Source organism: Erpetoichthys calabaricus, chromosome 8 (genome assembly GCF_900747795.2).
Source record: "Erpetoichthys calabaricus chromosome 8, fErpCal1.3, whole genome shotgun sequence".
Classification (NCBI taxonomy): Eukaryota; Metazoa; Chordata; class Cladistia; order Polypteriformes; family Polypteridae; genus Erpetoichthys; species Erpetoichthys calabaricus.
In genome coordinates, this window is record NC_041401.2 from 84,544,038 (window position 1) to 84,616,126 (window position 72,089).

Below are 72,089 nucleotides of genomic sequence, written 5' to 3' on the forward strand. Positions count from 1 at the left end.
GTCAAGGGACACCAGAAACAAAATTGTAGACCTGTACCAGGCTGGGAAGACTGAATCTGCAATAGGTAAGCAGCTTGGTGTGAAGAAATCAACTGTGGGAGCAATTATTAGAAAATGGAAGACATACAAGACCACTGATAATCTCCCTCGATCTGGGGCTCCATGCAAGCTCTCACCCAGTGTGGTCAAAATGATCACAAGAACGGTGAGCAAAAATCCCAGAACCACACAGGGGGACCTAGTGAATGAACTGCAGAGAGCTGGGACCAAAGTAACAAAGGCTACCATCAGTAACACACTACGCCGCCAGGGACTCAAATCCTGCAGTGCCAGATGTGTCCCCCTGCTTAAGCCAGTACATGTGCAGGCCCATCTGAAGTTTGCAAGAGAGCATTTGGATGATCCAGAAGAGGATTGGGAGAATGTCATATGCTCAGATGAAAAAAACTCTACTTGTCGTGTCTGGAGGAGAAAGAATGCTGAGTTGCATCCAAAGAACACTATACCTACTGTAAAGCATGAGGGTGGAAACATCATGCTTTGGGGCTGTTTTTCTGCAAAGGGACCAGGACGACTGATCCGTGTAAAGGAAAGAATGAATGGGGCCATGTATCGTCAGATTTTGAGTGAAAACCTCCTTCCATCAGCAAGGGCACTGAAGATAAAACGTGGCTGGGTCTTTCAGCATGACAATGATCCCAAACACACCGCCCGGGTAACAAAGGAGTGGCTTCGTAAGAAGCATTTCAAGGTCCTGGAGTGGCTTAGCCAGTCTCCAGATCTCAACTCCATAGAAAATCTTTGGAGGGAGTTGAAAGTCCATGTTGCCCAGCGACAGCCCCAAAACATCACTGCTCTAGAGGAGATCTGCATGGAGGAATGGGCCAAAATACCAGCAACAGTTTGTGAAAACCTTGTGAAGACTTAACAGAAAACATTTGACCTCTGTCATTGCCAACAAAGGGTATATAACAAAGTACTGAGATGAACTTTTGTTATTGACCAAATACTTTTTTTCCACCATAATTTGCAAATAAATTCTTCAAAAAATCAGACAATGTGATTTTCTGGATTTTTTTTCTCATTTTGTCTCTCATAGTTGAGGTATACCTATGATGAAAATTACAGGCCTCTCTCACCTTTTTAAGTGGGAGAACTTGCACAATTGGTGGCTGACTAAATACTTTTTTGCCCCACTGTATGTGGGGTTAAAATGTGGAACTACTTCACGTACAATTCTAAACAATAATCTCTTCATAAAATATAATGTGAATGTAACTGTCTTATTCTGACTTATAAAAGATAAGCCTGACATATATTTAAACTTCAAATCCACATCACCCATTACATTCCCATAGATGTACCGTAATTTGCACTTACCCAGTCAAGTGAATCAGTGGTCAGTGTGTAGCTGGTTTCCTTCCAGTCAGATTCTCCAGTAGGCTGAAAGCTGACCTCTCTAATGGTAAAAATATCACTCTCCTCTTCTTCCTCACCATGGCCAACCTGAAACACACTGAATATTTTATTTCTATACATGACATCTTTATATGTCTATCAGAGAAAGGAACATTTTACTGTAACTTGAGAATTAACTTTGTGCAGTGCTTTACAAATACTTGTTGCACAAGTAATACTCAAATTCTGACATTTATTTTGCCGTCAGTATAAGCATTTCAAATTGCCTTAGTCTTACTATAAAAGCTTGTAAGACTACTGAGTTGAAAAAGCATCAGTCATATTTTTAACTAAATACAAATATTTTTTCACCCTAACTTTTATTATAATCTAATTTTACACAGTTTACTAGTCTACATAAGAGACAAACAGAAATAAATAAAACTTACCTCATCTTCAGGGAAATGACAATCAAAAACCAAAGACTGATTTGTGGCCTGCTTTGTTACCTCTACCACAAAGTTGGGAGTTGAAACAATTTCAGGCTGAAGAGAAAGGGAGACATACCAAGAAAAGCGGTAAAGAGGACAATTAATATGTTAATGATAATCCTAGATTACATTGACAATGAACACATCTGACTGATGAGTTACTGCAATATCAACAGGCATGAAAGTTTACATTCAATGATGATGGGCCTTTTTCAAAAGGTCAAAATATTCCTGCACATTTATAGAGTGTGCAGTATTAGAATGTCTGAGTTCACCATACATGACCTTATCTCCCATCTAAAATAATAACTAGCTAATGGATAATCTTCCTCAATTATTATTAGACCATAGAGATCTTGGAGACCCACTGGTTACTACCAATTCACTTTATTCAATTCATATACCCGTTTTTGAGTCACAGTTCAGTTTGATTTTCAGATTTACAGAGAGAGTTCTAAGGGTGAAAAAATTTACTATACAAATATTGTATTGGCAAGTATGTTTCTACTACCTAAAACTTTCCCAAAAGATTTAATTCAATTACAAGCTCTGTACATAAACCCTCACAGCACTAACATTAATATGATAAAACCAGTCTGAAATATCATCATTGAAAAGCAGAAATATAGACGGCGATGTTAGACAATGAGCAACCTACTACTTTATATCAGAAATTTTAGAAATGACCATTACTTGCAGTAACTTTCAAACCACATTAAAAATTTTAATTCTGCCCAACTGAAAACAAGAGGTTCAGATCTCACCTCATTGTCAGGATTCTTCTGACTGTCTTGGGTTTCCTCTTCGTCAAATGATGGCGGAATGCTGTTGTTGATATTAAATGAAACCGAAATTCTGGAAAAGATGCCCATAAATAGTTACTTGTGAGAAAACATTTGATATGTTACAATATTTAGTTATACAACTAATTTAAAAAATAAACATTACTAACTCCAAAAAACCCAAAATAATTTATTACATATTAGAGTGCATCATTAATTTTTGTTTAACAAATTACTTTTGTCCCATGACTTGCTATCATACTGTTGTTAAAGGAGACAAAACTAATTTGTGCAGTCAAATACAAAGTGACTTTTTTTTTTTTTATTTGTGCAGAAATTCCCGAAAATTAAAGTGATATCAACAAGCTTAGAGTATTAAACCAGACTTGTCATTTTTCTATTATTCAACACAGCAGTTTCAACAAAATCAAACCTATCCTAAAAACAGCCAAACATCTACTCAAATTCATGTAAACTATAGGTAAACAGCTAACATAATTTAAAGTAAAAAGTTCTATAATTGGATGACTAACATTTTTAATTATTTTTTGTTAGTTGCAGCTACAATAAAAAACAATTTTGTGCACTGTATCATTTGACTAATGTGCACATCTGCAGTAAGTTCTTTCTGACGCTCAGGAAGATGAAACCTTCAACATGTCCTACTGACCTGTTGCCAACATCATTAATGTTAAAATCTTTTGAGTTGTGTAGGTCCGTGCCTTTTGAATATCATAAATTGCTCCTTGAGATCTGGTGTGGTTCCATCGTATTTTAAACATGCTGTAATTCAACCGTTGTTGAAAAAATCTAATTCTGATCCCTCTATTTTGAGTAATTACAGGCCAATTTCAAAACTACCTTTTATTGCCAAAGTTTTGGAAAAGGTGGTTGAACAGCAACTTTGTGCCTTCTTAGAAAAGCAGCGGTCCTTTGATTCTTTTCAATCTGGTTTTTGGAGGCGACATTCTACAGAAGCAGCTCTTCTAAAAGTTTTTAATGATCTTTTAATTGCTGATGCAGGCATGTGCTCTGTGCTTGTGCTGTTAGATCTTACCGCAGCTTTTGATATGGTGGACCATCGGATCTTAATTAATAGATTAGAGCTGTTAGGTGTCTCTGGCTCTGCTTTGGACTGGTTCTCCTCATATTTATCAAATAGGAGTTTTTCAGTAGGTGTGGCTGGCTTTTCATCCGACTCTGCTCCTTTGACATGTGGAGTGCCACAGGGCTCGGTTCTTGGACCTATACTTTTCTCTCTATATATTCTTCCCCTATCACAGATTCTTAACTCTTTTGAGGACATCTCGTATCATCTATATACAGATGATATACAGCTTTACTTTTCATTTAAGCCTAACCAAATTAATACTTTGGTCACATTGGTTGATTGTCTGTCTCAGGTTAATGACTGGCTTAGTAGTAATTATCTACAGTTGAATTCAGGAAAAACTGAGGTACTAATTGTTGCTCCTCCTGTTCTTCATTCTGAGATCAGTTTAAAATTATCTTCTGTCTCTTCTGTTATTAAGTCAATTCTACGTAACCTTGGGGTTATTTTTGACCAGTCCCTGACACTTGATGAATATGTAAGGTCAGTCAGCCATTCGGGTTTCTTTCATTTAAGAAATCTCTCAAAACTAAGAAATGTTGTTTCAAAATCAGAATTGGAGATGCTTGTTCATTCTGTTATTTCTTCACGGCTTGATTACTGTAATGCTCTCTTTACAGGTTTGAGCAAGTCCTCTCTCTCACGCCTTCAGTTAGTTCAAAATGCAGCTGCCAGACTCATAACTCGTGCCAGCCGGAGTGATCATATCTCCCCCATTTTGCACACATTGCACTGGCTCCCAGTGTTTTATAGGATTAATTTTAAAATTTTGGTACTTACTTACAGAGCTTTGCATGGACAAGCACCTGAGTACCTAACCAGCCTGCTCCAACACCATACAGCTTGCCGGACTTTAAGATCTGGGCAACAGAGCCTTCTCGTTGTCCCACGCACTCGGCTAAAAACCCGTGGGGATCATGCCTTTCAGTCTGTGGCACCAAGACTATGGAATGGCCTGCCTTATGGTTTGCGTGGAGTCGAGTCTCTTAATTCTTTTAAAAAACAACTAAAAACATTTCTTTTTAAACAAGCTTTTAATAAGTGCTGAATAGTCCCAGTTTGTTTATTCATTGTTTTTAATGGTTTTGTTTTTAAATGTTGTGTTTGTACTGTATTTGCTGTTCAGCACTCTGTGACCTTTTGTCTGTGAAGGGCGCTATATAAATAAATAAACTAAACTAAAGTAATCCTTATTTCCATCCCAAGTGACAGACTTAACTCTTTAAAATTTTTCATGGTTCTTTACTGAGAAATACATATTATTTTCTGTGTTGTATCTTGTATTATTGAGTCTTTTTTACTCTTATGTACTAATATTTAAATGTTATTTGTGTGCACTGGAGAGAAAAGCCAACATTTTGTGAGTGTGGACATTTTTTTTTTTTTTTTAAACGGGTTTCTTACTTCAAGTTTGATCAGACAAGCTGCAGTAGACTGTAACTGAACTGTGAACTTTGTTTCCCCCTCTGTGAATTTAAAATTTTACTCATGGATATTATATACATGCAGCAATGGTCTTTGGGAATCAAATCAGCATTATAGCTTGATTTATTAATGCTAGGTGAAAAAGTGCAGATTATTTTTTTGTTTCAGTTTGTAACTCACATGAAAACCCTAAAATCAAAGCCCATGTAGAAAGCCAGACACTGTAGATGATATGATGTTTTGTACATGCTTTAATAATCTAAGCTTTTAGGCCAGGCTGTTTATTATCATAGTAGTAATCCAATTATATGTGTGTAAAATCATGGGGTCTGAAACCCCACATGGAAAGAATGGCATAAAGGACAATTTTCCCAAAGCTATAAAGGATATCCCATCCATATGGATGGCAGATCTGCCATCTATGTGGCAGCCCGAGATCCGATTAGAGCCGCTAGACAATGCAAAATTGTCCTCATGCAGATGCATCTTTTGGTACTACTCAACTCAACTTTCATATCCTTAGTGAAAGTATTTTTTTTCTACTAATTTGTTGTATGACGCTTTTTGCCTTTAAAACCTGGGTGTATGTTTTTAAGGGCTTTATATTCAGACTTTGCTACGACTCATATTTTAATAAATGCTACTTTGCATTTCTGTACTTTGTCTGCATATCTTGAGTGACTGAAGTAATAAATACAGGACAGCTGGGGTGAGCACAGTTCCATTTCTCTCCCACGGGGTTACAAGCTGAAGGCAGCATGGGAAGAAGTAAAGCTCTGTTGATGAGGACCTATGCTAGCGAATGCCTACCGTGGACACCAAAGGTGCAGTAGGCTGTGCAAGCACCACTCAAAGCCACTGTATACCCATCTAGTGAGCCCTGTTCACCCTATGGGAATACACTTGGTAGCACAAAAAAGCAAGCACAACAAAGAAGTAAAATATACTTGTTACAACTGGCACAGAAAATCAAAAAAAGACAGTGATCCCTTCAGTGTTAATTGAATGGACAACAGTTTATAAAAACACTCACTTTTCTCCTCCAACGTGTCGTACAATCTTGGCTTCTGTCCCATTCAGTTCCAGCTCCCAGCCACCTGACATCTTGGGAAGGGATTTATGCTTTTGGATCTTGCGCTCCTCTTTAATCTCGTCAGACAGGAATTCTGCAAAGGCTTTGTCTCCTACCCAACAAAGTTTGACAACAGCGTGAAATATGCGTCTCTGGATAATGCAAAGTACTGTACATCTGAATTACTAATAAAATGATAAATAATAAATCCATTTTACAAATACACTTTTATCAAACTCGCGGAAAGATGATGTTTCTAAGATGAAACTCATTGTTAAAGAATCATTCTCAAATAACAAGTGGATGGAGACAAAGACAACTAAAGACAGGCCGCATTACCAATGTACACAAATTTAATCTATAAAAAGTTTTTATTTTTAAATAACAGAAGATCTACCTGGTCCTTTTTAATAGGCACAGTTAACATGGCTTCGTGTTTATGGCAGTCAAACCTATTGACCTTGTGTCTTTTATTGCCGGCATTCTACTCTCAAAGTTACAAATAAATTATTTTTACAAACAAATCATTAGAAATTATTAACACAGAGATGCTGAAAACCAATACAAGTAAAACCAATTCAATCAGTAAATCTTCGTTACCTTCCGTGTGTAATCCACCGCAGCCGCACGATAAATGTGGAGTCCCCCGTGTTGAGCCAAGCAGTCCCTGTCTGGGACCAGCCGTGGAGCCGCTGCTACACAGCATCCAGATTGTGCGTGTGAAAGGCCATACTGCAGGCGGGCAAGGTGCGATGAGGGCTGGCCGGAGTTGTTCCAGTCCCCGGCACGTTGACGAAATTGGGGCTGTTTTGGATGTGAGCCGGCCCGCAGCATACAATGCGCGACTGAAACACTTCAGCATTCTTTCCCGTTTCACCGAACGCCGAAAATATGATGACAAAAATCCGTACTGCAGTACAGCTGTACTAGGAACGCACTCCACACAACCCCTTCAGAACACACGTGTGGAAGAAAAGGACACTCTGCCCTCCCAGCTTCACGATGAACTCCCACCTCTGACCTAGCAATGACGCAGCTGGACGAGGACTTAGGAAGACGGGGCACGTAACGACCTGGCGAACTCGTGTAACAAAATCATTTGTGAACGACTTCACTTTCTGAATACCATTCGGAAGGCTTTTATTTGGAAGAAAAAAAAAGAATCTTTCACAGATCGGAGGAGGTCAGTGACGTAATAAAAGTGCGCCGCCGCTACACTCAATTAGAACTCCAAGAAGCATTTCAAACCGTATTTATGTATCCATTTTAGTTGTTCTGGCGTCAGACTAAAAAAAATTACATGCGCACAAAAAGAGGCCTGTTATGTGCATACATATTTGTAAAAGGAAACTAGACGAAAGAGCGTACGTATATTTTGGGCAACTCTCACTCATCCGTACGCAAAAGAGAAAATGGGGAAACGAGGACACCCACGATCAAGAAGGGAAACGCAGCTGAATGGCGACTCAGGCGCGCAGCAGTGCATATCACCGAGCGTCGACGTGACAAACGTATTAAACCTCAAAAGTGATGACAATGATGTACAGACTCTATTGCAGTTGCTATTTAGGAGGGCCAAGACTGAAAAATAAACAACGAGGTTGTCCACTTTACTTACATAATTTAAGTTAATGTAACTTAAAATATGTGTGTTGATATTATGTTGCTTTTTCTAGTTATCCTCCGTAATGAAAGGATAAGTGACTGTGTATGTGTCCGGTTGCAATGTCTCAGTCATTCCAACAGATGATGCATCAGAAACATTTACACTGCTTTTACGAATCCCTCACCAAATGGCATGTAACAGAGGAATACCCATTGCATTTGTCATTCCAACAGATGGTGCATCACAAACATTTGTAGTCATGCATTTTATGACAACAAATGTTTGTAATGCACCATCTGTTGGAACAATACATACAGTGCATTTTTTCTTTTACTAAATACATTCAAGTAGATGAACATGAACACTGAGGTTTGCATTGATTACTTAGATTTTAACCCATCTTAGATGGGTAGCACAAATAGTATGGACATAATTCTCTTAAATGTCATATTAACACAGTTATATCAAACCATAAATTATTTTCTTTTAACAGAAGTCTAATCAGCTTCTGGGCTTCTTGTCTTTGCTCACCTGTTTTATGTTAATCTTAATCAAAATGACAACTTTTTAATACTCAACACATGGTATGCTTATTTTCATAGTACACGGTCAAATTAAGTTAATTTAACTCCAAATAAACACATTTTATGTATGTGACTATCATGTATTTGTATAAAAATCCTCCCTTTTTGTAGACCTGTGGTCCCAGGGATCCCCATACCTTTGTACATTTAGAAAAAAAGTTTAAGACTTTTAGTAAATTGATTTTTTTCTGAAAGCCATGGGTTAATTATGATAGTTTCTTTTGATGCACTGGTAAGATGTTGCCCACCCTATGTCAGAAAAACATCTTTTCGTTGTCTCCTATACAACAGAATTCTTAGTTTAAGTTGAACTGTTTATATTTTTTATTTATCACTTTGAAAATGATCTGTAAAAAGATTTAACAAATGAAAATGAATCAAGTATGATAGAAAACCTAAATACGTAATAGCTAAGTAACTCAGTGATGTGCATTTTCTTAAAAAGGATAGGAAACAAATTATTAAAATGTTATATTTTATTGATCGAGTCATGTTGGTTTAGTATAATTCATTTAACAGAACATGAAAAAAGTTAATTTTACATAAAATGTTGTTTCAGTATAGATTAAGTATTTTAAGCATAATTAAATAATTTCTGATAAAACAATTTTATTATGTGCAACGGATGTTTTTTTTTTATTTTAATCAAACATGCCATTTTCTTCAGTTAATGTTGCATATTTGCACTAAAGAACTGTTCTGTTTTTATTTTTTTCGTCAGTTTATATTGGCTACCTTTTGTCATTTCCTAGGGAACTGGCCAACAGCTCAGGAATATCTCAGCCAAGCCTCACTCCTTCATGGCTGGAAGCCATTAACTGACAAATAAGGTTAAGCATTCAGTTTCGGTGTGGTGTGGGACATGTTTGCAGTGTCATTTAAACTTTTTTGTCATTTGTGGAAATGTTCTTTCATGTCAGCTATTTCTTTTGACAGTCACATCACCTCCATGACTCCTCTTTGCCTGCATATGTCATATAAGGGGATGAGCTGATGAAAGCAACATCTGGACTGTCCACACACGGTTGGATGCACTCTGGCTGAACAGCATGACCAAAACAATAGATATTAAACAAGTAATAAAACATAATAATCATTAATATACCGGTTTAAAATGTTACCTTCTTAAATGTAATTAAATTATTGTCTTACTAGGGTTCCCCCTGCTCGCCAACCCCCGTGTTTGGTTTTCTGGATACACACTTTTAAGATTTTTTTTTTTCTTTGAATTGTTGCTATTTCATTGGTTTCACTTTTATTTAAGAACTTCTGTAAAAATAATATTTGGAATCTTTCGAGTCTCAATATGCTGAATCTTTTTAATGAGGTCAGTGACATGTGTTTAATGACTTTGTACCATAATTCAGGATAGGTTTCTCTGTTTGGAATTTCAGCACAGACAAAGCGATCTACATCATCAGCAGTTAATAATTTTTTATTGCAAAGTAACCAATAAATGCATGTGAGGTAAAACACGTTTTTGAAATTCTCTGACTTAAACTTCAAAGCCTTACAATGTTTACATACTTCTGACATATCACCTGTGTCCATATATTCGACCATTATTCGCCTTTTAGTTATTTGTCTGAGTAATAATTTCTCTTTTTTTGCGCTAATGCGATGTTTACTTTCTTTGTTTTGACACTGTCATTTTTTTCTGCTTTCATATTCTGTATCTTGCTCTGCATGTGTTTTGCGCCTACATTTTTTTTTGAGTCTTTTGAATTCCAGTTTTCATTATCTCTAACCTGCTCTGCATGTGTTTGGCCTCCTTTGTTTTGTAACCTCTTTATGACGTTTTACTTTGTTTTCTACTCTTTCTTTTATTTCTGACCTCGCTTTGTCCTGCTTTTTTTTCAATGACACCTGGTCCGTGGTTATTATTTTCCCTTTTTCGAGTAATAATTTTCGTTTGTTTGCGCTACTGTGAATTTTGTGAATTGTGAATTTCCCCTTGGGATTAATAAAGTATCTATCTATCTATCTACTGCGATCCTTACTTTCTTTTCTGTATACTTTCTAATTTTCCTAGTTTCATACTCTTTAACTTTCTCCACATTTGTATCACGCAAACGTTTTTTTTTTTTGGGCCTTTCGAATTCCACTGCTTTCATAATCTGCTCTGCATGTGTATAGCGCCAACGTTTGTAAACGTGTTTATGAAGTTCTACTTTGTCTTTTATTCTTTGTCTTTTAATTCTGAGCCTGATTGGACGTGCCTTTTTTCAATTCCACTTGTTCCGGGCTGATAATTACTTTCCTTATTGTCTGAATTTGCACCTAGATTATTCTTATTCTTTTTTGCTCTTTTTTCTCTCCCAACGCTTTTGAGTCTCTTTTCTCCACACTGCTTTCTTCTTCGCTTAGTCATCGACGTTTCATTTATAGCGTTTTGTCCCTATACGCTTTATATGCGCCGAGACCCTGGATTTGTGTGTGCTCAAATCCTTTACATGACTGAGTGTTTTGCTGCCCGTTGTCTTATTTGATATTGATCGTAAGTAGGGCGTGTCTTGCAAGAATCTCATGTTCTACGTCATTGCGAGACGGTCCTGGGTCAGTCTCTTGGCACAATGTGTCATGTTTAAGGTCCTCGCGGGTCTTTTAACTGTCTTCCGTGATCTTAACGTGAAGATCACGTCTCGAGGCTCTAGTGTTTCTCTCCAGGATATTTTTTTTTTATAATAGAGAAATAAGCAGTAACACTGAGATATAAAGAAATACTGTAAGGAAAACAGCAGTATTCCCTTTAACTTCAAAGACTGTGCTGTGTAAGGTTTTTGACATTTATTTTTTTAATACCACAATGGTGAGGGGCACATACAGGGGTAATATTGGAATAGTTACAGAATGTGGAATTTAAATTAGGAATTAAGTGAGCTGTGGCATGTAAGTCCTTTCATCAAGAATATCCTAAAAACAAGTTATTATGTCATACTGAAGTGGTCTTCTGCCTATTACTGGATACACATTATTACTTGGCTGATGACTTTATTCAAGGCAACTTACAACATTTGAGAGATACAGCTGGTTGCATTTATTATTGGTTTTCCATTTGGAGTACAAGCAAATGAAGTGACTTGCTTATGGTCACAGAGTGTCAGTAGCAGGATTTGAATTCAAAGTGGTGACCAATACATCACTTTATTTACAGATGTTAATGTTTGCACACTTTAGAATGACTAGTCATTTAGAATGACTAGTGAAGGTGCACTACGACTTTTTCTCCAATGTATAATAACTAGAACCTTTCCATTTTCTGACAGTAATATGCTGCAAAGTTTAAAGGAACTATTCTGACGTGAGTGCATTTATATGTACCTTAATAACCCCGTTTTTCACAGATACCTGCTTTCTAAAATTCTATGTAAACTGTTATTCCGTTTAGAGAAACTGAGTTAACAGAGGTAGATTTCTCCATCAATAACCCAGTTATGTGGCCATGTACAGTAATGTGAAAAAGAAAGTACACCCTCTTACAGTTCTTTGGTTTTACGTATCAGGACATAATAAAAAAAAAAAAAACATCTGGGGCCTCATGCATAATGCCGTGCGTAGAATTTGCACTATAACATGATGTAAGCACAAAAGCAGAAATGTGCTTACGCACAAAAAAAAATCCAGATGCTTAAATCTGTGCTAACGCCAACTTCCACGTTTTTTCCGCTCCATAAATCCCGGTCAGCGTGAAAAGTAATGCACGTGCATGCACCTGCTGTCCTGCCCCAACTCCTCCCAGAATTACTCCTCTTTGAATATGCAAATCAATATAATTAGCCCTTAAGATCAGCCTTCTGTGAAAAGACAATGGGAAAAGCACGAGGGAATATAGAAGGATTTCAGCGAATACCAAGTGGAGGCAAGGAAAAACGTACTATTAGTTGGTTTAAACAGTGGTATAAACAACAAAAGGAAGTTGATCAAGTGACATAGCATGTCGGAGAAACTCGAAAGCTCAAGTTCACAAAGTCTCACAGTACCCGAAATAAAAAAGGAGTTGTCACATATCAAAGTCGCCGTAAAAAGGCGAGTCGTAGCCCACCGTCTGAGTGTCACATGAAAGCTTATTAGGGTACAGAGAAAAAAAAATAGGCCCACAGTGGAGAAAAAAGCATGAAATGTCAACTTTAATCTCTAAATTTCCACTTTAATCACGTAGTTTATTTTGTCATTAAAGTAGAACATCTTAAACTTCATCTTAAAATCGTTTAATGTCCAGTTTCTCAAATCTCATCGTAACTAAAGTAGCACGTTAAATGCTTTGTTTGTATTTCTATGTGCTCCATGTGTGTGAATCACTACGTGCTTCCGGGCTTTCTTTTCCTCCGACAGGACACAGAATCCATTACATTCGTAATATTACAGCTCTCTGAATAATTAAAATACTGAGATGTAAATGTGATATCATTTTCATGATGATAGGAATTAAAGCATGTTATTAAACATGGGAACATGGTGGCGCAGTGAGTGTTCATGTCTCACGCAAGATGCTTGCTGTGTGCGACCTTCGATGAAATACTTTATTGTAGCAGTACTGTCTCTTTCAAATGTACTAACCTCCAATTCCTTTCCTTGCTTTTCTTTCTCCAAATACCCAATTGCCACACAATCAGCTCTGTAATAGACATTAAGCTATATGTAAGCTTAGAACGCCTATTCTTCAAAACTTTTAAGGAACATTGAAATATCTTCGTAGTATACATATTTAATTATTCTATCCATCTATCCTTCCAGTGTCGCGCCAACCACAGCAAGAATACAGCGCGAGGCAGGAACAATCCGTGAACAGAGCTCCAGCTCCTTGCTAGTGCTGCGGCACCGTGTACTTAAAGTTTTATCTGTATAATAAACATATTTTACTGCATTTCATCTTAAAAATGATATCGTCATCATATGTAAATACGCACTTTATAAAGTGGCTCAGGTTGTGCAATATTATAACTTTGGTGCAAGTTTACAGTGAGGTAATTGTACTTATAAGTACAAACAGTTCTACAAGAGCACTTGATGGACTGATTGAGTGCGTTTAGAATTCCTGGGATGAAACGGTTTCTGAACCGCAAGGTCCGTACAGGAAAGGCTCTGAAGCGTTTGCCATGTGAAAGCAGTTCAAATAGACAGCGTGGCTGAGGCAGCGTGTGCTTGATGGTGTATACCGATAATTCTCTTTCCAGTCAGCTGCTGTAGAGCTGTGATTCCCCACTCAGATACAGTGATATAAATTCTCCGAGTGGTGCAGTGAGAGTAATATGGAAAAGATGATCCGCTGTGGCAACCCCTAACGGGAGCAGCTGAAAGAAGAAGAAGAAGAAGGTGAAGTGAGAGTAACAACCCTAAAGCAGTTATGGTATTTGGAATAGTTTGACCCTTCTGTGGACCATTATATTGTAACGGGTTAATTACAATCCGATGCATTAAATTAATAAACAATATGTGGTTAATTTCATTGTATTTGATAAAGCCGCATCAGGGATGTGGATCTAAAAAAGAAAATGTAACCACACAGGAACAGTATCACTGCTTTGACGCTGGGTGCCGCCAGTCTGCAAAATCGAGCGGAGAACTTACGTACACCAGGGTATGAGCTACCGTGGAAATGTGCGTGGCTTTACTCCAAGTTTAGGTTTTATACATTGTGATTTGAATGTGGAAATGTTCTTACGCAACATTTTTGTGCTTACGCACCGTTTATACATGAGGCCCCTGGTCCTTACCAGGTTCTAAAATTATTTAAATCTAACCTTGGGTGTAAAACAACACACAACACATTCCACTGCTGTTCTAAAATGTTATTCATTAGATCTTGCCATATTTAAAAAAAAGTTTTGACCAGATCCTCCAAGTGAGAATTTGATTTATTCCAATTTCAAATACAATACAATACAATACAGTTTATTTTTGTATAGCCCAAAATCACACAGGAAGTGCCGCAATGGGCTTTAACAGGCCCTGCCTCTTGACATCCCCCCAGCCTTGACTCTCTAAGAAGACAAGGAAAAACTCCCAAAAAAACCTAGTAGGGAAAAATGGAAGAAACCTTGGGAAAGGCAGTTCAGAGAGAGACCCCTTTCCAGGTAGATTGGGCGTGCAGTGGGTGTCAAAAGAAGGGGGTCAATACAATACAGTACAGTACACAGAACAATTTCTCAATATAGTAAGAAATAAAAAAAAAATATATATATATAAATTTTAGAAGTACAGAGCAGAATTTAACAGTAGATGATATATCCCATAATAAGATTTGTATTTGTATAGAGTCATGGAGACCTCATCCTTCAAGCTGCCTCCCCCATTTGGCCATTCCACAGCTGAAACAGTGCTGGGCCAGCCAATCCGATGAAAGGACCCCTCTCTCCCACGATTCTTGCGATCCTCCATCTGGGATGACTTTTCCTTAGGCAGGCAAAACAACTTGGCAGGTGGGCCGTGGCACCAAGTGCCACATTTGAGTACCGAGAAGAAAAACAGAATAAGTGAGGGTTAGTATACAATTATAACTGTCATGTTACTTATGTTTAAGTGCTAATGACTAACAACAGAGATGCAGTCTGAACAGTTAACCAGCAGCTCTAGTCAGGATATGCTAAACTGAAGTAGTGAGTCTTCAGCCGGGATTTAAAAGCTGAGACCGAAGGGGCATCTCTTATAGTAGCAGGCAGACCATTCCACAGTTTAGGGGCCCTGTAACTAAAAGCTCGACCCCCCACTGTTATTTTATTAATCCTTGGAATCATAAGCAGACCAGCATCTTGAGATCTTAATGTGCGCTCTGGTTTGTAAGTCATGATAAGTTCAGACAAGTAAGCCGGACCTCGACCATTTAATGATTTATATGTTAAAAGAAGGATTTTGAAATCTGCCCTGAACTTAACCGGGAGCCTGTGTAAGGATTTAAGAACTGGAGTTATGTGTTCGTATTTTCTTGTTCTTGTAATAATTCTCGCAGCCGCATTTTGGATTAACTGGAGGCTGTATAAAGAACAGTTTGAACATCCAGTGAACACCGTATTGCAGTAGTCAATCCTACTAGAGATAAATGCATGAATTAGTTTCTCAGAATCCTGTTTATTTAAAAAGCGCCTTAATTTCCTAACATTTTTAAGATGGAAGAAACATGTTTTGGACAACTTTGTAATATGCGCTTTCAATGACATGCTAGAGTCAAAGATAACTCCTAGATTGCGGGCTGATTCAGTAAAATTGACTGGGATTCCCATTGAGTTAAATGATGACAAAATATTATTGTGATCAGCATCATTCCCTCCAACAATTAACATCTCTGTTTTATCTGTATTTAAAGACAAGTAGTTCTTATTCATCCACTCCTTTAATTCACTAACACAACTAATTAAAGACCACATTGGAGAAACTTCATTTGATTTAAATGAAAGGTATAACTGGGTGTCATCTGCATACGAGTGAAAATTAACATTGTTTCCTAATGATAGATCCCAGTGGAAGCATGTACAGTGAAAACAGTAAAGGTCCCAGTACTGAGCCCTGCGGGACACCATATTGAACTTCTGTGTATAATGATGGAGTACTGTCAGCACATTTCTGTACATATTGGAATCGATTTGATAAGTAAGAACTAAACCAAGCGAGCACGGTGCCTGTAAGCCCAACATCATTTTCTAGCCTGTGCAGTAAAATAGAATGGTCGATGGTGTCAAATGCTGCACTTAAGTCCAACAACATAATTACAGATGAGTTTCCTTCATCAGAGGATATCAGAATGTCATTTACAACCCGTGTTAGTGCCGTTTCTGTACTATGACCAGTGCGAAAACCAGACTGGAATTTCTCAAATAAATTGTAATGCATAAGGTGTGTCTGAAGCTGACTGGCGACTACTTTTTCTAGTATTTTAGAGAGAAACGGTAAATTTGAAATAGGCCTATAATTACTTAGTATATGTGGGTCAAGGTCTGACTTTTTAAGTAATGGTTTAATGACTGACACTTTTAGTGCATCTGGTACTGTGCCATGCAATAATGAACTATTGATAATGTTTAGGATAGGCGCTGCAAGAACATCCATTGCACTTTTTACTAGTTTTGTTGGCACTGGATCTAGGGAACAAGTAGTGGGCTTCATTTTAGAAATTAAACTTAAGATTTCCTGCTCAGTTACAGGATTAAAATTACTAAAGTGCTGAGTGCAATGTGAGACAGGGTCTGCTAAGCTAGTATTTGGTTTGTACTGTGATGCAGAGATCTGGGATCTTATATTTTTAATTTTCTCATTGAAGAAGTTAATAAAGTCTGTACTGCTAATAGTATATAATATCAGTTACTCACTGACTTAACAGAGGTGGGTTAGGATTCTTCCAGTTGAGCAAGATAAATCTATGTGCTAATAATAAAGTAAAGGCAATTCCAGTTTGTTTGTCCTTCTCCACTTTCAGCCCATCTGGAAGTACATCAAACACAGCTGTTAATAGGTTGGAGGGATTGTGACACCAAGGCTGTCTGATAGGCATTTAAAGATTTTGTACAAAATGTTGTTAATTTGGTGCATGCCCAAAACATGTGACCCAGTGAGGCTTGAGCTCGATTGCAATGTTTACGTTTAATGTTCTGTTTTGTGCTAGGGCACTTACTGTACTTGTCTTGCCACTTTAAGAAAAAGCAGTGTGACACCTTGCAAAGTACCATACCATACCATTTTCTAACTAGAACACGTATGGGTCAGAAGGCTATCGCAGCAAGCTTAAGTATGCAAGGCCATCACAGGAGGAGCACACACACCACAAACACACTTGGGCCAGTTTAGTGTTGCCAATCCACCTAATGTGCAGGTCTTTGGACTGTGGGAAGAAACTAGAATACCAATATGTGAACATACAAACTCCATTCAAGGACAACCCATGTGTGAGGCCTGGTCTCCTTACTGCAAGGTACCAGCACTACCACTGTGCCACAACTTTGCAATCTGTCAACAATCAAACTTAAGTATATATAGAGTTAAGAATAAAAAAAAAAGATTGGCCAATGTCTATGCAATGTTAATATTTGGTTATATATTCCCTTTCTAGCAAGAGTTCATTCATGGCTTTAAACATGGTATGTGCAGTGTTTGGGAAACTGTATTTCTTGGTGCTTCATAAGCGCCATATGTGTCTTTGTTGATGAATGCAAGTTATTTTGCTACAAGTTCAGTTAATTGTTAGATTTGTTTTGTAGTTCTGTTTCAAGGACGGGTTGATAACTTTGTCAAAACCAGTTTAACTCTAGCAGTCAGAGGTAGTCTAAATATATTGTACTTTACTCATCATTTGGTGTAGTCTAAATGCTTCATTTCATTATTTATTTTATACCACACATACAAATACATTTCCTCGGACCAAAACACTGGATTTCTTCATACCTAGAAAATCAACAATAAAAGGATTAGATACATTATCACCATCTGTGCTCTACTCTGTGGCTTTCTGACTGGAGTTTCAGTCCCTGAGGACTATCACCTATGTATCCGGTCATGAGCAACATTCTGTATCGACCTTTGAAGAAACCACGCAAGACACCAGGGGCCTCATGTATAAACGGTGCACACGCACAAAAATGTTGTGTAAGAACGTTTCCACGTTCAAATCACGATGTATAAAAGCTAAACTTGGCGTAAAGCCATGCACATTTCTACAGTAGCTCATACCCTGGAGTACGCAAGTTCTCCTCTCGGTTTTGCAAACTGACGGCAACCAGCGTCAAAGCAGTGCTACTGTTTCTGTATGGTTACCCTTTCTTTTTTAGATCCACATCCCTGACGCAGCTTTGTAAATACACTGAAATTAACCGCATATTGTTTATTAGTTTAATGCATCTGATTGTAATTAACCTGTAACAATATAATGGTCCACAGAAGGGTCAAACTATTCTAAATACCATAGCTGCTTTAGCGTTGTTAATCTCACTGCACCTTCTTCTTCTTCCAGCTGCTCCCACTAGGGGTTGCCACAGCGGATCAGCCTTTTCCATATTACTCTCACTGCACCACTCGGAGAATTTATATCACTGTATCTGAGTGGGGAATCACAGCTCTACAGCAGCTGATTGTAAAGAGAATTATCGGTATACAGCATCAAGCACACGCTGCCTCAGCCATGCTGTCTATTGAACTGCTCTCACACGGCAAACGCTTCAGAGCCTTTCCTGTACGGACCTCACGATTCAGAAACACTTTCATAACAAGAACTATAAACGCACTCAATCAGTCCATCAAGTGCTCCTTGTAGAACTGTTTGTACCTATAAGTACAATTACCTCACTGTAAACTTGCGATAGTTATAATATTGCACAACCTGAGACACTTTATAAAGCGCGTATTTACATATGATGACGATATCATTTTTAAGATGAAATGCAGCAAAATATGTTTATTATATTATACAGATAAAACTTTAACTTCATTTAAATAATCTAGATTGTTAATAATTAAACATGTGAGGACACGGTGCCGCAGCGCTAGCGAGGCGCTGGCACTCCGTTCACGGATTGTTCCTGCCTCGCACTGTATTCTTGCTGGTGCTGGAAGGATAGATGGATAGAATAATTAAACATGTACTGCGAAGATATTTCAGTGTTCCTTTAAAGTTTTGAAGAATCAGCATTCTAAACTTACAGATGGCTTAACGTCTATTACAGAGCTAATTGTGTGGCGATTGGGTATTTGGAGAAAGAAAAGTAAGGACAGGAACTGGAGGTTAGTACGTTTGAAAGAGACAGTACTGCTGCAATAAAGTATTTCATCGAAGGTCCAATATAGCGCAGCAAGCATCCTGTGTGAGGCATGAACAATCACTGCGCCACCATATTCCCATGTTTAATAACATGCTTTAACTCCTATCACCATGAAAATGATATCACGTGTATATCTCAGTTTTTTAGTTATTCAGAGAGCTGTAATATTACGAATGTAATGGATTCTGTGTCCTGTCGGAGGAAGAGAAAGCCTGGAAGCACGTAGTGATTCACACACATAGAGCACATAGAAGATCAAATACAAAACAAAGCATTTAACGTGCTACTTTAGTTACGATGAGATTTGAGAAACTAAACATTAAACGATTTTAAGATGAAGTTTATGATGTTCTACTTTAATGACAAAATAAACTCTGTGATTAAAGTGGAAATTTAGAGATTAAAGTTGACATTTCGTGCTTTTTCCCCACCGTGTGCCTATTTTTTTTTTCCTCTGTACCCTAATAAGCTTTCATATGAAACTAAGACAGTGGCTACGACTCGCCTTTTCACGGCGACTTTGATATCTGACAACTTTTTTATTTCGGCACTATGCGACTTTGTGAACTTGAGCATTCAAGTTTCTCCGACACGCTATGTCACTCGATCAACTTCCTTTTGTTGTTTATGCCACTGTTTAAACCAACTAATAGTATGTTTTTCTTTGCCTCCACTTGGTATTTGCTGAAATTCTTCTATTTTCTCTCATGCTTTTGCCATTGTCTTTTCACAGAAGGCTGAGCTTAAGGGCTATTTATATTGATTTGCATATTCAGAGGCGTAATTCTGGGAGGAGTTGGGGCGGGACAGCAGGCGCGTGTACGAGCGTTACTTTTCACGCTGACCGGGATTTATGGAGCGGAAGAACATGGAAGTTGGCGTTTGCACAGATTTATGCATCTGGATTTCTGCTGTTGTGCTTACATCATGTTATAGCGTGAGTTCTACGCACGCTGTTATGCATGAGGCCCCAGGTAAGTCTTTTGGTGGATGCTGGGGCACCCTGCTTTATTAAAGGATAAGTTTAGTATTTTTCAAGGTAAAGCCATTTCTTGACAATCACTAAATATATTAATTTGCCACAAAAATTGTGTTTTTAAGTGAAGTGTTTTTTTTTAATTTTAAAAATACCATCTGTTCTTGTAGCTTACAATGGGGCTGAGGTGTACACAGGTCCATAGGTGAATGAAAAAGCTTTAAAACTTACCAAATATGTCCACTTTGAAGCAGCAATGATTTCACATTAATAAAATATGCCTTACGTGTTTATGAGGCACCCTTGTGATAACAAAAGGAAACTAGAAATAATTATTTCACCATGGGTTCTTGGAACTGTTTTTCTTGAGGTAACAATACGTTTCCCTGTTGGCTTGTCTGCTCACAGCAGCCACCATGGGTGAAGTTATAACCCCAAGAAGCGCCCAGTGCTAAGCTATATTCTGCTTATATAATCCTTTTTTTGCTTCTGTAATTCTGTTTATTCTATAGTTAAGTCCTCCCATGGCTTGTAATAACAGAAGCATGCTCACATATTTTTTTACTTACATTTTGCCCATTCGATTCTGTCTTGTTATTTTACAATGCTTAACAAGATGAGATGCACCTCAAGTGGCAGCATAGTGAAAAGAACACCTAAGAGTTTCATTGCACTTTGTACAAATAGCTAAATCTGAAATGAACTGACTACACTGCATTATATTTTAATAATAGCCTTATTTTTAGAAAGCGCCAAGCCACCTGCATGTCACAGTTTCTGTGGTTTGTGCAGCAGATGCGCGATTAAAAAAATTAAAAAGGCAGAGTATGCAATAGTTGATTGAAGTGACACAAACCAGTTGTCTAATTTTTTAATCCATGATGAGTCATTCCTGCAGAGTATATGGTAATAAAAAGAACTTAGGAGAACATGTTTGAGCGAGTAAACTCACTGACACTCAATCTGTAAATACACAGGAAGAACAAGTAAAACTCGTGCAGACCCAGGCACTGTGAGACAAGAATGATAGCCCTGCTCTATCTGGAGAATCCAGCATAAACTTGCTTTAATGCAAGTTTATTTTTTAAAATTAAAAAAATTATAGAACTCCTCAGGATAATGACCAATCTATAGAACATTCTGCTGTATTTGTCACTACCCTGATAATGAGAGGCAAGGCACAGATGAGCTCTAATACAGTACTACAGGAAATAAGGCTGGGAAAAAGAATAAATCAAGTGATACAAAATTATTACTCAGTGCTGGCCCAGAAGGACCTCTGTGGCTCTCAAGTTTTTTACATTAACCAATTTTGTAATCAAATGGAGAACTCAGCATTTGTAGGAATTTCTTTAATTAGATTGCTTGTTTCTGCTTACTGCATGCCAAGTGGGTTGGGAAATACTTTTCAGACATATAGAAGATCTGCGCATGTGTCAACAATTGGCACACCACCACAGATTATATCTCTCATATTAATTGATTAATTTGTTTATTTCAAACAAGTATCTTACACAGGTGTATCCACCATTGAACGAGCTGCTCATCAGTACATAAACAATTCCTGAAATTCTTCATAAAACAGGCAGCTAAATAAAAGAGAGGCACCACCATGCAAAAAATGTTAACACAAAAATATTAGTGCATTAGTCTTACCATACAGACTGTAGTTTACTTTCTACAGTAGTTAATAAAATAAAGGAATTTAATCATTGAGTAAAAAAAAAAAAAACACAATGAAAAGCCACAAGAAAAATTGCAAAGAACACAAAGAAACACAAAATGATTCAATGCAGATATCTAGCTTACATCTGTCACCATGCCAAGCCATGTTTAATGCTAAATTCATACTAAATGACAGTATCTGGATAACAGAAACTACAGTAAGATACAGCAAGGAATATCAGTGTGCTTCAAATCATGGTAAAGGATAAGTCTGGCGTTTAAGTCCAAGTTATTTCTTTACAATTATATATTTTTTTAAAAATACCTAGCCTCCTCTTGTGTCTTATACTAGAAGTAAACAACATCAGAGTCCAATATGAACACAAAAACCTTTACAACTTACCAAATACCATCCAGCTTGAAGCAGCAAAGGTGCCTTCTGCATTCCTGAGGCATGCTTGTGAAGTAACTTTCACATGAAAAATGCTCAAGTTATCCTTTAAAATTAGGGAGTGTGTAGAGTTTGCACCTTCTCCCTGTATTTTCTCCAGGTTCTTCCCAAGGATGTGTGTGTGTTAAGTTGACTGGTGACTCTAAACTGGATCAGTGTGAGCAAGCATATCCCACAAAGGACCTGCACCCCTATTCAAGGCTCATTTCTCGTGCCCAGTGCTGCAGGGATGGGCGTCATTTACCCACTACTTGAGATTTTAAAAGGTGAGTTCAGTAAATGAATGGATGGATGGATAGGAATAATCAATAAACAAATATAAATGATCATGCTCCACCTAAGGGTATTATTTATTAGATACAGAAGTGTCCTCTGTGAATTGAGGGTAATAAAAGTAGAGCAGTTATTGGTATGGATTAAATTTTACAGTGTTAACAAACAAGCATGGTAACAATACATGCATATTGTGGCAAAAATAAATAAATAAAAATCAAAATGACAAAATGACTCTGTTCAGGCTTGCTACAGCCATATACCACATTCGTGTTCCTTTTGTACATGAAGCATATTGTAGACGCTCAAGGAACAGAGTCTTAATGCCATTAATCTATTGCTCTCCAGTTTACAAAGAAGTACATATGAATCATCTAAATAAACATTAAATAAGCAGTTGTTCCTTTGATTCTGCTGATTACCTTTGGACATATGCATTTCAACAAATAAAACAGCAGAAACAATAATTGTTTAATTACCGTAATTAAACAGCATTTTTTAAAAAGTAAAGAAAGTCTTTTACATTATACTGATCTCCTCTTTAAATCAATATTACCAATTGTTAGTTATAACTGTTAATCTGTATAAATTCAAGAAACATTCTAATTACAGGAAAAATATATTCAAATAGTCTCCATAAAACTTTAAAAAAGTAAATCCAATTTTCTCTTGATAAACAAGGCATACTGCAACAGCAGCATTACTCACAATTTTTTCCAAATATCAGTACAACTTGTGAACCAGTGGACAACTAGCTTTTGACCACTCGCAGTTTTCTTCTAAAGTATTCGGGTGCTGCCTGGTGTAACCATTCTGCATCTACCAGACACAAGTCCCTCATATAACATTTGGAGGTGTGAAGCAGCTCATTGTATATGACATAGGAGGGTTTGCTGTTGAAGAACACTGAAGAAGGGTGAATAGCAACAGGCTGATGGGAGTCAAGAGCAAGATAGCTACCGTCGGGCTGGAGCTCAGCTGCATTCATGAAAAGGCCGTGTGCCAGGCAGCGACGGACATTTCCCGTGTCCATGCGGGAGGACTCCAGCGTCATTCCCAACTGCATAAGAGAAAGAATTTAAAAATTAAATACATAAGTATTTTCTAAAATACTGTACATTAATGTTGTGTGATGAATTCGAGATTATATAACATTCATGAGTGGGTATCTAAGTTACATTTTCTATTAGAAATAAAGTGGATGAAACTGTTAAGAATATTTTGTGTTCAACTCTTTCAGAGCTAATTATGTTTTTTTCTTGTTTTGGCCCAAGGCTGAATATTTTTTTTTTTTTTTAAAAACTCAGCTTTCTGTAAAGCACACAAACTAATGGCTTCACACATAAATGAACATATTTATTTATGACAAATGTCCCTGTGTTTTATATTCCATAAGCCTCTGCACTATGTGAATTCACATAACTGTTACACAGCATAGTCCTGCAAAGACATGGTAACATTAGAAGCAGCCATTGGCATGCATTGCCACATTACACTGCTTGCAGTATGTGTTACACTGGTGCTGCATACTGTGACTGCTGTAGCAGTTGGGCAAAGTTTCAAGCAGCCGTCTTCACGCAGATAGCGGAGGCGACCTTTGCGCAGTCGGTGGTGACAGTGGTCACTGTATGCAACAATAGACGTGTGAAACAGCAGCAGCACTGCTAGCAAATAGCGCCGAATTATAACTTAAAAGGTGTTTTTGATCAACGTTTACAGTTGATTACCACCCTCTACCCCAGATGTCGATTAATGTCAACATCTGTCTCAACAGTATGTATTGACATAAGTCGACACCTATCCTGGAAGAGTTAAGACCTTTAACTGTATTTTTATGCTCTGTTAATATAAATTTGTTTAACTTCATTAAACTGATGAGAAATACCTGTCCGCCACCTTATTATTCATAATAATTTGTATTTGTTAAATATAGCATTTTCAGCCAAACCAACAAACTAATCAGTAAAAATAACACAATAGAGTTAAAAATACCTCAACAAAAAAATAATTGTAATTTTTGTGTAAGTGTTCTGTCATTCACATAGCATGTTTGTATTCATTACTGGCTCTTCTCCATATATTTTTTAATTCTATATATTCAATATCAAGCAGTGATACACTTTATTTTAAATTTTGTCAAAATAGCTAAGACACCCAAATTCAGTTTCAACTACACCAATAAGTCAAAAAGCATCCAAACTGTTTAATAACAATTAATACAGGAAAAAATGTAGAGTATAATTGAGCATCGTCTTTTAACATTGTCTCCTAGATTATTAAAGGATCAGTTTGGTCATTTTCAAGTCAAAGTTATTTTTTCACAACCATTGTGCATATTAATTTGCCACATAAAATTGTGTTCTAAAGTGGTGCTTTTTTTTCAGTAAATTTTAAAAATACCTTGTTTGGCCTTTCAGCTTACAATAAGGCTTAAGAGTACTCCAGTCCAAAAATGGAAAAAAAGGCTTAAACGTATAAAATTTGTCTGGGTTATCGGGTATTATTTCTGTGTCTTAAGACTGTACACATATTGTAAAGTATTGTATCCATGTTGCTTTATAAAGGAATTAAAAAAGGACACAAACTATTTGTGAAGTTCTGACATTTCAAAAGAAAACTGGCTCTGATCCTCATCTTGTGAGTGAAACTCCCTCTGTGGTAACCTTTCAATCCCCTAAGGATGTGGTTTCCTCTAGTTCATTTTCATTTTGAGAAGGGACTTCTTATGGGCATGTTTTCATTCAGGATTTAGACAAATAAGCAATCATTTTAACTCAGTAATATGTCCGACTATGAAGACAAGGATACATTTAGCATAATCACTGAAATACATTTGTTCAAGCCAGAATGGAGCTTTTCATCAGAGCTGACTGATGATGAGCTCCTACAGATCAAAGAGAGAAGAATGAAGAGGTTATGTGAGGCTGCTGTATGTGTTAAGTAAAAGTTTTGGAGACATTTTTCCACTTTTCAAAATTAAATTGGAACAAATGATCAAAATGTGAAGGATCAAATGGACAGCATTTATTAAAGTAAGTTTGCTTATTGATCTTATTTTTTGCAGTGTTAAATACTTATTTAGTGTTGACTCGTGAGAGACCCGAGTGACCTATGGAGATTGGAATTATTATTTATACGGACAACAGTCAGGCAAATGTATTCTTATGTTCAAAAAAAAAAAAATTCTAAGAATCTGTGAAAATAATTATATCTTTTTTTTTTGTTTTCATAAGAATGTCACAAAAATGCAAAAGGCACATTTTCTTGAATTCAGAACTTTGTTGCGTCAAAGTGGATGTATTGGTAAGTTTTAAGGTTTTTTTCATCACGTACTGGCTTGTGTACTCTTCAGACACACTGTAAGCTGCAAGTACAAAGTATTTTTTAAAATGTTTAAAAAACATTTCACTTTAGAACACAGTTTTATGTGGCAAATAAATATATTCCATGATTGTGAAAAAATAACTGACTTGAAAAATACCCAATTTATCTTTTAATATACTTAGTCTACAGGTCACATGCCTGTTTGTTAGGACCATGTGACAGGCAAATTCAATACTGTCAGCAGTAGTGAATGAAAGACCTCATAATTTTCCAAATGTGATGTTTCTGAGGCCACTCTTGAACTCTTCATTGTACTCAGACATTTTGCTGAAGCAACACAAATGTCAACTATGGATTTGTGCCACTGATTCATATTCATCCCACTAAAAGCATGTAACAGTACACTGCTCATATTTGGTGCATATGTAAAGAGGGGTGGCCATTTTAACAATGGTATATAACATGCCAGCAATTGACCAAACCAGTTTGGACTTGTGTTACACCAATTTAAATAAACAGTCTAACACACAACTACTGCTGCAGCCAACAGTGCATAAAGTTAAAACACTACTCCTGAATCCTTTTTGACATACCCTTGCATATAGGTTTTATGTAAGGGAAAGCTAGAAGAAACATTCTTAAAGACAAGGAGATATTTATTTAACTTATGTATAAAATTGTAATCTATAAATGGCCAATTTAGGAACATTACTTTGAAGTCTGTTGCCTAATTAGATGCTACATTAATGTGTACAAACCTTTAAGCAAATGTCCCTCAGCTGAGAACGTATCTCTGTCACTAGAGCCATGTTTCTGCTGTTCACAAAATTCTCCCTGCACCAATCCTATGTAAAATAACAAAGCATACTGTTAATATATGGGCATGTTAGGAATTTAAAGGTTTGAATCACTGTACTTTGCATAATATTTTGCAGCTTACTTGTAAACACTGGCAAAAGCTTGGAATCAAAATCAATTTTCTTACCTATTCAGCATTGCATGTAATCAGTGGTTGCCAGTATGGACTAGCTAATATCAACTAGTGACCATATTAACTTTAGAAAGTTTTTATAACTTGGTTTAAAGACAATGAAATAGTGGATAGTATTTTTATTTTATAGTCAGAATACATACATACAAAAATTAAATTAATTACCACTGAGAAATACATCATATTTTTGAGTCTCCTATCTCTGTTGCAGTCAATGTGTACATGAGTAACAAGTAAAGAGAAGGAGATCTATGTTAAAGGACAATCATCAAGTGCTCTCCTTTTTCATTTACACAAGAACTTCTGGGCTGAAGGGTAGCAACTGTCTCCTCACCATCAGATCCGTGTGACTGTTAACAATCTAAAACTGTTGCTGGGTGTCAGTAAGTCATTTGGAAGTTCCATGTATTTAAAAAGATATAATATTATCCAGGAGCTGGGGATGCAGAAAAACGTCTGTTGAAGAATAAGCATCTAAATATCTCACTGCCTCTTCTATTATTGCTGAAGGTACAAGATTCACCACCTACTTCATGTGGTTACTGTATTGACTCACCGAGGCAAAGCGGGTATTAAGCTGACACAAAGAAGCATTTTTGGATTCAAATATTCAACTCTTTTTCTTCCTGAGGGAAAAATTACAATAATAATGCCTACTTGTGTTTATATAACCCATGATGGTTAACTAGTTCAAGTTTATTGTGGCGTATATATATAGCACATTGAAATTTTAGTTGGACAGCTCTTCAGAATAGCGACAATAATGCAATACCAACAAAAATACACATAATGCATACATACATACATACATACACAATTATATACAATGTATATTTATTATACAATTTGTACGTGTATATTCACTTTTTGTTTCTGCCTTTTTATGCATCTGAATATCCCCATGAGATCAATAAGGTTCATCTAATCAAGTATATATATATATATATACACATGTGTGTGTGTATATATATATATATATATATATATATATATATATATATATATATTTATTGCCACAGGAGGCTGGGGGCCAGACCCAGCCAGGATGCCTGGAAGGACGGGGAGGCAGTCAGTATGTTCTCCGGGCTGAGAGGGGGCGACCGCCCTGGATAAGCAGGAGACCACGGGGATGGAGCAAGGAGCCACAAACCCATGGGGGCCTGTGGCTACTGCCAGTGGGTGCCCCAAGCCTCCTAAAGCCGGGAGCTCTGCACTTCCGCCACACCTGGGAAGGTGAGGGAAGGTCCTTCCAGTGACACTCGGAGTGCTTCTGGGTGCTCATGCGCCACTTCCGCCACTCCAAAACCTGGAGCATATCCGGGTGAATATAAAAGGGGCCGCCTTCCTACAGTCGGGGAGCTAGAGTCAGGAGCTGGAGCAGGATGAAGCTTCAGTGACAGGAGAAAGGTGGCCAGAGGACGAAATTGGGAGAGGCCCGTGTTGGGAGTGACTGGTGTGGGAGCACCGTGTGCTGTGTGAACTTTATTGTAAGACTAAACGTGTGCTTTAGTAAAGTGCTGGTGTTTGGTCCCGTGCTCACAATATTATAAAATATTATAATATAATATTATATATATATATGGATATATACATACACACACACACACCGTATACACAGCAGGAAAAATAAGTATTGAACATGTCAATGTTTTTCTCTGTAAACATATTTCTAATGGGGCTATTGACATGAAATTTACACCAGATGTCGGTAAAAACCCATGTAATCCACACATACAAAGAAATCAAAACAAATAAGTTTATAAATTATGTGTAATAAAGTGGAATGACACAGGGAAAAAGTATTGAATACGCTTAAGGAAATTTATTTAATACTTAGTAGAAAAGCCTTTATTTGTATTGACAGCTTCAAGATGCCTGCTGTATGGAGAAACTAGTCGCATGCATTGCTCAGGTGTAATTTTGACCCATTCTTCCACACAAACTGTCTTCAAATCTTGAAGGTTCTGGGGGCCTCTTCTATGAACTCTGATCTTCAGTTCTTTCCCTAGATTTTCAATTGAATTCAAGTCGGGTGATTGACTGGGCAATTCTAGCAGCTTTATTTTCTTTCTCTGAAACCAACTGAAAGTTTCCTTGGCTGTGGGTCTAGGATCATTGTCTTGCTGAAATGTCCACCCTCGTTTCATCTTCAGCATCCTGGTAGATGGCAGCAGATTCTTATAAAGAATGTCTTGGCACATTTCTCCATTCATCCTTCCTTCAATTATATGAAGTCTGCCAGTATTTTGGGGTGATGTGCAGTGCCATTTCTCCTAACATGGTGTGTGCAATAACATCCAAAGAGTTCAATTTTAGTATCTTCTGACCAGACTCTATTCTCCCAGTATTTCATTGACTTGTCCAAATGTTGTGCAGCAAACTTTAAACAAGTTTCAAAATGCTTTTTCTTCAGCAGTGGAGTCTTGCTCAGTTAGCATGCTTAGAGGCAATGGCAGTGGAGTGCATTACTTATTGTTTTCTTTGAAACAACTGTACCTGCTAATTCTAGGTCTTTCTGAAGCTCTCTGCAAGTGGTCCTTGGCTCTTGGACATCTCTTCTGATTATTCTTTTCACTCCTCTGTCAGAAATTGTGCGAGAAGCACCTGGTCATTGTCGGTTTATGGTAAAATGATGTTCTTTCTACTTTTGGATTATTGCCGCAACGGTGCTTACTGGAACATTCAGAAGTTTAGAAATACGTCTGTAACCAATGCCATCAGTATGTTTTGGAACAATAAGGTCGTGAAGGTCTTGAGAGAGCTCTTTGCTTTTACCCATCATGAGATGCTTCTTGTGTGACTCCTTGGTAATGAGAAACCTTTATATAGGCCATCAATTAGGACTAAACCAGCTGATATTAGTTTGCACTGATAGGGGGCTGGATTGCTTTCTAAATACTGACAGATTTCAGCTGGTTTCTTGGCTTTCCATGCCTTTTTGCACCTCCTGTTCTTTATGTGTTCAATACTTTCTCCCTGTGTCATTCCATTTTATTACACATAATTTATGGAATTGTTTGTTTTGATTTCTTTGTATGCGTGTTACTTGGGTTGTTACCGACATCGGGTTAAAATTTCATGTCAATAACCCTATTAGAAATATATTTACTGAGAAAAACGTTGACGCAGTCAATACTTGATTTCCCCACAGTGGTCCTTCTGTTCCGTTTGCCAGAAGGAAGGATTGTACATGATGGCTGAGGTCTTTAATTATACTGTGCTTTTGTAAGACAGTGAGAGTTGTACATGTCTTAAATAGAAGGCAGCTTAGTACCGGTAATATTCTGTGCTGCTTTCAACAACCTCTGCAGTGCTTTATGATCTTGAATCGAATAGGTGCCATAAAAGAACTTGATGCAGCCAGTGATGATGGGCTCCACTATGTACCTGTACACGTTCATAAGAACAGAAGGAGAAATGTGAGGTTTCCTGAGACATCTCAAGAATAAAGACACTGATGAGCCTTTTTGAAAACAGAATGTTTCTAAGAATAGTTAATAAGAAATGCACAATTACAAAAACACCACAACAAGCATATCAACTTTAGGCCTCAATTGCCATTATGTAAATGGTAAGCTATAATTCCCATGTAAATGTAAAATTCAATACTGTACCTTATTTGCATTCACATTTTTGAAGGCCCGATAGATACTGAGAAGGGTCATGTGGTCACCTTCACTTGAGATGAATTTTCTTCTGGCAGAATGTACCTCATCACGTCGATTGGGTGGATTGTAGAGGACACTGTCCACAGATAATAGTGAAACAATAGTCAAGACTTCCTCTGTGCAGTGAAATTCAGGCGATAACAGAATTGCCTAAACAGATGAAGAAAATTTATTACATAGAAGGCAATTTCTGCACAGTCAATAACAATAGATAAAAAAATCTAATATTGAAGGAAAATATACACTCAACCACCCACCCAAAGTTAATTGGTATGCTTAAACAAAAGTCAAATTCCAGCATCATACTATAGATGGAAGTTAATCTGTCTACAAACCTTTTCGGTATGGCAGTAAAACATAATAATAATAATGCAGTTATAGATAGATAGATAGATAGATACTTTATTAATCCCAATGGAGTTATAGCAATATTATGGCAAAAAAGCGTTATATAATACTAAAATAATCAAACACCGTATTAAGTTCACAAAAGGGTAAATACATAAAGTGGGAACTGTGAGGAAAAGGTTTCAAATTCAAATTAAATGCATTCAAATTCTGCAATGTAAACCACACATTATTTGATATAACATCTTCTGGAATGAAAAATGTAATGTATTACAAAAAATATTCCAGTAGATGGTGCAGTGCAAATGCTAATGTCCAACAGAAAGCTGCCAGACTGCCAGAAACCAGCTTATCCTCCCAAATAAAAGAAAAAGTGTATGTGTGTCTATGTATGGATGTATAGTTGCTAGGGCTAGGAAGAAACATTTAACAATTGTCAAAACATGTAGACAGAAAAAAAAATATAATAAAATAACTTCATGTGATGGGCAATGGACGAGTAACAATAAACCAACGCACACATCAGAAAACCAAAGATCACTATTCAAGCAGTGGATGTAGAAGTGGTCCACTCCTACAAGTACTTGAGGGTCCACATTAATGATAGGTTGGACTGGTCTCAGAACACAGAGAAACTAATAAGAAAGGGCAGAGAGCAGGTTATTTTTTCCTTATGAGATTACATTCTTGGGATGGGACAACCTTCACATCTTCTATCACTCTGTGATGGCCAGTGTGATTTTCTACACTCTGGTGTGCTGGCTAGTAACATCACTTCAAGAGCGGCTCACCAAATCAATAAAATAATTAAATGGGCAGGCTCAGTTATAGGATGCACCCTTGACCCCCTGAAAGTAGTAGCAAAGGAGAATGGAAACAAAGCTGAGTGCCATTATGAACAATGCTACACATCCTCTCTCTGACACTAACACGGTGGACTTTCAGCCAACAAATTATTCAACAGAAGTGAAACGCTACTGGGACTCATTTATACCAACTGCAATATGCCAGCATAATGCCTTACTGTGACTTTGACAGCCAATTCAGATCTTTTCTTTTTTCTTTTTAATTATCTTGCTTTGTAGTCATTCTGGTGTGTGCTCAGACCAAAGTGTATGTGTGTATTTATTTACTTACTTACCTGGGGACAAATAAAGTTCTATCTAGAATTTACACTCCATTTTGCAAACCGTGTTTCATACATTATGCATGCTACAAATCCAATAGTCAAATTGAGTAGTCTTTAATTCTGTCAACAATTTAATTCCTCCAAATCCAGTTTTCAAGGCAGGTGTTCACCCCCAGAAAATCAAGCCAAAAATGTTGGATTTTTTTCAACAAGAAAAAATGTCACTATGTGTGAAAGAAATATATAAATAATACAGTATCAATATAAATACAGCAGGAAAGGTAAGTCTAGTGTCAAGATCTGTACTGAGGCAGATTTAATATACATCCTTCATGTGACATGTTGTAAAACAGTCACCATGCTTAGCCTAACATAAGAATGGGGACAGCAGAAACATGTTTCTTTGCCCACTTTTCATATATTTTTTTCCGTTGCTTTCGCACGAGTTGAGAGAATGTCAAGTGCTGTATTATGAACAGTGCTTGGGGGCTAACATTCTTCTTGTCCTTCTACTTGATTGCAGTCATTTTGCCACAGTGAAGCTTCATGGGGCAGAATGGGGCCGAATTCACCACCCATATCATGATGGTTCGGTCATACAGTGCCATATGCATCAGTTTCACTATTCGTATCAACTTCTGATGAGCAAGTCACAGTACTATCGCTTGATTATTACTAATATTTTAGTTTATTCTAAAACTGGATTTACAGCTTTTTATCTACACACCATTGTGTTTTGGTTGAAGGATCTGTCCTACTCATGAATTTTGATGAGATACCTGAGAGAAGCAAAACACATAGAAATATTCATGATTTTTTTGCAGACAATCCACTTGTCTGACCTTTGAAAATTTTGGTTCCAGAGGAAAAGAAGCCATTTTCTTCCCCAAGGCAGTTAGTATGACTTGATTGTCCTTCTGTTCTACAGCACCTAGCAAATCCAACTGCTCAATGGCAGCTCGGATAGAATCTGTTGGGGGAAAAAAATTAAATATATATTAAATATAAAACATACATATCTTATATAGTACATGTACACAAAAAAAAAGAAAATCTTAAATGGATTTGAAATTTGAGTTACAGAAATGCCCTTAATTGGCATACTAAATTCCAGTGAAAAGCACAACCCTACAAGAATAATAATTCAAAAATTCACCTGGAGATGGTTTGGAAATGAAGTCAAAAGCAAGGACATTTGGAACTCTCAGAGCCAATAGTTGTAATATCACACTGGCCAGATTGCACCTGACAAAAAGAACATTAAATAAAAGATTTCTGGTTCAGTGATTTTTAAATTGTAACCATTTCATGTGGTCTTCATTTCTGGACACATCTACGTTAATTGTTTTTCCTCCTTTTAACATTATAATTTAGTTAGACTGAATATTTTAATTTAAATACACCAGAGAGAACTAGAGAATCAAGAGTTATGCAATCTTAATTACAGGCAAACCTTGTGTGTAGGCTTAATTTTGCTACTACGATTGACAAACATGAAAAATATAGACTTTCACAATACAACCAAATCTTGTTTTACTTTAATCAAAAAATTATAGTGTATGTGTCATCTGTTATATTGTTTGATTATGGTTTTCACACTCATAAGTGATTGAAGAACACGAAGAACAAAAAGTTAAAAAAAAATAAATGACAAGAAAGTAACTCTGCTATATAACTCTAAGAATTGCTCCTCTTCTGCCAAAGAAGATGGCTCAGCCACTTAGTCCATTAATCCATTGCTGTAATAAGCTCTCAATTCTTTTGTATTTCTCTTGGTTTCTCTCACACACAAACTGGTTTCTGTTTATTTAAACTCACTTTCTGACCTAAGGAGTTAAAGTGTCAGTAGTGGGTCTAGAAAATTGCAGGGATAACAAGCTATAGTGTCCACTGTCTGTCCCAGTCATCACTACACTGCTATGCCTTCTGTAGACATTAAAGGGCCAGATCTCACTGGCACTCATACAGCCTTCTACTCAGTCAACAGTTTCATCCTATAGACTAATTAGTTAGTTTGAAGTTATAAAAAAAAAAAGCTTAACACCTGAACAAAGTATAATTATACTAAAATTAATTATTTTGGTTGAAATGCGAGAAGATAAATGTATGTAAAAGAAGTAAGAAAGTAAGGGAGACAAAAATCAAGACACATTCCAAGATGCAAAAATGCTGAAAGATCATTTCAATTGAAGAATGCTGAAAGAAACTGACAGAAAAAGCTTATATTGATTGTCAGGTCAACATAAGTCTTAAGTGAATAAAGAGATAATTAAAAAAAAATCACTGCTTCAAACAAAACACTCTAGAGTTATAATAATGTATAAACACAAATATCAGCCTTATGGGTCATTCCTCGTCAAATCAGCCAATGGCACTTCAGACTCAAAAAATTCTGGAAAAATTACCAGGCGTACCCACATTAGTCAGGAGACACCCTGTAATTTGTTTTGATGTATCATCAATACTTTCCAAGATACAGCCAGTTTACTGAGGTGTCGATTTTATCCGACCTCATTTTTTCATCAAAATTCACAAGTCCATAGCTCAAGAACTAAACCACGGTCGCATGCTCAGACTTTGCACTCTGCTATATTAACTGGTATAGTACGTGACGAAATTAAAACATTTGGTCCAGATGACCCTGCATGGTCAAAGCAGCCCCTTAAAATTGACCAAAATTCAATTTCAGTTTTTGGCTTAGCTATGTTTAGGCCTCAGAAACACATAGTTGTAACCAACACAGAATTTTTTTTTCCTTATTCAGATAACTATATAGGCTCTCTGAAAAAGCAATAAACAGAAAAGTAACCGTATCAGGGTTTGAACAGCAGACCTCTCAAATCCAAGAGCAGCCGAACAGCATGTGGGAATGTGCAGATAATGTTTCAGATACTTTTAATTTATTCTACATTGTCCCTTCTTTCGCACAGCACAAGCCCTACTTTTCTTATCTTTCATGTTTATTTTCCATCCTAAACACAGGCTGAATGTGCCATGTGCCAATAATGACAATTATTGTGTTTTCAATCAGTAAGTTATCAAAAATGTCAAACTTTTATTCATATCAAATGACAATGTTTTATCTCATGTTTCTGAACAGAGAAAGTGATTCTAAATGGCCAAAAGAACATTTGTACACTGTTACATCCCTACAGAGGATGGCAAATTCAAAGTCAGCTGGGTGTCAATTGAATGCACAAATATTCACCACTGAAGCAGCAGCTGAGATCAGGCTCTCTGACAATCACACTCCTGATGGATCAGATATGTTCCTCACATTAGACCAGAGTCCTATAGGTGGGTATGTTGGGTGCATGTATGATGAAAAATGTTGGATTGGTGTTATTTGTGACAACAGTGAAGTGGAATCAGACATTCTGATAGGTTGCATGCATCCAAACTAACCTGCACAGTCTTTCCATTGGCCACCTAGAGACAATATTTGTTGGGTGCCATTACAGTGTGTTGTTCCACTGCTTACTGCACCTACAATGGTCAGTGTCAGGCAGTACCATCTTGATCTCAAAGACAAAGATGCCCTACACTTCATTTCAATTGAAATAAAAATAAAATGGGTCACATTCCTGCTGCTGCAATACCAAGATGTTAACATTTCATTATAGCTAGTATTGTATTTAATGATATATCAAGCAGCTGCTGTTTTTGTGTTGGGCTTAGTGTGCCTTTGGTGATTTATTTTTTTCCATTAATCCTATACCTTTGTTAGTGATGAAGAACTTGATCATTATCATTACTGGGAAATGGTGAAATTAAACCATGTTTAGAATGGAAAATAAAAAGGAAGGATTCACAGAAGAAAAAGTAAAGACTTGTTTTTTTAGAAAAAAGGGACCATGTAGGTACAGGAAAAATAATTTTAAAAATGTCTGGATATTCCCACAGTGCATTAAGCTAGTCTGAAAATTATTTTTTCACATTTGAGAGGTCTGCTGGTCAAACCCTGATGGAGTTTCTTGTTTGTTTATAACCTTTTGAAAAGCTCTTTGAAGGTATCTAAACATGGACGAAATTTCAGTAGGCTGTATCAGTTAGAGGTATGCTTTCTGAAAGACAAAACATGGCAAAGCAAAAGACACAAAATACCCCCCCCCCCCCCCCCAATATTTGTAGGTCGGGTCTTACCAACTGGTGGTAAGTGCCTCTGGACCAAACATTTTGATTTTGTTACGTACTAAAAAATTTGATCCTGCTGGGTGGTTTAGTTCTTGAGATATGGTCTTGTAAAACTGATGAAAAAATAAAGCCTTGTCAAATTTGACATCCCTCTCCCCTCATAAAATTAGCTATATCTTGGAAAGTGTTGATCTTGCATCAAAATAATTTTACTGGGTGTCTCTAGGATATCATGGGTAAACTTGGCATTTTTTTTCAGAATTTTTAGAGACCAAAATCTTGGGATTTCTGGAAAAATCGGTTGGTTTGACTTCGAACAACCCTTATAGTAAGGCTGCCTTACTGTTTTATGTACATAATGCATACAGGCAACCCTCAATTAATAGACGAGTTCCATTCCTAACAACATTTGCAACCCAATTTTGTAGGTCAGTTGGAATTTACACAGGACATGTTCATTAATGGAAATCAGCAAAAATGCTTTATTACTTACTTTACAGAAAAAATGATCAAGTTATTAATAAAATGACTTTGTGGCAATAGTGCTGCAGTAATTATTAGAACTACAGTGGAACCTCGGTTCACGAATGTCTCAGTACACGTACAAATCGGTTTACGACCAAAAAGTTCGCCAAACTTTTGCCTCGGTTCACACAAGAGAGAGATAGCGAGAGAGTGCGACACACACACACACACACACACAGAGGCAGTGCGAGAACACACAGAGGCAGCGCGAGAGAGAGAGACAGACGCACACACACAGGCAGCACGAGAGAGAGGGGGCTGGACGCATAAGGTAGGAAGGCAGTTAAAGAATGCGCTGGGCGTGATTTTGTTTTCACTTCTGTGTACAGCGATCGGTTTGTAGCGTGCATTGTTGCAATGTTACTTTTCTTGGTGGTTTATTAAATTACGGATTTTTTCAAATGTTCATTTTTTTTTCCCTGTGCTTAAAACTCAGCCAGCGGTTGGTAGTGCTATAGCGCGAACTATTGCAGTGTTAGTTTTCTCTGTTGTTCAAGGTTTTCTCAGTGTTATTCAATGTTTTTACATTTAGTTTACTATTACGCTGTGCATTCTATGGTTTAATTAACTATATTTGTGCTTAACAACTTAAAAAAATATATATATTTACATACAGTTCGTATGGTCTGAAACGGATTAATTGTATTTACATACAATCCTATGGGGAAAATTGCTTCGGTTCACGACCAAATCGGTTTACGACCAGAATTTTGGAACGAATTATGGTCGTGAACCGAGGTTCCACTGTATAATGAACCATGTGTAACTGCAATATGTTGACTTCATGCTTAAACATTCTGCAGTTCCTCATAATAAAACAGTACACCTCATTGAGTTGAAAAAGGTATAAATAAAACCCACCACTAAAGGATGATTAAACCTCAGCAGAGACATATGTCACTTCCACTCTCCAGAAGCTGCAATTCCCAAGATGACATGGCTGCCTGGTGTACTTAAGATGTAGGCAAGTAAAAGCAGCAGGTCCTTCCGGTCCTCAGCTAAACAAACAGCTGCCTACCTAGCTACAATGCTGTGACAAAGATTATTGTGTGGGACGCAGGCAACACGTGCTGTCTTTGCTGATCACTAAGAGTGTTAACTTCCCCTCCCAGTATCTCTACTACCTGAAACGGCATGGCAGGGAAGTGAACTTAGGATCCAGTGAATTACAAGGGGCACTTTCTACCATTAAACTAAACAGGCAGCTGCAGATCTAGCTCCTTATCTGTGACTGAGCTTACTGTGCATGTAGCTGGTTAAATTTGGCAATAAGTGAATGAAAGCACAAAATTATAAAAAATGGTGAAAAAAGTCTGTAGTATGCAGTAGTATTTCTCAGCATCAGTGATAGCTGTAACATATTAATCTCTATCAAAACTAAGTAGAATTAGTTGAATTCTACTGAAAAAAACTGAGAATTTACGTGCTCATTCATATCTGCAGGTTTGTAGTTACCTAATACCAACCATTAAAATTTTTATTTTTTGTGCATGCATACTTACAATCTGATTTTATACTCAGCCTTAGGACAACTGAGGTTTAATATATATTTTCCTATGTTAGCCATTTGTCAGAGGTGTTCATGATAAAGTTAAATCTCTGTTTTAGTGGACAAAGGCATACAGTGGAACCTCGGGTCACGAACGTCTCGGAACATGTACAAATCGGGTTACGACCAAAAAGTTTTCCAAACTTTTGCATCTGTTCACAACCACACACTCGGTACACAAACAAGCCAGTTTCCCTTCCGGTTCGTACGCGCCGATGATTTACACACGTGTTCAGTCTCTCCCTGTAAGTACATTGTTCTTGGTCAGACGTGCATTGAGCAGAGGGACTTTACCTCAAAACTGTAATCTCCTCTCTAACTCTTGCAATGTTAGTTTTCTTGGTTGTTTATGTTTTTGTATGAATTAAGGATTTTTCAAATATTCATTTTTTTTCCCTGTGCTTAAAACTCATTAAAAACTGTTTACAGCGAGCGGTTCGTAAGGCTGTAGCGTGAACTCTTACAACGTTAGTTTTCTCTGTTCAAGGTTTTCTCAGTGTTATTCAATGTTTTTACGTGCAGTATGTATAGATAGATAGATAGATAGATAGATAGATAGATAGATAGATAGATAGATAGATAGATAGATAGATAGATAGATAGATAGATAGAATACTCTATTAATCCCAAGGGAAAATTCACATTCACGTTTACTATTACACTGTGCATTCTGTGCTATAATTAACTATTATTTTTGTGCTTAAAAATCTTAAAAAAAATATTTACATACAGTTCGTACAGTCTGGAACGGATTAATTGTATTTACATACAATCCTATGGGGGAAATTACTTCGGGTCACGACCAAATCGGGTTGCAACCAGAGTTTTGGAACGAATTACGGTCATGACTCGAGATTCCACTGTATATTAAAATAATAAAATGTAACATTTTTCTGTAATGTGCCACTGTGACAGTCCTCTTGCAAGCACATTTAATCTTAATGATTTCCTAATACTGTTTATATACTGTAGGAGACAGAAATTTTAACTGTTACTTAAAAGAACCAGAATGCATTATGACTTACCGCTGTATTTCTGGCACTGTCATGCTATTGAACTTCTCAAATTCTTCCTCTGTGTACAGACGATAACACACTCCACTGTCTTCCCGGCCTGCCCTCCCAGTACGCTGCCATGCTTGTGCTTTTGAAATCCTCTGCACAGCCAAAACTTCAAGCCCACTGTCTGTAGTACAAGAGATTCTATAAGCAAAATTGTAAACAGACAGCACCACACTTCCAACATAACTAATAGTCTATCTCTACAAAGGATAAATTTGATATTAACTTAAAATTAATGCCCAATGTTCAAGTCTACAGTAAATTTGTTTTAATAAACTAAATAAGTGCTATGAAAGCACTTCCATATCCACTCCCTATTGACTAACTAAATGAGACATTATGTGCTCCTTTATTTCTTGACTTCCTTAATTCACCTACTCAGTGTTAATATTTTTCAAAATGGTTTGAAAAATCACTTTAAATTGTGAAAGTGCACAAAATATGAAAATCACCAACATAAAGTTGACTTTTTTGATAAGAAACAAAACATTTTAAACAAATCACAGCAGAGAAACCAATTACAATACTAATCTTTGCTTCCAAGTTTGGTTTTATTTATTTTTTATCCACAGCATATCAAATTGAAGGACATAAATGACAAACCTGGATTATAGCGCTTTGCCTTCACCATCCCAGTATCAATGACAAATTTAATCCCAGGAATAGTAATGGAGGTCTCTGCAATGTTTGTTGAAAGGATGACTTTTCGACAGCCCTAAATAGCATCAGGTACCAGAATGAACAACACGTTATGTCTCCTCAGTCACAACTAATGAAAAATTACATACACATCATAATATATAGTAATTATGGATCATACTGTTTAAAATTCTGCATAGTATTACTTCAGTGCAATATTATCGTTATCCTGTTGTCATATTAAAAAGCTACCATTTTTATAAATGCATTTGCCATTAACTAATACCTTGAATGTTTTATTTGCTCCTGAGCAGCCCTAGACAACCCCCCCAACAGTCACATTGTAATGCAAGCTTCATTAGGAATTCACCAGTAAAGTCCCAAGTTAAGGGCAAATTTGAGTAAAGCATGAAAACTTCACTCAACAACTTCACACATAAAGGCTTAGCATGATTCAAGGGAAATAAATGACAGGGTCTGCTTTTGTGCCTTGGGAGCTTTCAGGAATACTAAAAATGCAGTACCGTGTTTCTTCTGACCCTTACTGCTTTGCATTAGAATCTTTCATTTTAAGTTTCCCATCTATGGTATTGCTTATATTTTCCTTATTTATTCTTGAAGTACAAACCAAATAATAGAACAGAATTGCACAACACTCAGCTATCGAAGTTTAAAACTGTTTACCCCTGTGATATTCTGCTTTAGTCCAAATCAATAACAACTGAGACATTGGTGGTTGTGGACCTATTGCACACCTTTCATGATCCATACCCCATTATTGAATTTGTTATGTTTAAATGCTAACAACCCACAAAATTACAGGTTCACTCTGATGTAGCAGTGATAATAGAAATTGTACTGTAAGAGCCCTTTTAAGTAAATTACTGTTTTCTTAATTTGCTCTAAGCATATACTTAGTTATGTTAAAAAGTTAAGTTTCTATAGCAATATAGAACACATAATGGAAGCGTCTATATTAACCCAAACAAGCTAATATGCAAATGGAATATTCTAGCTTGTTTTCTTGACAAATACGATGTTTCTGTTTTTGTTCTGTACTCTGTATCTGTATGAATAATGTATACTAAAGAAAAGTGACACAATTTTAAACACAAAATGTTACTGAAGACTAACATAAGAAAGCTGAGGTTGTAACAACACATAGAAGAAACACTTTTTCCTTTTTTATTGTGAGTGTGTATGTGTGATGTTTTTCATGAATTTTTTATAATTTGTTCTGTGAACTTTCACATAAGTATTTAAAACAAACTTCATTAGATTGTGAGTTTTCCTTTTGCTCCAGGGGTGGGTATGAGCCTATCCCAGCTAGCATGGGGCACAAGGCATGAACAAAGAGAGTGGTACCAATCCATTGCACACACACTAGGGTCAATTTAGCTTTGCCAATTCATCTAAACTGGAAATCTTTGGACAGTGGGAGGAAACCCACAGACATGAGGGGAACGTGCAAACTCAATGCAGGGAGGACCCGGAACATGAACCAGCAGCACTACTAGTGCACCACCCAGCCTACCCTGGGTTACAATTTGCCCAGTAAAATTAAATAACAAAGATGAAACAGAATACTACTACAGCCTAAAAAGTAATCTCTGGAAGAAAATATAGAATTGAAATGGATTGTACATATGATGAGAACTATCCCTTTATAGATGGATCACATGGACACATCTCTCTCTTGCTCTCTCTCTCCACTTACATTACAGAACGTAGAAATTATTCACCCTACCTGAGAAATAAGGCTGTTTTGCAGCCAATATAATTTTAAACAGGTATAATTGTTTTATGAAAAATTAAACTTTTTTTTCCATGCTGTTACAAAGAATGAAGAAAAGTTCAGGTATGTCTATACCAAGGAATAATATAAGAAAACATTTGCTGTTATGTTCCAAGTATAACTTCTTTAAGGTTTATTTTTATTTACCTTTGCAGCAACGTGGAAAACTTTCATCTGCTGCATGTAGGGAAGAGAAGCATAGAGAGGGACGACAGTCATTTGTGGACAGCTATCAGGTAGGTGTTTAGCAATATCTCGGCATGTACGGGCCATGGCTTCAATTTCTTCTTGCCCTGTCAGAAACACTAAAATGTCATGCGAAGAAGGAGCCTCCTAAAATAAAAATAAAAAAAAAACCATTAAAAACAACCGAAAATAAAGTCAGCTGAAGTAAATGTAATTACAAAATTGTTATTGTTATTTACAAGAAGCAGGGTCTGCTACACTGTATTTACTGATTACCCAAGTACTCGCACTAAAAGCTTAGATTTATCTCTGTTACATTCAGCTTTCATATTTATTGGTAGGCACCGTAATATTGGGAAGTTTTCCATTAAGTATGCATATGAAGGAACCAAGCTGCCCTGTACAGGGTGGTCCAGATCTAATTATGCAATTATTGCATTGCATTAAAAGTTGCATAGTTAGATCTGGACAACCCTATATATGTCTTCCACATATAATATTTCTTCCGAACAGTTTCATGCTGTCCTGTAGGAAATCACTGCAGACTGTGGAAGTAGAATGCAGATGACAATTTAAATTGGCAGAGAGATTCAAGTGGAGCAAAGAGAGCTCAGAGTACAACATTTGACTGGCTGCCATTACACACACAGCAGATAACTGCATGGGTCCCCTAGAAGAAGCAAGCTGATCAGTACAGCCCAGAGTGAAGGCAGAAAAGTTTGTATTCTGCCAAATGTTAGGGCAAAAACCAAGTTACAACAAAGTAAAGCACGCATAATAATACAACTTTAAATCAAATAATTGGGAGTGTGAACATCCTGTCACTTAATTAATATCATCAGTGTTTGCATCGAGAGCAAAAAAATCAAGTAATCAAAACTACAATCATTTTTATGTCTTTTATGTTGTGATAAATAGAAGGGTGGACAGACTTGGAAACCACAAATGACATAAAGATAGGAATCAAAGAAAGAAGAGTTGTGGAACTCTGGAACAAACTACTGAGATGTACAGTTGAAGCAGAAACCTTGATAACCTTTAAGAAAAATCTGGATGAGATACTGAGACAGCTTAGCTATTAGCTAAACAAACGGGCTTGATAGACTGAATAGTCTCTCCTTGTTTGTCAATATCTTATGTCCTAAGAAAGAGAGAGGAGGCTAGAGAAATGTTGCAGTTAAACTAACCACATTTAGTTAAATCTTAGTACGGTCATATTTTCCAAACCTTACTCTGTACTTGTGTATCCTTTCAATCTTCAGTAGACACTTATGAAGAAAGAAGCTTATTAGTGTTTCTTCATGTTACCTCTGAATAATCATCATATGGACACAGTATAATGACTGTATCATACTCTCAGAAACTACCTGTGTCATGGACAGGCAGTGTAAAAAACACAAGAATGGACGATACAATACATAGTAGTGGAGAGACGTGTGTTTGGGTAGCTCATTGGAGTAATTTTGTTTTTTCTACTTAATTTCTCCGAAAGCCTAAAACAAACCACTTAATGAACCAAAATGTTTTCTACAACTGGCTAGAAGCTTTGTTAAGAGGCATCTCACACTGAGGTGAACGAAGGAAGATGCATTATAGTACATATCAAACGTCTCCAAAGATAGAAAGTTTTTAATTGAGCTATTCTTTCAGCTCTTTCTTTTTCATTGTTTTCTATTTTGGTGTGATTATATTATTTCTTTGGTTCCAGCTTTGATTTTTGCAATTATCCACTATTTTGGACTTCAATGGTCACTTCCTGGAACATTTGTGTACTGGCTTTGATGTTAAAAGATTAGGCTCATCTCTGGCAGAAAAAACAAAACAGTAGACTTTTAACTAACAAAGAGGGTGCTGTGATCCACTTATTGCCCAATCCATTAGTAGTCTTCATTCTTACTACATCTACCTAGTCAATTTTTAGGTTTTAAACACTTAAAATAGTTCTTGGTATTTGCAAAAAATCCTATATGAATCCCATAGTAGATAAATTTCCTGCCACCATCCATCTAATTTAAATTTGATGAGCTCCTACAACAAATAATTTTTGTGTTTCTAGCTATAACAGTCTTTCTGCTGAGCTTCTACCAGCTTTCTTAAATTGGGTATCTACTGTAACCAATTTTTCTAGATGGTAAACATTGCCATTACACTGACAAAAATTCAAAAATCAAAATCAGGAAAGCATCCTTCTAATTTATACTATCACCCAATTTGTATAATAAACACTGATATAAGGCTGCTGGCAAAACTCTTACAGGCATTTACAATTTAATTCACCCTAACCACACTGGTTTTGTTCAGTCCAGTCAAACTATGGAAACATCCACCGTCTCCTTTATGTTATCAGTGTAACTGGATACTGAACACCTTCAGCTACAGCATTCTCACTAGAAACAGAGAAAGCTTTTCATCCTATGTATTAAATCTTTCTTTAGCAGGTTCTAGATGTAATACGGTTCAAGATGTAACTATATGATCAAGGCTCTTTAATTTCTCTCCTTCAGAAGTGATTTCACAACTCAGATATTTCCAAATCATGTCACATCTCTTCAGGTACGAGGGAAGGCTGACCTTTATCCTTTTTAATTTTTTGTCTTCTTATTGAGCCTCTAGACCAGGGGTCTCCAACACGTCGCTCGCGAGCTACCGGTAGCACGCAACCCCTTTCCAAGTAGCTCACCAAAGGGTTAATGAATCCTACATAAATTTGAACACTTGATTAGTCAAATTAGGGGTGGGTGATCTTTCCAAAAAAAAATCATATCACAATCCACAATCTGAATTGCAATCTATCTTTTCAATGTGGCATACACTTAAGAGAATATCTGGACTCAAACTCATCAAGAACCTAAGTAACAATTTATTTTAAATATCAAACAAAGTTGAATTCAATTGTAAGGAACACGCCCCGAAGCTGGCGAGTGAGTGAGGAGAGACCCTAAGACCCAAAACCCCCCCCCACCAACCAACCCCCTCGGCCCGTTGTGTGGATTTCGGATTCGCGAAAATAAATCAGTAACGCAAGCGAACTATGATACATAGCGAAGTGAGAGAAATCACAACATCAACCGGAATGCTCAAGCAAATTATAGAAAAAAAAAAAAAACGATCTAAATCCATTAAGTTGTTCTCTCGTGAAAAGCGGACAGACAGACATTGGATTTTATATATTATATATTAGTAAACCTTCAAAATAAGGTGCAGGTAAAGTCTTAACAGCATTCTCAGCATTTCTGGAGCTTAGTAAAGACAGATAATTATAAGAATCTTCACCAAGCAGCTCTGAAAATGTTTGCTTTGTTTGGGTCTCCTTACCTCTGTGAGTCTGCCTTTTCTGACATGAAATCAAAGTTCAGAACAAGACTGACAGATGAACATTTAAATGACTCTGTAAGAGTGAACCTAAGTGGCTACACTCCACCATACACCTCTCTTGTTGACTCCATGCAGTGCCAGTCATCTCACTAACTAAAACACAAATCACACATGCAACTGGACATGTCAATACTCTTGTGAAGTGAAACAGTGACATGTAACAAAATGACAAATGAATAAGTAATATCTGTATTTCTAATTGCATTGTTTTGTTTTGACAGCATTCCTGTTTTAATTCAATAGTGTGAGATACACTAGAAAATGCATACAGACATACAAAAGGCACTTGCAGGTGCAATAAATATTTTTTTGTAATGTTTTAATGCAAAATGTGAGTTGTGGACACCAACATTTTATAAATGTTCAGGCAAAACAAGCTTATTCAGTTTATTTGGGTTGAAATAACCTATGAGAATAAACGTTAGAAAACATGAGTAGCTCTCGGCCATTTTCATTTTGTAAAAGTAGCTCTCGGGGGGGAAAAAAAGGTTGGAGACCCCTGCTCTACATTTTGCCTTTTGTAAGCTGGATTTGATCACTCCATTTAATATAGAGGGTGTGTCCCTTCAAAAAACGACATCCTGCTTTTTTTGGTAGTGCCCCCTCAAATGTCCCCCACATCCCTATTTGTTAAATTCTTATACGGTAGTGTCTTGTTATAAAATGATCTGGTCCAAATCCACTCTTCTGGCCTTACATAAACCAAGCCAGCAATCCTCTGTACTGCTATCCTACTGATAATTTAATTAACACATCCTGATGTAGACATTTCATTGTCCCGACTAGCACTATTTTAAAGAGTGTATAGTTATCTGTTTCTTGTTGGCCTCCTATCTTTCTGTTCTTGTTTAGCTATTATTAAAAATGGACACTGTTCCCCCAGTTAAATATTTTTCTGAAGTCAGATCCTCTCTCTCCCATTTTATCTGAAATTCCAAAAGACCCTCCAAATATGCAGTTTATTCTAATCGATAACAAATCAGACAGGATGGAGTGTTCTTAGAAAATTAAGAACTGTATGAATGGGTGTACACATCCTGTCCAATCTAGAACTGAACTGTTAGCCCAACGCAAAGCAAAAGAATTATAAATTATGAATCAATTACATTTGAATCAATTAAAAATGTATATGTTCTTTTTCTGGGTATGCTTTACTGTAATTCAACTTTAAAAATCTGTATGCATTTCTTTTTTCTGTAAAAAGTCATTCCTCACATTATTTATTGCTATTATTATTAAATATTTATAGCTGCTAATGTGATCAAAGTATTCCTAAGGCAAGATTGACTTTCATGTTTAGTAATTCTTGTGACAGTCTCAAAAATGATAAATAATGGTAGGATTATTCTAGTTCATCACTTGTTTCTGGCCTAACAATGGGTGAAAACAACCTTAGTTTCAAAGTGGAGGTAAGAACCTAAAATATTTTTAAAAAATGGTGGCACCCACCACACCACTGAGATATAAGCAACATTAGGAGACAAAAAAAATAAAATCAGAAATATGCATACAAGTAGAAACTACAAAATAAACAGCAGCAGATATCTGCACAATGTGAGAAACGACATGCTTAAGACAAACTGTTAATGGTAAACATCAGTTTAGCACAGCAGAATTACTTACCTGGTGAATCTGAAACACAGATATTAGTGCTGCCTGGAGGTAGTCTGACTGAGTCTGCTTCGTATAAAATATCTGAATGGAGTGCTGCCTGCCTTCCAAATACAAAACTGGTGCGTTATTGAAGTACTGGGAAAACAGGTCTACATCCATAGTAGCTGACATAATGATCACCTAGAGCAAAAAAATAAAAATAAGAAAGTCAGTATTTTACAAATGGCAATATAACTGACAAAATAGAAATAACTATTACAAGTGTTCACAAAACTACAACATACACAATAGAATAAGAACATCTCCATTATTTTTATCACTCTTAATAAAGTACTAGTTACCCATAGTCATCTTATCTTCTCTTTGCATGCTTCATAAAGTGTATTTTATATCAACAATAAAAGTTGGAATGTTTGAATGTGCATGATAACTGGTATAAAGAATAAGTTTTGGTTTTAAAATTGTTGTAAAATGTGATTACCGTATATACTCGAGTATAAGCCGACCCGAATATAAGCCGAGGTACCTAATTTTACAGTACCTACAAAATCTGGAAAAACTTATTGACTCGAGTATAAGCCTAGGGTGGGAAATGCAGCAGCTACTGGTAAGTTTCAATAATCAAAATAAATACCAATAAAATTACCGTACATTAATTGAGGCATTAGTAGGTTAAATGCTTTTGAGTATTTATTTCAAAGAAAAACAGTAAACTAGCTCTGTAAGTGGAGAAGAGGGTCAACAAAAACAATATGGTATCTCTCTCGCTCGCTCGCTCGCTCTCTCTCTAGTGTGTGTGTGTGTGTGTGTGTGTGTGTCTCTCTCTCTTGCGTGCGCTCTCTCTCTCGCTGCACAGGGAGAGACTGAACACGTGCGGAAATCATTGGTGCGCACAAACCGAAACGGAAACTGGCTTGTTCGTATACCGTGGGGCAGCGGGACCTGACTCGAATATAAGTTGAGGGTGACGTTTTTCAGCACATTTTGGGTGCTGAAAAACTCGGCTTATATTCAAGTATATACAGAAAGTATTCTGTGTGTGATCATTCTGAAGACCCTGCGGTAGAAGATTTCGAGGTAACACAAATAGAAGGGTTTGATGCTACACTGGAACTCACATGTCTCTCAGATTCCATTCCAACTATGAAAGTGCCCAGTCTAGCGATGTCATCATCCCACCCCACTCGCCACCAATTCGGGGCACACCGGTTTAAAAGAAGGCCGGTGGTCTTAACAGTCCATCTTAAGGATCAATAGAGACATTTCTGTGCTTGGAGATGACTCTGGTCCTACTTGTTCGCATCTTTGACCAGTTTTTATAGCACTTGTGAAAATACATGGAAGCCAGAATGATCTCCAACCTTTTTCCCAGTTTCTCTTCTTTTTAATTTCTAGATTTCAGACATTGAAATTTATGTGTTCCACAATACTAAATAAAACGTGAAACATTATGTAGTACAGAATTCATCTTTGTTGTAGTGCATTACTGCCAAATGAAAAAGAAAGAAAATTCTCTCACTTTCAAGACCCCGGAGTGTGTAAGCTGCAATCAGAGTATAAAATTTTTTTAAAAATCACCTCTACCTTTAAAGGAAATTTGTCCTTCCGTCTCTCCTGTGCATTTTTTATCACTCCAAATAGAACATCCGTGTGAAGAGTCCTCTCATGAGCTTCATCAAGAATTACTACGGAATACCTTTGCAAAAGCCGGTCCCCAAGTGCTTCCCGTAACAGCATGCCATCTGTCATAAACTTCACCTTGGTTTCAGCAGAAGTAACATCTTCAAAACGTACGGTGTATCCTACCTGAAACGGAGACAAAGTACCAAATGAACCTCACATTTCTCATTTATAGACAGACAAAAGTGAACAGTTAAAATCTTGTCAGTCATTTTGTATCTAGTCACAGCTTGACCGAATTGAAGAAATCAAACACTACCTTTATAACACATCCCATTGATCATCCTCTGAAAATACTGTAATGATACACCCATTAGACTGCAGGCACAAGTTCTGGTTGACCTTTTTTGAGTACAAAATGCCATTCCAGAATACTGAGTTTTGGAAAACAATTGGTATCTATTAAAATGCAAATTAATCCAAATAAAATAAATAAATTGGCTGCTCTGCCAACTGTAAACAGTCCATTCTTCTTCAAATATAGTAAAATACAGTATAGTTTGTGCATTTTAGTACCCCTTTGATAAAAGCAGTTAACATTTGCATAAAACTGTGCTAAGTAGTTATAGCCCGATTGTCTTGTATTACTTGAGGAAATGCTCTGTGGCAGTATCAGTGCACGTATACGGTTTCTGTTGATCACCAGGGAAATTAATTTGTATCTTTTAAGATGAAAGACATTAATTGCTTTCTTCTCTATTAGTCAGACACAATGTTATGTTGCATGTAGGTTGTTTAATAAATAATAAAACTTGCTTTGAGACGGGTGACAAATGACAATTACGTACTATTCTCAACGCTCCATAATTAAATGCCACTAAGTGTTGCATTCAGACTGGTTATTTCAAGTTAAGACTCAAGAGAGAACCACCCGTAAAAATGCACACATTTACATCTACAATGCAAAGACCAAAACTAAGAATAGAATAAAAACTAACAAACCAGTTTTCCTAATTCACTCTTTTTTTCTTCTGATACCCTGGCTGCTAAAGAGATGGCTGCAACCCTTCGGGGCTGTGTGATGGCTACAATACCCTGACGTCCAATGCCAGCTTCATACAGATATTGGGGAATCTGTGTTGTCTTCCCAGAGCCAGTTTCTCCTGAAAAAAATGGAAATTACATTTGCTAAGACAAGCCAAGCAAAATGACACCTTTTATTGGCTAACTAAAAAGATTACAATATGCAAGCTTTCGAGGCAACTCGAAATTGATTACATCTTGCCTGAAGAAGGGGCCTGAGTTGCCTCGAAAGCTTGCATATTGTAATCTTTTTAGTTAGCCAATAAAAGGTGTCATTTTGCTTGGCTTGTCTCTACATTCATAATGGCTAACACGGTACAACACCCTAGTACTACAGATTTGCTAAGACAATATTCACACATACCGCATGCCATCAAAAAGGAACTTACCAAAATTTCTTAAGACATTCATCATATATTTTTTACAAAGATTCAAGAATGATACATACTGGAGAAAAAAAATTCCAACCTGATCAACAAGCCATAATAACAATAAAATACAGTAATGCTCAAAACTGGCTAAAATTGGATTTTTATTCCTTAAATGCATTTCAGGGATCCCAGTTCCATTGCTGCCCTATTGTGGGATTATAATTTTTTTAGTGTCTGATAGGGGAAAGAGTTTAGTATGAAAGATTGTAGATACTGTGATGGGCTATGATTATTAGTGCCTTGCACCCAGTGTTTGCTGGGATAGGCTCCAGCTTCCCCGTGGCCCCACTCCAGAGAAAAAAGTTTAGAAAATGGATGGATAGATGGATGATTGTAGTAAGCAAGAAGATGTGTGTGAACATGTACTGCTACAAACTGGCATCCAGTTCAGTTTGGTTTATGTGTATGAGGATGACAGAAGCAGATGCAATTTCTATGACACAGTAATGGACTAAGCAGGTACAGAAAATAGACAAATTTATGGTTAGAATGTTTTCAAAGAAAAAAAATGTAGAATTTTAGCATTCAACTTCTAGTACACTGCTATGGAGGTCATTTTAATTATGTTTTAAATAAACTCAGCAAAATAAATGCACCAATATTAATACATGGGTTCACAATCTTTATTAATGTTTCAATTCACATTTTGATTAGCTAGCCTTCAAGTAAAATATTATATAGGCCTACGTCTGACTGGAGTTAAAGCTATTGAATCAGAGAACAGCCCCGAGACAATGGTTTAGAATGAATTAGGACCACCATCATGCTAACAATACTTTTAATAATTACGATATTCTGGAAAAAGCCCACTATTTACAACTTCAAAGATTTGTGGGTGTGTAAAGCATGGTAAATAACATGAATGGTGGGGCTCTTTGGATTATGATATGGGGATTAACTCAACTGTTCCCGTTGCTCCATTTAGACTCTATATCCAGCAAGTTTTTAAACATGTTTCCAGTTTCTTGCATCATTATCATCATTTTCGGGAACTATTTTTGTGCCTGGTTTGATTTCTACCTTGCACCAGATACTGGTGAGTTAGGCTCTGAAGGATTAGGTGGATTCAATCATTAATGGATGGATGGACGGAAAATGTTGTTAAAAAATTAAGTATACTTCTGGCCAACAGTAATTTTTGCATTACAGAGCTGTGATTTGTAGCAATTCTAAATAAAGTTTGAATTAGTTTTACTTATCTAGTTGTACACAATACACTATTAAAAATGTATGCTGTTAAATTATCTGTGCAATTTTTTTAAACTTACAGTAATAGGCAACATTAAGTATATCTATTCAGCATAATACACAAGTAAGTGAATGAATGAACTGGTTTATGCCTTAATAGTTTAAAAATGTCATTGTAATAAATACATTTTCTAGTGTGTGCTGTAATGCATACAAATTTCAGATTATTACATACTAACAGATAATTAGATTGTGTAATAGTAAGTAGTGCTCACGGGGTACTGGGCATTAGAGTGGACACTGCTGTTGACTGAATTTACATTGGTCAACAAACCAACTTGGCTGCTGTCCTCTCACCTCATAGAGCTGAAAACAAAAGACAGAAACTAATGTCTTGAAGACTGCAAGAATTACAAGACTTCATAAGATACTGTGAAGTGTTCGATCCAAAGCTTAACATACCCAGTGCTGCCAGCATAACAGCCTGCACCTTGTACAGATACAAATTGCTACAACATAAGTGACAAACATTTTATAACACACACAAAAGACCACGTTCTCTACAGCTGGCTGGAGCAAAAATTTTTTTTTTTTTATAAGTGTATCTGTGCCTGGGGTACCATAGTTACCCTTGGTGGTCCCAAGACTGAATAAAATGAGGAGGGTTAAGGTTGGGCTGGTCCCCCATCCTCATAAAAACTAAACTAACTACAGAAACAGACATTGATGATGCAGTTCTCAGCAAGATCACTATAGCCTCAGCTGGTTGCAAACAGCACAGCAAGGATACTTGTGACATGACAAACCTGAGCCAAAGCCGAAAAGAAGTTCAGGGTCCAATTAGTGTGATTGCAACAACCACCAGAGTGTTTATAGCTTGCAGAAAAACCAAAGTGGGTTGCTGGAACATACAAACTCTCAATGCGCCTAGCAGATGTGCATAGGTAATTTCTGAAATGAAACACTACCATCTTGATGTCCTTGGAATTAGTGAGGTGATATGGACTGATACCAATAGGCAGGTTATCGATGGAATTACGGTATTACATTCTGGCAGAAAGGATGGCATTCACAGTCAAGGTGTTGCACTCCTCCTGCCAAATGCAGCATTGATAGCCTTGTCACAATAGGAACCCGTCAACAAACAACTTAACCATGTGATTCGTCACAAGGCATGCTAAAGTATCCATCATCCAGTGCTACATCCCAACTGAAGATGCTGATGAAGTGTCGAAAGACACTTTCTACTGTACCTTACCACATGCAGTAAACAGAATCCCGCAGCACAATATCAAGCTGCTGATTGGCAATCTGAATGCCAAGGTCAGTTACAACAATGCTGGCCAGGGCAGGGTGATGGACCCGCACAGTGTCAGCACTCAAGATGCAAATGGAGAGCAATTTATGCAGTTCTGCCAAGTAAACAATTTGGTTATTGGTGGCATTAAGTTCCTGCATAAGCACTGCCACAAGATCACCTGGAGATCCCCAGACACTAATTATGAAAACCAAATAGATCACATTGCCATTGGAAGGAGATGGACACGTTCAATACAAGATGACCGTACACACCATGGGGCGGACTGTGAGAGCGACCATTACCTATCAGTAGCCAAAGTCAAGATTCAGTTGAAAGTGAGCACCAAGGCAACAGCAACAACCACAACCAGATATGTTGTGAAAAGGCTCAAAGACCCCCATACTGTGGCAGTATTCCGTATCAAGACATCTAATCACTTCCAAGTACTCTTCAATTCCTCCACAGATCTAGAATCACAATGGTCAGACTTTAAGAAGTTGGTATACAGAGCTGCAGCAGATGTTCTTCGCACTGCCAGTCAACTGAAGGAAGCAAGAAGCGACACAACATGGTCACTCATAGAGGATCAGAAAAATATCCAACTGCAACTGATATCAGAATGTGACTCAAATCGTCAACAAGCCCTTCTCCAGGATTATGCAGACTGAAACAAACACATCAAAAACAGTGCATGAAATAACAAATGGCAGTTGGTAAATATAACCAGGCAACATCGTGAGGAGAACTGTGCAGTGTTCCAAATCGTCCACACATCATCTGGCAAACAGGACTGACACAATATCCCAGTCCTTGACAAAAATGGTAAGATTATATTGGATGAGAAGGGAATCGCAGCAAGATGGAAGGAACACTTTTCCAATATCCTAAATAGACCTAAAACCAACCTCCTCCCTTACAGATCTGGAGCTTAAACAGGTGCTTTGGCCTAAAGTTACATCCACAAGTCCATTTATCATCTACTGTGATCCATTTACACTAGCAACTTACACAGACACCAGTGGCCTCAAGAACAGAAAATCTGCTGGCATTGACAATATTTGCGGGGTATTGATTTCATGCGGTAAAAGGGGGAGGTGTTGGAGAGGGTGCTAGAAAGTTGTGTTTGGGGTTAGGAAGTCAGCGATTGTTCAGGTAAAACTTTTGTGACACTTTGTCATGTCAGTCACTACAGTATCAAAGAAAAGTTAGAAACGATTGCATTACTGCAAACAAAAGGTGATTAATCATCAGAACCAGGTGTAATTGAAAAAATACCAGGCCAAATTGAGGTCTGAAAAAGAGTAGACAACAAAGTCTTTTCGCATTCGCATCATTCAATGGACAAAACGTGGATTTACACAATAACAGACCATATGCTATGAGAATCTGTGGTCCCACAACAGTTAAAGGAACGACAAGTTAAATTTCAAAGAGTACACAATTCGGTCAGGTGTATATTGATGATCTCGGAGAAGTGATGCAAATTTTAACAAGCAAAAAGAAAGGTGATGTATATATTCCGCGAGTAGCACACACCAAAGGAGATCGTGATATGCCATTCGTAGTAAAATGTTTACAGTTTACCGTGAGAATAGCCTTTGCTATGACAATCAATAAATCACATGGACAAACAGAAAAACTCAGATTATTTATTACAATCTTCACTCACGGGCAGTTATACGTTGCGTTGTCATAATGTGTCTCCAGAAAATATTGTTTTTAATGAAGCCTTAAAGTAAAAGTGAAGATAATGAAATTGAAACAATTCCAACACACAAATCATGTGCTCTCAGCGCATTGAAAGCGTAGAAGGACAATACAGTGAATAGAGACCCAAAGGCATTGGAGAGAAAAAAAGGCAGATAAGAGATTATGAAAGCAGTGGAATTCGAAAGGCTCAAACGAACGATGGCGCGATACAGATGCAGACAAGGGTACACAATATGAAAGCAGTAAAATTCAAAAGTATTGTAGCGTCCCACCCAGGTTGAGGGCTTTTTGGTTTTAAGTGCGTCCACTATTAATGAACATTCATTAGGATTAATGAATATCATTTGCTGTCATTGTCATTCACTTAACTTCCCTGAAGAAACAACTGGCAATACAACTGATGAGTTTACACGTTGTTGTCAAAGGGGTCAGGTTAGACTGCCTCCTTTACATGAATATCCTGAATATCTATGGATGTTTCTAACTAACAATGTACCCGAAAGTAAAAACATTATGGACTGCATTAGATCCTACAATAGTTCATTTGCTTTTGCATCTACCGGTGTAAATATCAGGCCACCAGCTGGCAATGGCCCATACTGCTTTCGCGTATGTGGACAAATATTACATCGGATTGGAACAGTGCACCCTGAGCCAAATCACGAACGCAAATATGCACAGATCTACGTGTTAGATCCAGATGACACACACTATCAACGATTTTACTACAAGTGTTGTGTATAAAGAAGTATTCCAATAGATCCTTCTAATGTGCCATGCTATGGGTTCTTTACTTCCTTTGTTCATCATCTACACCAGTGCTCCGCAACCTTTTCTCACCTACGACACACCAAAGTTCTTCCTAGAATTCCGCGGCACATCAAAAGCCAAAATATATAGCAGTGGCGTAGCTATGGGGTTCGGTCCGCTCCGAGCTCCAGCTATTTAGGGGCGTCCAAACTACGGTACTTTCCTTTTTTTTTTTGTTCCTTGAGGAGGCGCAAAAAAAAATTTCTTTCAGCTTTGGGGCGTCAAATTTTTCACCGCCCCGGACAACATGAACTCCAGCTACGCCACTGATATCCATCCATCCATCCATTATCCAACCCGCTATATCCTAATAGATATTATAGATATTAATTTAATACACGAATTTTACAATAAATTTTCATTTTTTATTATATGTATACATTTATTATAAGTATACATACATAAAAACTATATTATATTTACTTTTATGCAATCTTAATAATTATTATAAATAATGACTGATTAATGTGATACCTGCGCTTGTTTCAATGAACACAAAAGTTTTATATTCGGCTCAATATTTGACAGCGCAACCCGAAGTTCTTGGTCAAGATCTTTTAAGCATGACCGCTTATCATTTTTAATTAACACAAGAGTTGTTTGTCTTTTTTGGCGTAACTGGGATGGTTTGAATTTAGATGGCGATTTAGTTTACTGGGTGACATTGCCTCGTTTGATAGCTGATCGCCGCAAATGATGCATTGTGGCTTTGGAGCCGTTTTGTCACCACACCACGAGAATCCATATCGAATGTAGTCTTCGTTGTACTTCCTTTTCACAATTTTCTGGGGTTTTTTTTGCAACACTTGTGCTGGGTTCTTCATCATCTGTACGTGAAGACGAATCTTTTCCACGTAAAAATTTATCTATATTTAAAGGGGTATAAAACTAAATATGAATCACACGAAGAACGTTAACCGTACACAATTCAGCAACACAACTAATAGTAATGAATGATAACTACTGTCGCAAGACGAGTGAATGCGACGTAGCACGACTAATACGTCGGCTTGAATTGAATCTAGGTGAGGGTACGGAGCGCTCTGCCTATCAAAGCTTACTACGGAGTTGTCTGGCGACTATGTAGGGCCTACGTCTTAGGCGACAGGAGCCAGGCGCCAGGCGATGGGATTTATTATTTCAGAGAAATGACACATAAAATTATGAAACCTTTAAAAGGCTATTTACGCGAATATTTCATTGCACGTATTCTCGTTATTGTGTTTCTAAGGAGGACCGTTGAAATATTATTTAGTTAGAAAACTGTCTTATTTGACCGCGTCACACCTGTATTGGCTGAAGGCACACCAGTGTGCCACGGCACACTGGTTGCGGAGCACTGATCTACACCTTTACAATTCGATATATCTCATACATTCATCAATGTATTTCAGGTTACCCAACCCCGGGGGTAGGCGAGCGAAGCGAGCAGGGGGCGGAGCCCCCTTGTGTGTGTGTGTATATATATATATATATATATATATATATATATATATACACATATATATATATATATATATATATACATACACATACAGACACACACACACAAACAGATAGATACTTTATTAATCCCAAGGGGAAATTCACATTCTCCAGCAGCAGCATACTGATACAAAAAAAACACAATATTAAAGATTGACCAGCAAGCCCGCGATTCTCGAAAGAATCACAAATCCAAGAATGGCAATCACTTGTTGTTCCCTCTGATACGTGGAGGGGTGATATATCATGGAGGGTGGGTGCGTCCTGGGAAAGTTCATTTAATTAAATAAATATATTTGTACTAAAGCAGGCTCTTTTTGGAGCTGTGACTCATCTGGTACAACCTGACGTGCACGTGTTACCTCAGGTGTATCTCACAGGTCATAGCCGTGGTAAAGGTTTCATTTAATTAACTACACATATTTGTACCACAGCGGTGTCTTTGTGTGGGCGCCTTCGTTCATTGTTTTTATCCATACGGGTGAATCGCGTTGTGGGTGCATTCGTTCATTGCGTTTATCCATACGGGCTCATTTTGTATTTCCGTTAGTTGAGCTCTTTCATTGTGGAGCCGTGACGTGTTTCTGAAGTGGGCGCCACCTACTGACTCTGGGAAGCCGCTGCGTTGGACTCTGGGGCGCCGCAGTGCGCATGCGCTTCGGTGTGTCCGCCTTGCATAAATTTAACTACACATATTTGTACTACAGCGGTTTCTGTGTGGGCCGCTTCGTTCATTGTTTTTATCCATACGGGCGAAGCGCGTTGTGGGCGCGTTCGTTCATTGTGATTATCCATACGGGCTCGTTTTGTATTTCCGTTACGCCACCTACTGACTCTGGGGCGCCGCAGCGCATTTGTACTACAGCGGTTTCTTTGTGTGGGCGCCTTCGTTCATTGTTGTTATTCATACGGGCGAAGCGCGTGGTGGGCGCATTCGTTCATTGTGTTTATCCATACGGGCTCGTTTTGTATTTCCATTAGTTGAGCTCTTTCATTGTGGAGCCGTGACGTGTTTGCTTCTGGTGTGTCTGACGTGAGCGCCACCTACTGACTGTGGGAAGCCGCAGCGTTTGAGCGCAGTGCACATGCGTTTCGGTGCGCCCGTGCATAAATTAAACTGTGGTTTAGTAATATAGATAACAATGCAGGTAAAAACAGACAATAACTTTGTAACAAACATATTTCTGAACTAAATTATACCCAGAAATGCAATATTTTGATCTATACCATGTATAATTAAAGAAAAACTATAAATATACTATAAATGATACGAGTAATATGAATGACACAAACAGCACATAAAGATGAAGAAAATATTATTACCATCACCATCAGAACTGCAGAGAGCATACTACCTATGTAGACTAAAAACCCTTGGCATCTATTTAGCCTGTTCAGGCCCAGTTTTACAGAACCATCAATAAGAACAATCTTTGATGTCTTGCTTCTTTAAAAGTAGCCTGCTGTCCATGACTTGGAAAGATTGATCACTTGCCACCTGTATTGTTTTAATAACAACACAATTTCAACACAGAAAAAAAGGAGTTGGAAAAAATTTCAGTTGCTCTTTTCCACCCTGATCAATAAGCAATACTCAATTTTCCAGCCCATTCAATTTTTTGGGGTTGCTGGCTGCCAGATTCCTCCGTATTGGGCACAAGCCAGGAGCCATCCTCAGATTGGGTGCTAGCAGATTTCAAAACACACAAAAGCCTTTTCTTTATTCTTAGTTGAACAAACAACGAAAATGTAAAATCAGTTATTATTTGTTGTGTTATTTATCACTAATCTGACTTTAGGACTTGGTGAAAACTAGGTGATTGCTAGTCTGTTAATCTGAGACTAAAGTCGGAGAGCAGCGATAAGCCACCTACTTAAAATGAAGGATTTCATTAGTAACAATGGCCATCAAAGTAGGAAAACTGCCTAAAAATGCCCGCAGTCAGCAGGACTCTCGAGGCCACGCCAGGCGCCTCTGCTTTCACTGGATAATTGGGAATCGGTAAATGGGTGGATATTAAACAGGCCATTTAGTACTTACGACACACAAGTTGCTTAGCATGACGTCAACTATTACTTCAGAATGGAACAAGCGAGTGTTTCCACGACATAGTTAAATATAGCTTCCCAATGCAGTAAAACAAATTGAATTCGCATCATAAACTGACTGTCTGAAAGATGTGTCTTTATACTGTTTCCATTAATACGTCTTAACTTTTAACTTAAATGTTATTTTTATATTTGCCTATTAGTTAAGATTGTACCCGAGATCGCAATAGTCATCAGCACGAGGCTGACATCCCCCTGTACGTACCTATGAGAATCGTGCTCTGAAGCTGCCTTAGTCGGTTTATAAGCTGTGTTCTGGCTTGATAGATTGGAAGGTGTTTACGCTGTACCTCGATCGGGACCGAAGAAATTCCAGTCCTGGGAAGCAGCATACCAGGCTTTTTATTCAAAGCAAAAAGAGGCGATCCCGGCTTGAACTTCTTTGCCGGTGGAAGGTCAAGTTCTAGGGGCATGATCTGAAAAGGCAATACTTTATTTCTCTACTCCCGACGACACCCAACATTAAGTGAAATCCGCATTGCTTAGAAGGGAAGCAAAACCAAAACAAAACTCCGAATTTCTTCTCCCCCCCATGTGGCTTCAGCGAGCTATTGGCGCAGTTCAATGACGTCATTTGAAGCGCCAACTTTATTTAAATGTTCATGTAGTGTTAAACTACAGAGACGTGGTTAGTCGCTACTTAAAAGTGATTCTGTCCATTAAGAAAACTAACGCTGTGATTACTTCTAACAAAGGGTACGTATCAGACACGTTTGCGAGACAATTTCTGTATTACTAAAGTAAGTTGTTTTAGCAAACATCCCTTTTATCAAAATGTGCCAAATGAAGTTGTCCGTCCATCTTTCCATCCATAAGCCAGCATTGAACTGGAGCATTGCATTGTCTCATTCCTTTACACTCGCCTACGCCCACTCTATTATTTGGACTCACCCGAACTATTTTAAGTGGGCTTAAAATATAGGCCTAAGTGATGAATTCTTACATTATCCCAGTCTTGGGAGAATTAGTCTCGGGGATCCGACGTGATTCTCAAACGTGTGTGGTTAACAGTGACAGATCCTGCACTGCAAAGGCTACACCTGGGCTTCTTCCAAAACACCCGCCCCTCATTCTCCAGTCTGTGCGTTTAAACCACCGCAGCGATACCAAGAAGAGAGCAAAAGATACTGCAGAAAAGACTTAAAGACGAGAGAAAATAACAATCTGAAATAGGCGTTATCCATTCAGGAGTTCAGTAACAAAAGGTAACGGAGATGTGATAATTAACGTGCACATTGTGACGAGCGTTACAGACACACACACGAAGACCACCGCAGCTTCTGTGCTCCTTACATTTGAAAGTGCTATATCTGCTACATCAGTATAGAATGGGGTCCCCAACTCTGATCCTGGAGGGCCGCCATGACTGCAGGTTTTCTTAATTAGTGACCTGTCTTTGCTGCTAATTAGCTTCTTTTGAATTCATTTTAATTGACTTGCTTTTGAAGACTCAGAGCCCTTCATTTTTTCTTTTTCCTTAATTAGAAGTCAAACAATAATGAGATACAAAATGAGCCAGAAAATGACCAGCAAACTGTGTCCATCATGCAATATGTAAACATAAAAAAAGATGAAGGTCTTAGGAATGTTGATCTGCTCAGGACCCCAAAACATTTTAACAGTGCTCTTAGAAAAGAGAAAATCAGCCATTTCAGAAATGAATGCAATTGCACAATGAGAGCAGCAACAAGCCATGGAATTAAAGAACGAGTTTAATTAACAACAAAAATCTGTGCCTAATTAACCAGCTGGCTGGAGTGTGAGGCCCTGACTTAGTTGGTCTTCAGTTAGTTGACTCACTTCACAGTTTATTTCTGTTTGGGTGCCATTTAAGGAAAGAAATGAAGGAATTTTGAGGAACGATGAAGTAATTCTGGAGAACAAATCTCAAAAAACAAGTTAATTAAAATTAATTCAACAGAGAACAAGGCCGTGTACCAACTGAACTGAGACACACTTTGAGCAGGGAAACAATCTCTCCATTAAGACATTAATATAATCATGTACAACTGTAAATATTAAAAAAAAAAAAAAAAACTTGAAATTTGTAGAGACTTTTGTAATGTGACACCTCATTCAGTGTTGTAGGTTCTGGTAAAAAAGTCCAAGCAACCTGTGACCCTAATTTTCATTAAATTGTCTGGCAATGGACAAATACTTGGAAAGTACAGTTAGGTCCATAAATATCTGGACAGAGACAACTTTTTTCTAATTTTGGTTCTGTACATTACCACAATTAATTTTAAATGAAACAACTCAGATGCAGTTGAAGCACAGACTTTCAGTTTTAATTCAGTGGGGTGAACAAAAAGATTGCATAAAAATGTGAGGCAACTAAAGCATTTTTTTAACATAATCCCTTCATTTCAGGGGCTCAAAAGTAATTGGACAATTGACTCAAAGGCTATTTCATGGGCAGGTGTGGGCAAGTCCGTCATTATCAATTAAGCAGATAAAAGGCCTGGAGTTGATTTGAGGTGTGGTGCTTGCATGTGGAAGATTTTGCTGTGAACAGACAACATGCGGTCAAAGGAGCTCTCCATGCAGATGAAACAAGCCATCCTTAAGCTGCAAAAACAGAAAAAACCCATCCGAGAAGTTGCTACAATATTATGAGTGGCTTAATCTACAGTTTGGTACATCCTGGGAAAAAAAGCAAGCACTAGTGAACTCAGCAACGCAAAAAAGACCTGGACGTCCACGGAAGACAACAGTGGTGGATGATCGCAGAATCATTTCCATGGTGAAGAGAAACCCTTCACAACAGCCAACCAAGTGAACAACACTCTCCAGGGGGTAGGCGTATCAATATCCAAGTCTACCATAAAGAGAACACTGCATGAAAATAAATACAGAGGATGCACTGCATGATGCAAGCCACTCATAAGCATCAAGAATAGAAAGGCTAGATTGGACTTTGCTAAAGAACATCTAAAAAAGCCAACACAGTTCTGGAAAAAACAGATGAAACCAAGATCAACCTCTACCAGAATGATGGCAAGAAAAAAGTATGGAGAAGGCGTGGAACAGCTCATTATCCAAAGCATACCACATCATCTGCAAAATACGGTGGAGGCAGTGTGATGGCTTGGGCGTGCATGGCTGCCAGTGGCACTGGGACACTAGTGTTTATTGATGATGTGACACAGGACAGAAGCAGCCGAATGAATTCTAAGGTGTTCAGAGACATACTGTCTGCTCAAATCCAGCTAAATGCAGTCAAATTGATTGGGTGGCGTTTCATGATACAGATGGACAATGACCCAAAACATACAGCCAAAGCAACCCAGGAGTTTATTAAAGCAAAGAAGTGGAAAATTCTTGATGGCCAAGTCAGTCACCTGATCTTAACCCAATTGAGCATGCATTTCACTTTTTGAAGACTAAACTTCAGACAGAAAGGCCCACAAACAAACCGGAACTGAAAGCTGCTGCAGTAAAGGCCTGGCAGAGCATTAAAAAGGAGGAAACCCAGCATGTGGTGATGTCCATGAGTTCAAGACTTCAGGCTGTCTTTGCCAGCAAAGGGTTTTCAACCAAGTATTAGAAATGAATGTTTTATTTCCAGTTATTTAATTTGTCCAATTACTTTTGAGCCCCTGAAATGAAGGGATTGTGTTAAGAAAAAACCTTTTGTTGCCTCACATTTTTATGCAATCGTTTTATTCACCTCACTGAATTAAAGCTGAAAGTCTGTACTTCAACTGCATCTGCGTTGTTTCATTTAAAATTCATTGTGGTAATGTACAGAACCAAAATTAGAAAAAAGTTGTCTCTGTCCAAATATTTATGGACCTAACTATCTATTCACTGGATATCGATTAATGATTTACATCTTTAAACAGGTTGCTTACTCTGACCTCCAAGTTGAACTGTACAGTTTCTCTTTGCCAGTTTTTCTAGTTTTGGTTACAGTTCTACATTACAGCAAACTGGCAACATAAAAACTAATGTCTGCTTCTGAAAGGATTGTTTATTTCATTATGGCTTGCATTGTATACAGTACTAATCTGGCTTTTAAAAAGTAGGTAATTTGTCATAAACAACCAATAGGTGGGGCTTATAGTTAACTGTCCTGTCCAGCATTTTTAAACAATTGAAAGTATCGAGAAAAAGGGTGTATTTAGAAAATGGTGGAAAGGGGAGTGTTTAGCAATGTGTTGATTGTCCAGTGTTTACCATACCATTTAAAGCCTGCTTAATTTATATTTATTTATTTAGCAGAGGCTTTTACCCAAAGCAACTTACAAAAGAGCTTAGCATAATAGAATAAACATCAGTCTGGGGAAAGATAAGTGAGTTACTATTCCTACATAATGAAAACCTAATGGCTAATATCAGATGGACAGAAATTCACCAAACAAGAATAAAAAACTGTGTCTTCATGCACTTCTTAAACACATTGAGGGAGTCCGAATTCTGAATGGAGGTGGGCAGCGTGTTCCACCAGCTAGGAGCTACACATGAAAAAGACTAAAGATTTATTATCAGTGCTCTTCTTGCATAAACTGTATATTTTAACACATAATACCAAATTGTGCAAACTGATGTGAAACTGTTTTCACAAATAATGAGTTTGTTGTCATAGAATTTAATTTTCTTTATAAGGCACAGTTGTTTGCACTGCTACCTCATAGAGCTGGCATCTTACATTCACCTACCACTTCAGCTCATTACTTTCATGGTGTTTATATATTCTCGACAAATGAGTGTGGATTTTTCTGTGGGTACTTCTGTTTTCCACATAGACATGCATGTTAGGTTAATTGGTAGCTGTAAATAAGAATTGGCCATGCTGGTTTGTTTCAGCCAGGGTTGTTGCCTAGTTTTTTTTTTTTCTCAAATGTTATTTAATAGTTTTATATACTGTATTGTGTTATTAATTCTGTTTATTAGGTTGGCTTTGTCTGATGTTGTTAAAATGTCATTGATATGGAATTTAAATTTACGGTTATGTTTTAAGTTAAGTATAGTGTTAGTATTTTTTGTTATCTGCCCTGCCTCCTGTATGTGGAGCCTAGGGCCGGGGTACTCAATAGGCGGACTCCGGTCCGCATCCGGACCCAAATACGGTTAAATCTGGACCGACGCCAAAACAAACATGCAAATGTAATCATAATCCAAATGAGTTCTCAATGAAGTGTGCAATTGTGATTCCGCGCGATATATCTTTGAGGTTTCTACTCGGTTTGGTTGCTTCATCTATGTCCAATCACACCAGTTGTAACAGTATCGTTCCCACTACTCCCCGCCCCCCCCCCCCCCCCCAATACTCGCTCGCTCGCTCGCTCATTCACTGCAGCCAGATTTATGTACCGGTCACGTGCTCTGGGTCAGGCCGGCAAACAGGCAGTCTCATCACTCGCAAGCAGTGCAAATTTCGATAACTGAATTTTTTTTTTGCTGACTGAAAGTGAAGATGGCTGGCTCAAGACAGTACATTGATAAGAAAAGAAAAGTTGATTTTGAAAACCGCGAATTTAAGAGTGAGTGGACAGAAAAATATGCGTTCGTGCTCCCCGTGGGAAGCAGAAAACCAATGTGTTTAATCTGCAACGAGACGGTAGCAATAATCAAAAGTGGTAATGTGAAACGCCATTATGAAACCAAGCATGCACATTTCGAACAAAATTACCCTCAGAACTCAGAGGTAAGGACCATAAAAATAAACCAGCTGAAATCATCATATGAAGCTACAAGCAGTGTAATAGTTAGATCAGCCACACAACAGGAGCGGGCAACAGAAGCCTCACTTAGAGTAGCATGGGTCCTGGGAAAAAACAAGAAACCCTTCTCTGATGCTGAAGTAGTCAAAGAGTGTATGAGTGAAGTGGTGACTGCTCTGTTTGAAGGGACTCAAAAGGATGAAATAATCCAGAAAATAAACCAAATACCCTGTTCTGATTCCACTGCTGCAAGACGAGCTGAAATACTCGCTGATGATTTGCTTGAACAACTTAGTTCTGCTATAAAAAAAGCCAAATTCATTTCATTGGCTGTGGATGAATCCACAGATATCACGGACAATGCACAACTCATGGTCTTTGTCAGATTTTTTGATGAAGAAAAGGGAGAATTTCATGAAGATGTTTTGGGTCTCACAAACCTCCATGGACACACAAGGGGGGATGATATCTATGAAGCAGTGACACAGATGCTTAGAGACAGAGCGATAGACCTGAAGCATGTTGTTTCCATTGCTACTGATGGCGTACCATGTATGATTGGGAAAGAGAGGGGATTAATGTCACGCTTGAGAACTCATCACCCTGACCTCATGGCATACCACTGCATAATTCACCAGATGGTTTTGTGTGCCAGCCTTGGAGAAAGGTACTCAGAAGTCATGACAACAGTCATGAAACTAGTCAATTATCTGAGAGCATCCTCTGCTTTGCAACATCGTTTATTGCGCTCATTTCTAATAGAGGTGAATGCAACATTTGATGATTTGCTCCTTCACAACAATGTCCGGTGGCTTAGTAAAGGCAAGGTACTGGAGCGTTTTTGGGCACTGCGGAAAGAGCTGGAGACATTTCTGTTGGATCAGAAGAGTGCAAAAGCCAAACCGTTTGTGGATTTCATGAAGAATGACGAGAAAATGGAAATTGTTGCTTTTCTAACGGACATTACTTCCCATCTTAATGACCTTAATATGAAGCTCCAAGGCAAAAACAGCACAGTGTGTGACCTCATGTTGGCTGTCCGTGCTTTCCAGAGGAAGCTGGAGGTGTTCAAATGTGACTTACAGCAGGACCTGCTTCACTTCCCAAGACTTTTGGATCAGACTGCAGGAAAACATCACCATCACAATTATGCTGAATTCCTGGACAAGCTGATTAAAAATTTCCAAACTCGCTTTGAAGATTTCCCTTTGGGAAAACAAGTCTTGCTGTGCATCGAAAATCCATTTCTTGTCAAAAATATTGCAGAATTCTCAAATGAAGCCACAAAAGTCTTCCAATGGGCCAGTGCTGCTTCTCTGCAAACAGAGTTAATTGAGCTACAAGAAAACCTAGCACTGCAGGAATCTCACTGTGACCTTGTCACCTTCTGGACAAAGATGGTTACTGCGGCAGGTGTTCCTCTCCTGCAGAAGATGGCCCTTCAAATTCTTACAATGTTTCCCTCAACGTACTGCTGTGAATCTGCCTTTTCCACTATGAACATGGTGAAAAACACATACCGCAACACCCTCACCAATGAACATTTACATCAGTGCCTCCGCCTTGCCCTCACACCTTTTATGCCCAAGTTCAAACAACTGGTGGCACAAAGAAGGTGTCACCTTTCACACTAAAAGGCCTACCATGTCATTTTTTTGTGTATAGTTCTAAAGTTTGGGATTGCCTTTTTTTGGAGTTCTCTATTTGGAATTTGACCGTCACTTTTCCGGACGTCAGACTGAATGGAAATTTAGTAAGTGGACCTTTCAAATTTATATTTGAGTAGCCCTGGCCTAGGGAGTCGAGGCCATGTAATTTAGAAACTGGTGTATTGGCCCCAGCAGTACTTAAGCTGAAGCTAAATAGTGTTCAACAGCTTTAGCACTGATTGTGGTTAATTCTTGAATCTTGCTTCATTTTTGTTTGGATTTTCCGTTTTTGACCCCTGGCTCTTAGTTAAGTGGATTTGGACTGAATTTGTTTACCTGAGGCAAAACTATTTTTGATGTATTTTTGTCCAGTTTTCCCTGCTGTTCCTATTATACTCATTTTTGACTAATACCTTCTTTGATTGTAAAAGATTAGATAAACATTATTAATCTCATAGAAAAATTTAGAACTTTGTTTGTTTAGTGGATCTGAGGTTTTACAGTTTTTCTTTTTTCTATTTTTTGTGTCCTGGTTAATTTTGAACTTTAACAGCCTTCTTTAACAGCCTCGGCTCCATTTGTGGGCATGTGCTGGCAATAGTCTGTGTCACACATGTGCGCATGGGAGGCAGTGTCAGGGACCAATCAAAGGTAGTTCCACGCTAGGCCAGGGGGTGGTGAGGTGCACTAATCTTTCCTCTGATATTACTGTAGGTCATAGATGGGAAATTCTGCTTGAGTCTGATCCTGAAGACGTCACTTACGGTTCCAGTCCCAAAAACATCACTTCTGGTTCCAGCCCCAAGAACGTCTCTTTCAGTTCTGGCCCCCAGATGGCATCACTTCTGCTGACCTACTCTAAAAGCCTGACTACCTCCACATGTACTCATTTTCTGTTTGGAGCTCCACTTGTACACTTCTGTGTTGCCAAAGCTCCATTATTGCAGCCTTGTTCAAGTATACAGGTGGCTACCCCTAACCTCTTTCTGGTGTCAAGGTCTATTCATTTTGTATCTGCTTTTTGAGTAGTGGTTAGTCTGCCTAGTGGGAGGCCAGATCCAGTGGCCTGGACCTGAAATATGTGCAGATCTGGCTCTTTTTGGTGTGTGTTTTGAGGCCTGCTTCTATTTTTGTGCTTCATTTGGCAAAATTCATAAAATATATAATGGATTGATGCACTGTTTAGGGCTTTTTCCTGCCATACAGCCAGTGCTACTGGAATAAACGCTGTTCAACTCTGAACCTGAACCAATCAAAACTGGTTTAACAATTTTCTGTTATGGTACTGTGTATGAGTGGGTCAGGTGATGGTGCTGTGTTAAGGACTTGTTCTTGTTTTGTATTCTGTAGTGCTCGGATAAGCTCAGGCCAAGCCAATGCCATGGTCCTGAAATGTTGAGAATGATAAATTATTTAGTTACACTTTTTTTTGTTCTTTATTTTGCGTAATACATTTTTTCTATTAGGAATTTGTTGGTTTTCGCATACCCCTTGGGGTCAGAGCACAGGGTCAGCCATTGTAAAGTGGCCCTGGACATTTGCATGTTAAGGGTTATCTAATCATTCATCTTCAACCAGGGTTGCATAGAGCTAGGGATAATGCCATAATCAAGGCGGGAACTGACCTGAATGGGACAAGATAGAATTATTAGATGTTTAAAAGTACAACAGCAAAGAAAAACAGCAGACACACATGTAGTAAAGATCCTACGGTGAGAAATACTGCTTTATAGGGTACCTGCTTCCCATGTCTACACCATGCAGCAGAAACAGCTGTCATTGTATAATGTCTTAGATGTAAAGCAAATTCTCTGTCTTTGTGCAAGAAAAGAAAAATCACGTTTTCTGTATTCAAATCAGAGGAGGAAAAAGATTTTAAAAAAATGCTTATCACATCGGCTGTTTTCATTCTGGAGAACATCAAACTGTTTGATAGAGTGCTGAGACTTTAAGCAAGCAGACACTCACTGCAAATCTACAACTCACAGAAGGTTACATTTAAATCACCAAGCTTTTCTCACTTGAACTGGAGTGATCTGAGCCTGTTTTGCTCAGATGTATAATTAATATTCTTTCTTTTGACCTAAAGCTTCAAACATTTTTCATCAGAGTAAGAATACAGAATGGCCCATTGTAAGTATAAATGAGGAGGATGTGCAACAGAAAAATTTAACTATACTGTATGCTAAATATATAATAGGAACACACCAAAACAGTCAATCTTGGGAAACTGTGGATCTGTTGGAAAGAAAATGCTGAGACCCTTCAAGACTTTATTGCTCTTGTAGGGATGTCCCTTCTGGACATCTTTTTCATTCATGCATTCTCCTCTTTCTTTCTTTCTTTCTTTCTTTCTTTCTTTCTTTCTTTCTTTCTTTCTTTCTTTCTTTCTTGAGTTATTTTAGACTCTGACAGAAAGCATGGGGACTCAAGTCTGCACCAGTATTGCCCCACATTACACACTGTCTCTGGAGGAAAAAATAGAGAATTTAAGAATACCAAAAGGTGGAGGGGTTTGCGTGTCCCAATGATCCTAGGAGCTCTGTTGTCTGGGGCTTTATGCCCCTGGTAGGGCCACCCAAGGCAAACTGGTCCTAGGTGAGGGATGAGACAAAGAGCGGTTAAACAAAACCTCCTATGATGGAAAACAATTTTGGACGGCGTTTTCCCTTGCCCGGACACGGGTCACCGGGGCCCCACTCTGGAGCCAGGCCTGGAGGTGGGGCTCGATGGCGAGCGCCTGGTGGCCGGGCCTGCACCCATGGGGCTCGGCCGGGCACAGCCCGAAGAGGCAACGTGGGTCCCCCTTCCCATGGGCTCACCACCTATGGGAGGGGCCAAGGAGGTCGGGTGCAGTGTGAGTTGGGTGGTGGCCGAAGGCGGGGACCTTGGCTGTCTGATCCTCGGCTACAGAAGCTGGCTCTTGGGACGTGGAATGTCACCTCTCTGAAGGGGAAGGAGCCTGAGCTAGTGCGCGAAGTTGAGAGGTTCCGGCTAGATATAGTCGGACTCACCTCGACGCACAGCTTGGACTCTGGAACCAATCTCCTTGAGAGGGGCTGGACTCTGTACCACTCTGGAGTTGCCCCCGGTGAGAGGCGCCGAGCGGGTGTGGGTATACTTATTGCCCCCCGACTTGGAGCCTGTACATTGGGGTTTACCCCGGTGGACGAGAGGGTAGCCTCCCTTCGCCTTCGGGTGGGGGGACGGGTCCTAACTGTTGTTTGTGCGTATGCACCGAACAGCAGTTCAGAGTACCCACCCTTTTTGGAGTCCCTGGATGGGGTGCTAGAGGGCATACCTTCTGGGGACTCCCTCATTCTGCTGGGAGACTTCAATGCTCACGTGGGCAATGACAGTGAGACCTGGAAGGGCGTGATTGGGAGGAATGGCCCCCCCCCGATCTGAACCCGAGTGGTGTTTTGTTATTGGACTTCTGTGCTCGTCACAGATTGTCCATAACGAACACCATGTTCAAGCATAGGGGTGTTCATATGTGCACTTGGCACCAGGACACCCTAGGCCTCAGTTCGATGATCGACTTTGTGGTCGTGTCGTCGGACTTGCGGCCACATGTCTTGGACACTCGGGTGAAGAGAGGGGCGGAGCTGTCAACTGATCACCACCTGGTGGTGAGTTGGCTTCGATGGTGGGGGAGGATGCCGGTCAAGCGTGGTAGGCCCAAACGTGTTGTGAGGGTCTGCTGGGAACGTCTGGCAGAGCCCCCTGTTAGAAGTAGCTTCAACTCCCACCTCCGGCAGAACTTTGACCACATCCCGAGGGAGGTGGGGGACATTGAGTCCGAATGGGCCATGTTCCGTGCCTCTATTGTTGAGGCAGCTGACCGGAGCTGTGGCCGTAAGGTGGTCGGTGCCTGTCGTGGCGGCAATCCCCGAACCCGTTGGTGGACACCGGCGGTGAAGGATGCCGTCAAGCTGAAGAAGGAGTCCTACAGGACCCTTTTGTCCTGTGGGACCCTGGAGGCAGCTGATAGGTACCGGCAGGCCAAGCGGAATGCGGCTTTGGTGGTTGCTGAGGCAAAAATTCGGGCGTGGGAGGAGTTTGGGGAGGCCATGGAGAACGACTTTCGGACGGCTTCGAAGAGATTCTGGTCCACCATCCGGCGTCTCAGGAAGGGGAAGCAGTGCAGTGTCAACACTGTATATGGTGGGGATGGTGCGCTGCTGACCTCGACTCGGGACGTTGTGGGTCGGTGGGGGGAGTACTTCAAAGACCTCCTCAATCCCATTAACATGCCTTCCAATGAGGAAGCAGAGCCTGGGGACTCAGAGGTGGGCTCCCCCATCTCTGGGACTGAGGTCACCGAGGTGGTCAAAAAACTCCTTGGTGGCAGGGCCCCGGGGGTGGATGAGATACGCCCGGAGTTCCTCAAGGCTCTGGATGTTGTAGGACTGTCTTGGTTGACACGCCTCTGCAACATCGCATGGACATCAGGGACAGTGCCTCTGGATTGGCAGACCAGGGTGGTAGTCCCCCTCTTTAAGAAGGGGGATCGGAGGGTGTGTTCCAACTACAGAGGGATCACACTCCTCAGCCTCCCTGGAAAAGTCTATTCGGGGGTCCTGAAGAGGAGGGTCCGTCGGATAGTCGAGCCTCGGATTCAGGAGGAGCAGTGTGGTTTTCGTCCTGGTCGCGGAACAGTGGACCAGCTCTATACCCTTAGCAGGGTCCTGGAGGGTGCATGGGAGTTTGCCCAACCAGTCTACATGTGTTTTGTGGACTTGGAAAAGGCATTCGACCGTGTCCCTCGGGGAATCCTGTGGGGGGTACTCCGAGAGTATGGGGTACCGGCCCCCCTGATAAGGGCTGTTCGGTCCCTGTACAATCAGTGCCAGAGCCTGGTCCGCATTGCCGGCAGTAAGTCGAACCCGTTTCCAGTGAGAGTTGGACTCCGCCAGGGCTGCCCTTTGTCACCGATTCTGTTCATAACTTTTATGGCCAGAATTTCTAGGCGCAGCCAGGGCGTTGAGGGGGTCCGGTTTGGTGGGCTCAGGATTGGGTCACTGCTTTTTGCAGATGATGTTGTCCTGTTTGCTTCATCAGGCCGTGATCTTCAGCTCTCTCTGGATCGGTTCGCAGCCGAGTGTGAAGCGGCTGGGATGAGAATCAGCACCTCCAAATCCGAGACCATGGTCCTCAGCCGGAAAAGGGTGGAGTGCCCTCTCAGGGTTGGTAGCGAGATCCTGCCCCAAGTGGAGGAGTTCAAGTATCTCGGGGTCTTGTTCACGAGTGAGGGAAGAATGGAGTGTGAGATCGACAGGCGGATTGGTGCGGCATCCGCAGTAATGCGGGCTCTGCATCGGTCTGTCGTGGTGAAAAAGGAGCTGAGCCGCAAGGCGAAGCTCTCAATTTACCAGTCGATCTATGTTCCTACCCTCACCTATGGTCATGAACTATGGGTAGTGACTGAAAGAACGAGATCGCGAATACAAGCGGCTGAAATGAGTTTCCTCCGCAGGGTGTCTGGGCTTTCCCTTAAAGATAGGGTGAGAAGCTCAGTCATCCGGGAGGGGCTCAGAGTAGAGCCGCTGCTCCTCCGCATCGAGAGGAGTCAGATGAGGTGGCTTGGGCATCTGATCAGGATGCCTCCTGGACGCCTCCCTGATGAGGTGTTCCGGGCACGTCTAACCAGGAGGAGGCCCCGGGGAAGACCCAGGACACGTTGGAGGGACTATGTCTCTCGACTGGCCTGGGAACGCCTTGGGATTCTCCCGGAAGAGCTAGAAGAAGTGGCCGGGGAGAGGGAAGTCTGGGCATCTCTACTCAAGCTGCTGCCCCCGCGACCCGACCTCGGATAAGCGGGAGACAATGGATGGATGGATGGAAATTCTGGGTCAGAAAATAAGGTCATTTTCAACTCAATTTTAAATTAAAAAATTAAGCAGATGTACTAGGAATCTTTATGCAGGTATGATCAGTAAACTGCTTTCTAAGCAAATTCATTTGTTATCCTCCAGCAATTATAATGCAGTCCAAGGAAAGCTTTAACCTGTTTTATTGCTTTGAATCACAACAATTCTGTAATGGCCTGTATTTGGGACATTTGCAACTTAATTTGATTCTTTCCTGCAACATACACAAGGCATGTGGCTTTCTGTAAGCCTTT

The 72,089-nt window shown here is 38.6% G+C and overlaps 2 protein-coding genes across 2 annotated transcripts in view; both read right to left on the bottom strand.

Moving 5' to 3' along the window:
- c1qbp (complement component 1, q subcomponent binding protein) overlaps positions 1 to 7,267 on the bottom strand; it is a 9,813-nt gene extending 2,546 nt beyond the window's left edge. Inside the window, exons 1-5 of the mRNA XM_028807008.2 lie at positions 6,880 to 7,267; positions 6,241 to 6,391; positions 2,654 to 2,744; positions 1,848 to 1,943; positions 1,381 to 1,506 (exon numbers count right to left, since the gene is read on the bottom strand). Coding sequence (XP_028662841.1) covers positions 1,381 to 1,506; positions 1,848 to 1,943; positions 2,654 to 2,744; positions 6,241 to 6,391; positions 6,880 to 7,141 — 726 coding nt within the window. The 5' untranslated portion in view covers positions 7,142 to 7,267. The remainder of the gene's footprint in view (positions 1 to 1,380; positions 1,507 to 1,847; positions 1,944 to 2,653; positions 2,745 to 6,240; positions 6,392 to 6,879) is intronic.
- Positions 7,268 to 22,626: 15,359 nt separating this feature from the next.
- dhx33 (DEAH (Asp-Glu-Ala-His) box polypeptide 33) lies at positions 22,627 to 59,223 on the bottom strand. The gene is made up of 12 exons (XM_028807010.2): positions 58,853 to 59,223; positions 49,534 to 49,694; positions 48,496 to 48,717; positions 46,921 to 47,091; positions 41,884 to 42,069; positions 39,906 to 40,017; positions 39,267 to 39,426; positions 33,190 to 33,278; positions 32,876 to 33,003; positions 30,503 to 30,706; positions 26,656 to 26,742; positions 22,627 to 23,633 (listed from the first exon to the last, which is right to left on the bottom strand). The coding sequence occupies exons 1-12, from the start codon at positions 59,058 to 59,060 to the stop codon at positions 23,325 to 23,327; spliced, it is 2,037 nt and encodes a 678-aa protein (XP_028662843.1). The 5' UTR covers positions 59,061 to 59,223; the 3' UTR covers positions 22,627 to 23,324.
- Between the last annotated feature and the right edge of the window lie 12,866 nt (positions 59,224 to 72,089).

Bases quoted from the DNA above. Each gene is read 5' to 3' on its own strand.
- dhx33 (XM_028807010.2), bottom strand. From the start codon at position 59,060: ATGCCCCTAGAACTTGACCTTCCACCGGCAAAGAAGTTCAAGCCGGGA. The intron at 42,070-46,920 runs GTAAGTAATTCT...TTTTTATTTTAG, and splicing joins CTGTGTTTCAGATTCACCAG to GAGGCTCCTTCTTCGCATGA. The intron at 30,707-32,875 runs GTCAGACAAGTG...TCATCTGTTTAG, and splicing joins TGGAACCAAAATTTTCAAAG to GCAATTCTGTTATCGCCTGA.